Source organism: Gavia stellata, chromosome 29, assembly GCF_030936135.1.
Source record: "Gavia stellata isolate bGavSte3 chromosome 29, bGavSte3.hap2, whole genome shotgun sequence".
Lineage (NCBI taxonomy): Eukaryota > Metazoa > Chordata > Aves > Gaviiformes > Gaviidae > Gavia > Gavia stellata.
Window position 1 is genome coordinate 5,106,103 of NC_082622.1, and position 58,570 is coordinate 5,164,672.

Consider the following 58,570-nt stretch of genomic DNA (forward strand, 5'->3'; position numbering starts at 1 on the left):
GCTCTTCAGCTGGGAAACAAAAGGGCATGGGTTTTTCTTTAGGAAAAAGTATATTCTGTAATTTTCCAAGCACCATGTTCCATTTTAGAAGCACAGGTTTGGGTCCAGTTTGGGCTCATTTGATGCATTTAATCATCCAAAAGCCTGGAGGGAGGTCGGGGGGTGATTTAGGACACTGCACCCCTACAACTCAATGAACCATTTCCCTCTGACGGATTGCAAAAGTTGCAGGTGACAAACTGATTTTTTTCCCCTTGTTTTGCAGGAAAAAAGAAACCCCAAATGCCCAGTGAGGCCAAATCCATGGCTTTGCTCCGAGTATTTTGGCTTGGCCAGGGAAGAGCCGGGCTGGGCAGCGGGGCTGGCTTGGGCCATCGCCGTGTTGTTTTCAGAGCTGCTCCGAAGCAGCTGATTCACTCACATCAACGCAGAACAATGAAGGAGAAAGGAAATTCCTCATTTTACATCCCAACCTGGAGCTGGATCTGGGACACTCAGCAATTTTTTTTTTCCTCTATTTTAGTGATGTTTGTGTGTTTTTCAGTGCCTGGGGTGTCCTGCTGTGATTGCCCCTATACCCCTGTCCGGCTCCTCCAGGTATTTAGGGACCTGCCACACCTCTGCATCCTTCGACAGCCAGCACCCATGGGATCCAGCCCCAAATCCCCACACGCCCCATCCTCCCGTGTCCCTTGCGCTCAGGAAAAGCAGAGCTTTGGGGTTTAATTAAAACAAAAAGCCGAAAAAAAAAGCAGAGCAGCTGACTGCTTGAAAGGCTCCGACTGAGCCACGGCTCCAAGGAGACGCAGCAGACGTGGTCGCCCTAAAAAATTTGGGGGGTTTAGAGCTCTTGCTTTCATCTAGCGTCAAATCCCAGGCTGGATCCGGGACTGCGTGGCTTTGGGGGTATTGAGCAGCCCCGTTGGGATTTGGGGAAAGGCTATTGGGGTCCATGAGCTCAGCAATGCTCTGATGCATCCCTGTACTGGGGGGGCACGGCGGGTCCCTTTCCCAGCTCGCCGGGGCACTGGGAGTTTTCTGGGTTCCCCCCACCCTTCTCATCACCCTCAGCATCATTCCTGCCCCCCCCAAAACAACCCCAGCGCTGCGTTTTCCCACTTTTTAAAGCAAATCAGCTCAATTCCTGAGCAGGGCTGGCCCCTTCCCTTGTCCCCCGCATCGGGCACGGTCCCCGCAACACCGAGCATCACCTTGGGGATGTCACCCCTTGGAGCAGCTCTGACATGAAGGTGGGAGCAATGCGGCTCTGCACCAGCAGAGCTGCAGCGGTTTTCCCGGGAGAGCTGAATCCCATGTACTGACAACGGCAAAGCAGGTCACGCCGAGAGCTCGCGCCTGTTGGGTAGATGAATATTGCATGTGGTTTTTGAGGTCTGGGGAGGCAGCGAGCGTCTGTGCCTGGTGGATAAGTACCTATTCATTGCTCAGCTTGCAAAGTAAGCACCTCCGCACGGGGATGGGCAGGGGGAATCTGCCCAGCCCTGCCGAAGAGCTGGGACATTAGCACCAAACGAGGAGCCGGAGGTGGGGAAATAACATCTATGAGTCCTTCTGGCTACAGGAGGGGAGATATTCCCTTGGGAGGGGAAGGGCCGTCCCTCCAAACTGGGGCTCGGGCAGCTGGGACGGGGCGTTTGGGGACTGTTCTTCACTTTGTGCATCCCCCGGCTTTTATCGCAGAGGCGGACGATGCTGTCTTGGGTTTTCCCTCTGCCCTTGCAGCGTGCTTTGGCACGTTGCTCTCGTTTTTGAAGGCTAACCCTTTCTTTGGGCACGTCTTCAGCTCGTCCCCCTGAGCCTGGAGCAAGCGGAGGGTAGGTTTAACCTATTATTTCATGCACATTTTCTTCCCCCACCACAAATTTGAGCAGCCCTGAAGTGAAGGAGGGTGAAGCGGGATTATACGGCAGGGTTAAAAGCTGGGTGCACGGATGGCTCGTGTGATGCAGGGTAAGGATGTCACTTGGATGAGCGGCTGTGCCCCGGTGCCGGGGACCGGAGAGGGCAATCCCCATGGCTCTGCGGAGGGAAGATGAGGCAGAGCCTCCTGACTTTTAAGGCAAGGGAAAACAAAACAGCTGATGAGGCTACGGATAAATTCAGTTGGGTTTCCAGCCGCTGCAAGGCACGCGAGCCGGCGGGGTGGCTCAGGGCACGTCAGGACCTGATGGCTAATCGTGGGGCAGCCCTAACGAGGGTCAGGCTCCCGTCGAACGCAGCCCTTTGGGTGCATCTTTGAGGGCTCTGCCATGTCCCAGATCCAGGGCTCATCTGCCAGCCCTGATGGTGCAGGGTGAGCCCAGCGCCCCGTGATCAGCACCGCACCGGATGCCCCAACCCAGGGCTTAGCGAGACATCGGTGTGAGCCTTGCTGTCCCCCATTGCCCCCCAATTCCTCACCCCGGACTGAAACCCCGGCAGTACCACTCTTTGCTGGCGAGGGACGTGCCTCAGCCATCCTGACATGCTCTAGATTGCCACGCAGCGGCCCGGGGCGTGCACAGGATTGGGCTTAATTGGCAAATCCAGAGATCGGCTAGATCCAGCCTGGGAGATGCTCCCATGAGCCAGAAGTAGCCCCCCAAAACAATGCCAGCCTCCTCATGCAGCCACGGCATCACCCCAGAGAGGGTCCAGAGGGGCCCAACCCCTCCTCAGTGCTGAGGGGGTCCCGCTGCCCAGGGCTGGGGGGGGACAGGACGTGGGGGGAGCATGGGGGACCTGTGTGGAGGGGTAAAGGCCGGCTTGAAAACTACATCACTTCAGTCCGGTTCAGACACGGTTCATCACCAGCCACTCCATCCCCTTTCCGAGAAGCCCAGGTGCTGGGCGAGCCCTGGACAAGGGTCCCCCCCAGAACCAGCCCTCCCCGGGGTGGGGGGGGGACAGGACCCTCCACCCCCCGCTCCATCCCTGCAGACAGGGACCCACCACCGCATTTTGGGGACCTGAGACTGGGGCTGGGGGGGTTAGCGAGGAATCGAGCGGAGAGGATGGGGAAATGATGTTGCCACGGAAACCACTGAACAGCAAAGTGCTGATTTTTTTTTTATCAAGGCTGGAAAAAATTGCGGGGGAGAAGGGCAGCGGCGAAGCCCCACGACACAGGCGAGCCGGGGGGCCAGGGCACAGGGGGTTTGAGCCCTGGGCAAGCCGGGATTGCAAAGCAAAACTTGGATGCTCAGGTATCTGTGTGCCATACTCTGCACCTACGGGACAGACGTGTTGCCTGGGGGTGGCTCAGGGGAAAGGGATGGGGTCTGGTGGCACCGGTGGTGGCTGTCCCCGTCACCACAGCAGCATGGGAGGGGCACGCCGTGGGGTTGTATAAAGCGTTGTGGGTTGTAACATTGAAAATAACACCTCCATCACATTGAGGATTTGGCATCTCATGCGGGGCAAGGCAGGAACAAAGAGGCACCAGCCTCTGCTGAAGCTTCAGAGCATCCAAAACCAGGAGCCTGGGGTGGGGCAAAGCCACCGTGGGACCCCCCCAGGCTCTCCGTGCACCTAGCAGGGACCATATGGGTGTCCCCAGCATTGCAAGGTCACCCTTGCAATGTGAGCTGGGCCACCCATTCCCAAGAGCTGGGCTCCAGAGCTCCGGAGGGCTCTTGTCTGAGCCTCACTGCCCGCCGGGGCTGCGCAGGCAGAGGAAGGGCAGGGGAGGGAACCAGCATCAGCATTTGCTGTTTGAAGCCATGGCTACACCTCTCGAGCACTGATGAAAAATCAGAATTGAAGTGCCCACTTCCCCCAAAGTTGATGGGAGAGCTCCCGGGCTGAGTGCTGGCAAGACAGGCAGCTGCCGGGTTTCTTGCCTGCGCTTATTCCTCGCCAGGCTGGGGGATGCGGAGGGAAGGAGGGGACCGTCACCTGCAGAGGAGAGAGGGGAAAGCCCCAGGGACATGGCACATATGGGGCTGACGGCTGGGGAAGGGATGGCAGGATCTCCCGGGGGAGATCCAGACCCTGAATGCTGTCAGCCATCCCAGTATGGGGACTGAAAAATTGGGAATTGGGGTTTTTTTTTAACACACACACACAGGTTTGTGCTCTCCCCACGGAGCGGGTCAGAGGCTCAGCCCTGGGAACTGTCCCCAAGAGCCACCCAGAGCCCTTTTCAACCCCTGGAAACAGCTGGATGCCAGAGAGCCCCTCGCTGTCCCCTGCCCCAGTGACACCTCCTCACCGTGCCGCAGGGGGACGGATCCTGCATCCCCACCCAGAACCCAGAGCATCCTTCAGGGCCAGGAGCTCCCCTGGCCCCGGGTCGGGGGGAAAGCCCTCCCTGGGCGGGAGACCCTTGCATGGATGGCGGGGGAGCCTCCGGCAGCGCCCAGCTCTCCGGTTTGCCTTCCCGGCTCCCTTTCCTCCTCTGGGATATCTCAGGGGACCTGGTGGAGGGACACATGCCCTGTGGGACAGACGGACACATAGGGATGGCAGGAGCTCCGTCACAAAGTGTTTGGGGCCAGGCTCCCTCCGGTATTGCTCAGACACCTTTGCTGAACTGGACCACAAAATATATTGGTCCAAATCCCCCATCTCAGGCTTGTCCCACCCAAAGGTGCCCTGTTGCGCCCTGGGGACAGCACGTGAGCCCTGGTCCCGCACACTGCTGGTGTGGTGCTGCCCATCCTCGCCACCGCACAAGGTCACGCCGATGTTCCGTTCATCCCCCCACAATCCACTATATTCCTTCATTGCAGCCACACGCACGTTGCAAGTGTAAATAATTGCCTCGGTGGCTTATTAATGACTTTGGCGTACTAACGAGTACCGAAGGCTGAAGTGCACTCTCAGGGGTGTCTGACCCTTCCCTGGGCTGCCGGGACCCCCAGAAACTGGGGGGTTAGCACCCAAATCTGGGTGCAAACTGCCTTGAGCTCTGCCTGGGGAAAAATTCATACCTCAGCCCAAGATTAAAAAATTAATGATCGGTTAATCCGACAGCTCCACCATCCTCTTCCGGCCCTGCCTCATGGCTCACGCAGGCGTGGGAGCAGCACCCCTGTCCATGGACACCCACAGTCACCGTGACCTTACCTGCATCCCCATCATGTCTCGCTGCCTCCAAACGGAGCCCCTGGGAGAGGCTGGTGGTGGCAAGGGATGGGCTCGGTGCCACTCGGCTCCATCCCGCACCTCCTGTAGCCAAAGGTCCATCTCCCAGCCGGTCCCTGACGCCCTTTCCCTGGAAAACCCTCCCAGATGTCGGTGGAGGTGCTGCCCTGCCATGGGACAAGCCTTCAGCATCCAGACCCAGCCAAGGAGCCGCTCCAGCCTTAATTAAAGGTCTTTAATCACCAGGCAGGTGATGGATGGGCATTAAGCCACCGCTACATCCCAAGCTGGGGGCTGGTGGATTGCAGACGTGTGCTGGAGCTGGCTGGGGGCTCTTGGTGGACCATGAGGCTCGAGCTGGGGGGCTGCAAACCAAGGCACAGCTCCCAACCCACCCCTTCAGAAAGCAGTCTGTGCCGCAGAGACAGTTTACACCTTTATTGCTCTAGCTGGAGGGTTTTTCCCCACTCCTCTCCCCCTCATCCCTTCTTCTTTCCTGGGGACACAGTTTCCTCGAGCCAAGTCCATATGTCAGAGTGGAGGGACACGGTGGCATCCCTCCGGCATCCGGACACCCTGCGACCACCCTGTCTCCCTCCATGTCCTCCCACTGTGTGCACTTAAGTGAAGAAGAAGGTGTCTGGGGGTAAAACCTGGCCCCCTCCCACCCCCGGCCCCCCGGACAGTGGCACAGCCCCACATCCACGGGGCAACATCCCTCCTGCCCCCAAATCATCCAAATCCAGCTTTCCCCCAGCAAAGGGCAAGCTGCCCAGGTCAAACCAGTTTCCCTTTCTGGGGATGCGTCTGTTCCCAGTGGATCCCAGCGCACCCCAAGGAAAGGGCAAGTATTTACAGGGAGGAATCGCCCAAATTCATCAGGGTCTTCCCGAGCAAACCCGCCTGTCGCCAGAGCCCGGCTCCCTGGGATGTTCGAGGGAGCCCAGTACCAGGAAACAGGTAGCCGGGATGGGGGGACCGGTGCCACCCTGTCACCCTCCCTCCCCACCCCAGCTGCCCGATGTGGCCGTCACAGCATCCCATCTTGCACCGTGTCCCCTCCAGCCCCATCGCCAGGCGCCATCAGCAGAACTGCAGGAGAAGCAGAGCCGGGGACGGGCGGTGAGCCCTCACCCAGCCTCCTGGCACCGTTTCGGGGGGCTCTGCCACCCCCAGGGCCAGGGAAGGGTTGGGGCACCCAGACCCCCCCGCCGGGCACAGACCTTCCAGCGGTTCCCGCATTCGTTGCACAGCACGAATGTCGTCATGGGCTCATCGGCGCTGCGCGTCTGCACCTGGGAGGGAGCGGGCAGCCGCGTCAGCAGAGACCCCTCCGGCATCCCCCCAAATCGGGGTCCCCTGGGGACTTGGGGGAGCCCCGGGGGGCTTTGCAGAGCTGACCTGGTTGTACGTGCAATTCTTCTTCTTGCACTTGCCGCACTGGAAGAGGTCGGTGACGGTGCCGCCCGTCTTGGCCATCTGGTGCTCCCGGATGGCCTCTTGGGTCATGGCATTCCTCAGCTCCTTCAGCTCATCGCTGGCCATCTCCTGCCACCGGCATCGGCACGGCAGGGTCAGCACTGCCGCGGCTCTGCCCGGGGGCTTGCAGCCAAGCTGGCACTGGGTGCAAGCCGCCGTAGTCCATCACCCTCCCCATCCTCTCCAGACCTGGACTGATCCTGCTCTCTGTGCTTGCTGGAGGGCTCAGACCCATCCAGATGAAAAAAAATCACCCCATCCTCAAACCAAAACTGCTGCCTGCAGGGACCTAGCTCCCCGCGGAGGGAGCTGGGCTCCCAGGAGCCTGATTTGGGATGAAGGAGGAAGAATGGGGACCCTCAAGCCTGACTCTTGCCAGTGTGACATCCCACGCCCGGCTCCGTGATGGGCTGGGGGGGCTGCAGGGCTCTGGGGGGACCAGGCAGTGCCCCCTGCTTTCTCCCTGTGCCTGATGCTCCCCGTGCCCCAGCCAGCACCAGGGTGGGATGGGGAGATGCTGGGACAAGCCCAGTGTGGACACCATCACGCCAAGACCCAGCCAGCCCTCGGGTACCAACACAGCCTCCAAGAGCAGAGGCTGGGGGGGGGTCTCACCCCCCCCCTCAGAGGCAGCATGGACACGGTCCACAAGAGCCAGCCCCATGCCCCCCACCCCGTTCCCCACCTCGGCGGTCATGCGGGCAATGAGGCTGGGCAGGATGGCCCCGCACAGCACGTTCCTCCGCAGGCTGGGGTTCTTGGGGTCCTTCAGGTTGCTGATCCTGCTCCGCACCCGGTTGCGATACTTCATGTCCGTGCTCTTCAGCTCCTGGAAGATATGTGGGATCTGTCAAGGAATCAAGGCGGCAAGGCGGGGGGATGCCAGCCCCCACGGGCACCCGCTGCTGCTCCGGGCTCGGTGCTGCTGATTGTCACCAGTGCCCACGTGTGCATGGAGGTGGCCGATCTCAACAGGGCTTTGCTTCCCACGGGACCATGTGTGGGGGGGTCTCCCCCTCCTTGGGTTTAGCAGGATGAAGCACAGCTTGGGATGTGGGGGGGGGCGGAAAACAACTTTGCATTGTCTTGCAATGTCTGACACCCAGGCAAGGCTGTCGGGGCACAGGGACTGTCACCATGCCCTGTGCTGGGATGCGAGTTCATGGTGCAGAAGGCTCAGCCCGCTCTCCTCCTCCCAGGCTGACCAAAAAGCCGCTGGCTGCCCGCACGGATGCCAGAGTTTGGAATGCGCCAAAAATTGAAGCGTACCCAGGAGGGGGAACCACCTCGGGGCTGGTCCCCGTCTCGGGGGGCTGCCAGGAGACCCCTCAAGCCTTGAGTTGGGGGTGAATGGAGGCGACTCCAACCCTGCCAGCGTGGCACAGCCCGGGTACCGTGATGGACCAGGGCTGGCAAGAGACACGGGCACCCACAGCAGGCTCAAAAAAGAGCCCTTGGCTGGGTTTGGGTTTTATTTCCCCAGGGACGAAGACAGGTCCCTGAGCAGAGCGGTTTTGGGGGGACACACAGACCCCCAGACTAAGGCAGGTGCCCAGGGGATGCTCTGCTCTGCTCAGCATCAGTCTCTAACCGGGGTCTGGGCTCCCTCTGCAGGCAACGGGGCCAGCAGAGCCTGTCACCCTCTGTCCTTGTCCCCGCCACCCTCCGTCCTTGTCCCCACCACCCTCCGTCCTTGTCCCTACCACCCTCCGTCCTTGTCCCCGCCACCCTCCGTCCTTGTCCCCACGACCCTCCATCCTTGTCCCCGCCACCCTCCGTCCTTGGCCCTGCCACCCTCTGTCCTTGGCCCCACCACCCTCTGTCCTTGTCCCTACCACTCTCTGTCCTTGTCCCCACCACCCTCCGTCCTTGTCCCCGCCACCCTCTGTCCTGTCCCCACCGTCGCTCCTGAGCCCATATGTGCGTGTCCCCCAGCAGACAGAGCCTGGGGACTCCCAGCCCCCCGAAAGGATATGGTCTTCGATCTCCGATGCCATCTTCTCGCAGTTGACACCGAACTCCTTGTAGTCATCTAAAGGGCAGAGAGGCTGAGGGGTGACTTTCGGGCATGAAACCAGCTGGGTCTCACCGTGCACCAAGAAACCCCCCCAAAAAAATCTCACCTCTCCCCCTCTAATTGTCCTAGGCACCCCATCTCTAAAAAACCCTATTTTTACCCATCTTGAACCTTACAAAGACCCCATCCCCACATCCAACCCCTTATCGGAAACCCTACGAACCCCCTTTTCTTTCATTTTTGGGGCTGACCGCTGAGCTATGAGCTGCGGCTGCAGTTTCTTTGCAAGTCCAGGGTGAGTTTGCTGTCCCAGGGCTCTGGGTGCCCCAGGACGCAGAGCCTCCCTTGTTATTGTAGGGTTGCTCCTATTAGGGCTGTCCCATAGGAGAAACAGCCCCGTTCGGGCTCCGGCACCCCGCATTCCAGCACCTCCCAAGCTCCAGCATCCTCCGGCTCCAGCACCCGCCCCGGACCCGCTCACCGTCCATGCGGAGGGCGGCTGTCAGCATCTCGATGCACTTGTCCCGCACCGAGTCCCCCGTGAGATAGCAGGGGGCCAGGAGGCAGGGGCTGGGCGAGAAGGGGGGGCTGGTGGGGGTCCGCGGCGTCTCCGCTTTGGCCTTGCTGCTGTTGGCTCTGCGGGGGCACACGGGGAGGACAAGAGGGTGGTGGGGTCCTGGCACAGCCCCAGGGGACCTGCCGGGGGTCCCGTGGCAGTGGGATGGGTCTCTCCTACCTTTCCTCTTTGCTGTCACTGGAGTTTCTCCGGGAGCCGGTGGGAGCTGGCGAGGGGCTGGTGCCCAGAGAGGCTCTCCTGGGGGTGGCACGATGGGGTGGGGGGGGACAGTGGGGGTGACAGCAGAGAGAGGGCAGGCAGGACCTCAGGCATCAGCACATCAATGTGCTCGGAAGCCAACAGGAATCTCCCCGGGGGGAGGATTTGCTCCTCAAGGGGAACGTCCCAATGCCCGTGGCAGGATCAGGGCTCCCAGCCATCGCTACCCACCCCGGACGTGGGTCCCATGGTCAGAGCATCCCCAAAGGGGATCCCCAAAGCATCCCCAGGCTGCCCCGGGACACCCCCTCCTTACCTCTCCCCCGAGGGTCTCTTCTGTGGGGAGGAAGAGGAGGAGACGGCCAAGGTGGTGGAGGACCTCGAGTCGGCAGAGTCTCTCCTGGCAGGACGAGCCCCATGTCAGAGGGCGGCGATAGGGACCAGGCGGTGGGTCCAGACCCCCGTCCGCAGCCCGGCGAGGGGCTGGGGTCCCACCTCTCCCGCCCCATCTAGCCCAGGCACCCACCTCTCTTTCTTGCCATCCTGAGGTGACTTCTTCGAGGACGCAGTGGGGCTCCGGCCATCGCTGGACTCCCTTCACCGCCGAAGCCCAAAGGCAGGGAGAGATGCTCTCAGTGAGCCTGGCCCCAGCATCCCCGCTGTGATCCGGTGAGCCGGATCCTGCCTGCCCACCTGCACACCCCATCCCCAGCCAAGTCATCCCCGAACCCCACCAAGCCCCCAGGCTGCCGGCAAAGCCTCCCCCAGGCTGGCAGTGCCCGGCAGAGCCCGGTGCGAGGGTCGGTGTGCCCTTTGGTGGGTACCTCTCCGGGATGGAGTCGGCAGGGTGGCCCCGGGGGGTGGTGGCATGAGAGCCGGACTTGCTGGGCTTCCTAGGGACAGAGAGAGCAGGGCAGGGTCAGATGAGCACCGTTCAAACAGCCCTTGCCTGGGGAATAAATAGCTTGAGAGAAGGGAAAGAAAAGGAAAAGGAAAGAAAAGGAAAAGAAAAGGAAAAGGAAAGGAAAAAGGAAAAAGGAAAAAGAAAAAAGAAAAAAGAAAAAAGAAAAAAGAAAAAGAGAAAGAAAAAGAAAAAGAAAAAGAAAAAGAAAAAGAAAAAGAAAAAGAAAAAGAAAAAGAAAAAGAAAAAGAAAAAGAAAAAGAAAAAGAAAAAGAGAAAAAAGAAAAAGAGAAAAAGAGAAAAAGAGAAAAAGAGAAAAAGAAAAACGAAAAAGAAAAACGAAAAAGAAAAACGAAAAAGAAAAACGAAAAAGAAAAACGAAAAAGAAAAACGAAAAAGAAAAACGAAAAAGAAAAAGAAAAAAGAAAAAGAGAAAAAGAGAAAAAGAGAAAAGAAAAAAGGAAAGAAAAGGAAAAAGGAAAGAAAAGGAAAAAGGAAAGAAAAGGAAAAAGGAAAGAAAAGGAAAAAGGAAAAAGGAAAAGGAAAGAAAAGGAAAAAGGAAAAAGGAAAAAGGAAAAAGGAAAAAGGAAAAAGGAAAAAGGAAAAAGGAAAAGGAAAGAAAAGGAAAAAGGAAAAAGGAAAAAGGAAAAAAAGGAAAAAGGAAAAAGGAAAAAGGAAAAAGGAAAAAGGAAAAAGGAAAAAGGAAAAAGCTGCCACCTCTCTTTGTGCTTCTCCCTGTGCTTCTCAGCTGGGCTCTTGGGGTGCTTTGCCCCTTCGTTGGGGCAGCTGGAAAAATCCAGCCCCTTCTCCTTCTTCTCCTTCTCCTTCTCCCCGTCCGTGTCTTTCTCTTTCTTCGGGGTGGTGGAGGACTCTGGGGGAAGGATTTCGGTGTTACAGGCACAGCCCAAACCAGCGCAGGGCACTGGGGAGCTGCATCCCAGGGTGGGGGGATGCTCAGCCCTTGGTGGGGGACACACACTGATTTACACCGCTCCATCCCAGAGCGAAAATGAGCCCTTGGAAAACCCAAGTCCGTGCATCACCTGGCAGGACTGGGCTACAGCGGCTGTGACGCATGGGAGCCTGCACGTCCCGGCTCGGGACTGATCCCACCCCGACCCCCCGGAGAGCGTCAGGGGTTTGGGGTGCCAGGACGGCCGGGGAGGGTTGGGGCGTGGGGGGGGGGTCCTGCCTCTCTGCAGCATCGCTCACCCAGCAGCCGCTTCCAGTTCTTGATGAGGATTTTGGCCGAGGCCACCACCTCTTCGTCCGAGCAGTGTTTCCGCACCGAGTTGACGGCCACCCCAATGCGTGTGGTCTGGGGATGTACGGCAGGGACACATCCTTAGGGATGTGCCACCTGGCATGGGGGGGACAGGAGGAGCCACCGCATGGGGTGTCCCCCCTGCCAGCAACTGCTGCCCCCCACCCAGACCCCCTCACCTGGAGCAGCTGGATTGTCATGGTGTAGCCGGTGAGGGACTTGAGCAGATCCAGTGCCCCTTCCTAGAGTGGGGAGAGGCCACGGGGGCCCTTGAGGAGCCAGAGAGAAATGGGGGGCCGTGCCGAGGCAGCCCACACCCCCCCTTTCCTCTCGCTGGCAGCAGGCAGCGCTGGGGAGGGCACCCAGGGGACACAAAGCAGCCCTGGGCTGGTCCTTGGGGAACGCCTGACCCTCCGCAGCGATGCACTCATAGAGAACCCCAAAATCCAAATCCTGCTGGATCATCCCAGCGTGGGATCACGTCTCCCGGCTGGGAAGCAGGAGCTTTGCTTTAAGCTCGGGAAAACCCCTCCGTAAGGAAACCCCCGGGCTGCCCTGAGCTGGGGACAGCCGGGGGACACCCGAGTGTCCCCACGCAGGGGCACGATCCGTGGGTCACGTACCCCCGGGGTTTCAGCCTGGCCCCGGGCGTGCAGCGGCTGCAGGGCTAAACATAGCCCCGGCACGGAGCCCTCCTCCTCCTCCTCCTCCTCTGGGGTATTTTTAGAGCTGCAGGAGCAGACGCCAGCTCGCAGGTATCCCCCTCTCCGCAGGGGACACAGCCCCGTGCCGGGCTGGACCCCCACCCCACCATGAGGGGCTGGATCAGGCCCTCCCGGTACGTGTCCTCTCCAAGTGGTGGGCGCAGGGGACATCCCCACACTGCGGCTGGACCCCAACTCTGTCCCCCTCCCCAAAGCGCAGGCGTGGGGGTGTGGAGCAGGAGGGCTGGGCAGGACCAGTCCCTTGACGCCTGGGGTAATTCTGGACGAGGAGCAGAGCCTGCGTGGCTCCCATGGGGTCTGATTCCATTCCAAGCGTTGGCACCCCAAAAAGCCACTGGATCTGGGGGGGGCGGCAGCAGCACTGCTCCCCCTGCCCCGGAGCCTGCACCGCATCGGGGCAAAGGCCGGTGGAAACGGTCAAATATTAACTTTAAGGGCCGGGCTCAACTCTGCTCGCCCACGTGGAACTGGATCCCCGGGATCCCCGGATGGATCCTCACCTGGCGCAAAGGGTGGCAGGGCCAGATCCTGGCTCCCCCCAGCACGCCATCCCCAAAGCCACCCGGGTGCCATCGCTCAGCCCCCTCCCCTCCCTTCGCACGCTTGCACACGCTCGTGCAACAGCCAGGGCTGCATCTGGGTCTGGGTAGGGGCGTCGTGTCCCCCCCCCAGCTTGGCCCCCCCAGGGGAGTTTTCCCTTGCACGGGGCTGAGCCCGCAGCACCGGCCCCGGCCCCGATCGGGTGTTGGTGGCCGGGCTGGGGGCCAAGCACCTGTCACCCACGTTCGCCCGCAGTCCCGCGCTGCTGAGGGGTGCCTGGAGCTGCCACCCCTGGGACAGACCCCCCCACCTCGTCCCCAAATGCCAACAGCTAGGAGCGATGGGGTGCAGGAGAGCCCCAGGTTGGAGGTAAAATAAAATACCCCTGGGTGCTGGCTCCGACATCGCGAGGCTGGGCTGGGGCAGCGCAGGCAGCACCCCAGGGTGCTGGTGGCACCTGTGGGTGCTCAACACCCCCTGGACCTGCTCAGCCCCTCTGGGACCGTGAGCAACAGGAGAGGGGGGTGAAGAGCAAACCCCCCCTTTTTCCTCCCTCCCCTGAGCCACGCCGCAATATCCAAACGCGCACGCGTGTAAATACGCACATGCATGTAAAAATGCACACGCATGCACACGCATGCACACCCGCCCCGAGGGGCTCAGCCGCCTTACCGTGCTCTTCCTGGCCACCATCTTATCCAATTTCTTGGCAATCCGGACCAGCTCCTCAGCAGGCCCCATGCCGGCGGCTCACCGCTCGCCGGGCTTCGGCGGCCGGCGGAGCAAAACCGAGGCGGCAGCGGGCAGAGCTCGGCACTGCTGGCATGGGGGTTCGGGCAGGGGTGGGAGGGCAGCTGGGTGCGAAGCGATGGCCGGGGTGGAAAGGAGAAGAGAGGGGGGGGAAAAAGGGGAAAAAGAAAGGGAAGGGAAGGGAGAGAAAGCAGAAAGGAGGTGGGGCTGTCCCGGCCAGTTATAAACTCCTGCCAGGCAGGCGAAATAGCACGGGGGAGGGCTAAATATAGCCGAGAGCGCCGGGCAGGGCCACGGTTGCAGGAGCTGGGGGGAGGCGCACGCCGGGGTGCACCGGGACACCCGTCCGTCCCCACCGGAGGGGACCCCGGGGGTGCTGCCCGCGACAGGGCTGGAGCCCGGTGTCGGCAGGGCGAGGGCCCGGGCCGTGGCTTTGCGGCTGGCATGGCTCAACCGGGGGTACCCGAGGGGCGCGGGTGCGATGCAGTGGGGTGCGAGCTCTGCAGGCGCAGGGGTGGCTCTTTCCAAACCCAGCGTGCTACGGCAGCGAGTGACAAATGACACCCCAACAGCTCCCACGGCCTTTTAAGCCCGGCAGGTGCTAAGGCTGCGCTGGTGTTTGCCTCTCCGGAGCCACCCAGGAGCACCCGGTGCATGGCGTGCCAAGCCGCGGTGCGCGCCAGGAGCCCCCCCCAAGCACTGGCAGGACGGGCAGCAATGGGGGGGCACGGCAGCGGGGATGCTGTCCCCAAGGCTCGAGTGGCACAGGCGGTTGGGATGGGTGGGTGACGGCCAGCGTGCCACCCTTGCTTGTCCCGGCTCCACCACCCAACAGGGGTGGCCGTGGGGTGAGCACCCCGCTCTGTGCTGGGTCCAGCCTGGCACGCAGGGAGGATGCCCATGCCCCAGCCCGACCCCACACGGCACCGGCATCTGCGGAGCAGAGGAAAGCCAGGGCTTGACGGCAGCCTGGTTGCCCAAAACCCAACCTGGTGCACCCACCCACCCAAAGAGTCCCCCCCAAAACATGCTCCAACCCCATGCAACACCCCCAAAGCCCAGGGTTACAGCCCGGTGCCCGGGGGCACATCACCAGCATCACCCGGGCAGGGGCTGCACCCCCCAACAGGCACCCAGGTGCTTACAAAACCGAGGGCTTTATTAGAAACCAGAGACAGAAAACATTTAGGAAAAAAAAAAAAAAAAGGCTGTTTTTTGAGATGAAACATTTGACGCACAAACGAGAAAGGAGAGAGGGTAAATTGGGGGGGGGGGGGGCATAGGGGCAGATGGCTGCCAAGGGACGCCAGCATGGGGGGACATTGGTCCCAGAAAAAGCTGCAGAATCCCCCTGGGGAGATCCCCGGGGCTGGGGCGGTGATCCAGCACCCTCCCCAGGTGAGGGACACGGGGCAGAGCCTCTGCAGGGCCACCTGACCCCCCCCCAAATCAGGGAATAGCATTTCGCTACCAGTTTTGGGGAGGGTCTGAAGCATCCCCAAGCCCCACCAGCCCAGGCAGCTCCCAGAGCCCGAGGGGGGGCAGAGACCCTCCAGCCCCCCCCCAGACGAGGTCAATAAAAGCCCCTTCCTCTTCCCTCCCCATCCCAAATGCTTCACAGCTGGGGTAGAGAAGGCAGCCGGGGGTACACGGCTGCTCCCCAACCCCACTCCTCCCGGGCCAGGGAGGGGGGAAGGTCTATGGCCCCCCGGCAGAGGAGGGTGGGGACCCCAGCACAGCCCCCCCATCCCCAAGGCCTTGCAGACAGGGGAGAAGAAAGCCCTGGGGATGGGCAAAGCCCAGGGAGCAGCGGGAACAGGGGACACCAGGGGCCAGCATAGAAACCTCAGCCCACCACTGTAGTGAGCGTGTCCATTCTCTGCCCTACCCACAGGGTGGGTGGCAGCCCTTCAGCTCCCTGCAGCCACCATCCATGGACGGTCTTCCCAATGTGGGGGTCTCCAAGCCCCCTTGGAGGGCAGTGTCCAGCCAGGCTGGATGGTCCCACGCCAGGGCCCCGGGCACACGTCCCTCGTGGCCTGGCTCTGCCGAGCGCCCGGGGCTGGGGCTGCTCCCGAGCCCTTGCTGGCCGGTGGGGAGCTGCCTGAGGTCCCGGCCGAGGGGACAGGGACGAAAGGGGCCACCACCACCCAGTCAGTCTTGCAAGAGGTGGACGAAGCTGGCTGGAAAGACACCGGTACGGGAGCCATCGCCCTCGATGAAGCCGACCTGGACGGTGCAGAGAGGGGGGGGGTCAGGGTGGTGGGAGTCCCACCTCAGGCAAGGGTGAAGCTTTGGGGCTGATATCCCAATTCCCAGGGGAATTCAGAGAGGCAAAGCCATGGTGACATGTCAGCAGGAGCCTCCCCAGCCCTCCTCCATGCAGAGATGGGGCAGGGGACACCCACCCATGCCCCCCGTGAACACTCAGTCTCCTCCAGAAGAGAACTGGAGGGAGGGAAGGGACTACGGTTGGGACCCCAGCATCCATCCGTGCCACGCTGACACTCACCCAGCTCTGCTCGTCCTCCTCCCGCGTCACCACGATCACCTCTCCCTTGGAGAAGGTCAGCTCCCGCGCTTTGTCCCCCTTGCAGTCAGCCACTGCCTTCACCCGCTTCTGCCTCCCCTTGGCCTGCAAAGGGGTGGGCGAGGGGGTGACAGACCCCCCCAAGGCCACCCCCAAGGTGGGGTGCAAGGATGTGACACCCCTCATCCCTCCATCTGCCACCCCAGGATAAGGGGAGCTGGGTTGCTTGGGGATGCAGAGGGTGACCCCCACCATCGCAGCCCCTCTGAGACCCCCTCCCCGCCCCGAGTCATGGCACCTACCGGAGCAAATCTCCTGGGCATGGGCACGGGGGGCACCTTGCTCAGAGTGGGGTCCTCGGGGCCACCGGGGCTCTGGGGGGACACGGCCGATCCCGCTTTGCCCACCACGCCACTGATGCGCCGGTACGAGCGGGTGCTCTCCGAGCTGCCAGGGACAGCAGGGACAGTGTCACCCCCACTTCTCCTGGTGCTTTTCCCTCCATCCCCCTTCCCACGAGGTCTCGGTGGGGTCAGGGCTCCCCAGGGGGACCCAAGGGACTGGGGTCCCACCCACAGCCCCCTGGCTGCTGATGGAGAAAGTCCCCAGCACCCATCCTCCCTCAAACAAGCCCATTCCATCACAATTTCCAAAAAAAATATATTTGATAACTTGCAGGGGGTCCTGGTCTTGGTGTCACCCCCAAATAATCCGAGTCACCTTCTCCAGGGACACTCCAGTACCCCCGCGGCTGCCCTTGTGCCCTCCTGCGCCCCAGGGCCAGCATCAACTCCACTGGAGACTCCAGGTCAGAGTGGGGACCTCTTTGCTCCAGGGACAATTTGGGGGTCCCCATGCCTGGGGGGGACCCAGCAGGGGTTGAAGCCAACCCGCCAGCACCACGCAATGACCCCTCCCGACACCCAGTGCACCCCGAGGCTGGACGGGGGGTCCCTACCTAAACTTGACAGGGGGGATGTCAGGGGCTGTGCTGCCCAGAGGGGGCTGCCCGGGTGGGGGGCTCAGCTCCGGCCCCCGCCGGGTGCCGCTGCTCTCTGTCTCCGAGCGGGTCTCCCAGTACGCTGCTCGCCGGCTCTCGGTGGGGCTGCGGGTGCCAGGGGCTGGGGGGCCGGCGGTGCCGTCCACGGCACCCACACTGCCGGTGGAGGGGAGGCTGCGCGGTGCCGGAGCCTCCGCCAGCCCGGGGAAGTGTGGCTCCGACGCCTGCCGGGGAAGCTCAGGGCGCTCTGCGGAGGGGACACATGATGCGGACAATAAACCTGATGTCTGGGTGAAGGGACAGCCCCACCATGGGTGACCCCCCCTACCCCAACTCACCGGTGGGGCTGTGGCCGGGTCTGGGGCGGGAGCCACCCCGTGTGGGGTTTTTGAGGGGCAGCGGCGGGGGGATCTCCTCGCTGTGGGCCCGGCGGGGTGCGGGGCGCGAGGGCACCAGGATGCTCTCGTAGGTCTTGTTGGTGATGTCCATCCCCATGCAGCTCCAGCGGGTCTGGGGGCAGGCGGGTGGGGGGCTGGCGGCCAGCGGCGACGTGCCCTTGAAGGAGCGCTGGAGGGGGCTCACCTGGGGGGCAGACACCCGGCTCCAGGGCTGCCCCACCACTGCCAGCCCCCCACCAGGGTCTGCACCCCCCCCTAGCCCCCTCGCTGGGGACATGGGGTCCCCCCCGCCACCGTCCCACAGGTACCTTCTCCTCCAGCTCGTCCTCGCTGTCGTAGGGGAACTCCTGGGGGGGCTCCCAGTCGTAGTCGACGTGGATCTGCAGGGAGAGCTTCCCTGCCTGCGCCTGCTCCAGCTGCGGGATGGGGCAGGTCAGGGGGGTCTCAGCACAGGGGGGGACAGGTCCTGGCAGTCCCCCACCTTCATGCCAGCCCTCTCCCGGCGCTTCAGTCCCCTCTGCCCAGCCCAAGCATCTCCCCCATCCCTCCATCCCACCTACCAGCTCTTCACACTCAGTGTGCTTGAGCCTCCTTGCCACGTCCAAAGCCGTCTCGCCCGCAGCGTTCACTGCCCGAGGGACGAAAGGGGCCGGATCCAGGTTACAGCCTCGCCGCTCCGCTCCCACCGGAGAGCCCCAAAAGCCCCCATCCCAGCCCCATACCCGTGGTGAAGGCGGCTTTGCCTTTCAGGAGCAGCTTGAGGCAGTTGGGCTGGTTGTAGAGCACGCCGTAGTGCAAAGCCGTGTTCCCGTCCTGCGTCACCCGGTCCAGTGTCCCCCTGCGCAAAGCCACCGGCAAGAAATTCAAGGCTCAAGAGCACATGAGCATCAGTTCCCTGCGCTCGTGCACGCTCCTCCCATGGGGGAGCAGGCAGGGGACACGGCGGGCGGCTGGGGACGCACCCGTTCTGGATGATGAAGTCCACCAGAGGAAGGGACGATCTGTCGGCGTGGCGTACAGCCATGTGCAGCGCCAGCTCGCCTGGGTCCTGCCACGAGATGGAGGAGAGAGGAGAGCTGAACCTGAGGATGCTCCTGTCCCACGAGATGGAGGGGAGAAGAGAGCTGGACCTGAGGATGCTCCCATCCCACGAGACGGAGGGAAGAAGAGAGCTGGACCTGAGGATGCTCCCATCCCACGAGATGGAGGGGAGAAGAGAGCTGGACCTGAAGATGCTCTCATCCCACGAGATGGAGGGGAAGAAAGAGCTGGACCTGAGGATGCTCCCATCCCACGAGATGGAGGGGAAGAAAGAGCTGGACCTGAGGATGCTCCCGTCCCACGAGACGGAGGGGAAAAAAGAGCTGGACCTGAGGATGCTCCCGTCCCACGAGACGGAGGGGAGAAGAGAGCTGGACCTGAGGATGCTCCCGTCCCACGAGACGGAGGGGAGAAGAGAGCTGGACCTGAGGATGCTCGTGTCCCAAGGGCACATCTCCACCCAAAAGGCTGGGAAAACCCTGAGCATGGGCACTCAGAGGGGGAAAATCCATTTACGCTGCCAGCTGGAGGGAGCGGGGCGGCCACGGCGGCGTGGGGCTCACCTGGCCCTCGGGGCTGGCCAGGGGCTTGGCCAGATCGTGCCCCTCGGCGAAGGCCTGGAGCAGGGCCAGGAGGTCGCGGGCGCGAATGGCTTCCCAGAGGCGGTGGGGGTCGTCGCGGCCACTTTTCTGCACGTAGCGTCGCTCCATGTACTTGGCCATGATGTACTCCTTGCGGGCAGCCCTGCGGGAAGAGCAGCATGGAATCAGCTCAGACGGGCACGGAGACCATACCCCCTCCATCCCCACCGCAGCCAGAGGCACCCCGGACTCCTGCCTCCTCCTGAAGCCTTGGGATTAGGGAGAAACCTCCAAAAAAGGTGCAGATCCCCACCAAAATCCAGGTGGTGACACCAGGATCCCCCCCTCTCCCATCCCCAGGCTGCCTCAGAGCCGATGGGCAGTGGCACAGGGACAAGGACGGACCACGCACTGCACACACCTCCTGCTCCAGCCTTCCTCCTCCTCCTCCTCCCAGCCCACCCCGAGCCCCACGGCCAGCGGCCGACTCACATATCGCTGCCGGCCGAGGGCTTGGGGCAGTCCTGCGCGGGCAGCGTGGCCTCCATGATCTCGTTAAAGCGAGTGTTCCCGACGCTGATGGCCAGCTGCGGCGAGAGAGGGATGGGGGGGGCAGACGAGCCCTCCTGGCCACGCTTGCCCTACCCCAGCCAGATCCCCATCCCCGAGACACAGGGAAGGAATCCACCGGATCCACCCAGGACCTTCCCAGAGCAGCATCTCCCCTGCGGATGACACTCTTTCATGGCAGGAGAAGTCTGTTTTAACAAGGAGCAGGTCCTGGGGGGCTGCCAGCACCCCCCCTCCCTTAGCAAGTGGCTTTGCAGAGTCCCCCCCATTCACCCGGACCACGGTGCTGGGGCTGCAAAGTGCCACTGGGGAAACTGAGGCAAGTTTTGCGAGCACTGGAGCAAACCGGGCACAGATGGGATGATGGAGGAGGGATGAACTCTGCGTCCCAGGAGGTTTGGGAGCCGCAGAGGGTGATTCCCGGTGGCCACGAGACCTCCGGGCTCGGGGAGCGGCTTACCAGCAGCTCGGAGGTGCTGAGGACGTCCAGGGTGAGGGACTGGATGCGGGAGTAATGCACACCCAGCTCCCGATGGATGCCGGAGCACTCGATGCACGTCAGGATGCCCAGGTTGGTGGAGAGCCACGTGGGGTCTGCGGGGGGGGAGCAGCGTGGGGCTCAGCATCACCACCCAGCCCCACGGGATGCTGCAACCTGCCCTGGGTACCCAACCCACACCCCGGTGGGGGACACCCCGAGCCCCGACCTACCCGGGGCCCCGCAGTCACAACACTGCTTGTTTCCCGGCATGTTCTTCACCTCGCTGATGACCAGCTTGGTGAGCTCCTGCACGCCGCCGTCCGCCCCGCCGCCCGCCGCCGCCCCGCTGCCGTTGGGCTCCCCCTTGAAGGCGTTGCTCAGGGCTTCGTCCTTGCTGTTCTGCAGCACCGAGACCCATCTGGGGAGGGGGGAGCCCCGTCAGAAGGAGGAGGAGGAGGAGGATAGGGAAGGTAGAGCAGGATCCGGCACCACAAGGAGCGGGGACGGGCTGCAGCACTTACACGATGCACTCCTGCTCATCCTCCGCTTGGAAGTGATACGTCCTGTTGTCTGCAGGGATGGGGAGAGGGGGGGACAAGGTGAGTGGGGGGATTTGGGGATGCCCAGGACTGCAGGAAGGGGCTGAAACTACTCCAGAGGGGCTGCTTTAAAATAAAACAAAATCACAGCACATCACTCATCCATCACCCGTGCCCTGTTGCAATCTCTTTCCGTCTTGAGCTTCCTAGATCTCCTTGGAGAGGTCGGTTCTTCCTCCATAAAAGCAGCCGGGGAGACGCCCAGAGCCAGATTAAAAGGGCAAAGGGTGCCCAGGTGCCGTGGCAGGGCTGGCGAAGGGCCAGCCGGCAGCTGGGAAAACCCGCTCGGGATGCTCTCCGGGAGAGATGGGAGTTCCCATCCGCAGCTCGGCCGCCTCCGGGTCAAACACACCCATCCCAGCCATGCCATCCCGCTCCGGGCACTCACGCGTCACCAGGTCGAAACATTTCTTCTCCTCGGTGTGGGGCCGCACTTGGCAGGTGAGGAGATTCAGCTTGACGGGGGGACGGTTTATCTGCAGGGGGGAGGACGAGAGGCAGGTTAAAGGACTGGGAAGGGGTGGGATGTGCATCACCAAGCACGTCCCTCCGATGGCAACTCTGGTGGGACAACAGCCATTCCTAGATGGTCCCTCTTGGGATAACCAGGCGAGTGGGACCCGAGCCATTGCAGGAGAACAGAGCTCGGAGATGTCCCTGAGCCGCGTCCTCGGTCCCCGCTGCAGTTCGAAGCCTCCACCGCCAGGGGGCAGCACCGCCCTCCCAACCCACCCCGGCCCCTTTGGCCTTGTCTGGAACCTCAACACCCAACTCGCTGCCCCAGCCCAACCCACCGTCCCCTCCCACTGACACCTCTCAAACATGGGGGACCCCATTTAGTACATCCAGTCCCAGCTCGTACTAAATTTTAAGCCAGGCAGATTTCACAGAATCACAGAATTGCTACGGTTGGAAAAGACCTGTAAGATCATCAAGTCCAACCATCAACCCAACCCCACCATGCCCACTAAACCATGTCCCACAGTGCCACGTCCACACGTTCCTTGAACACCTCCAGTGATGGTGACTCCACCACTTCCCTGGGCAGTTTATTCCAGTGCTTCACCACTCTCTCAGGAAAGACATTTTTCCTAATATTCAGCCTAAACCTCCCCTGGCGCAACTTGTGGCCATTTCCTCTCATCCTATCACTTGTCACTTGGGAGAAGAGGCCAACACCCACCTCCCCACAACCCCCTTTCAGGTAATCGTAGAGAGCGATGAGATCAATTTGCAATTTGCCACCAGTTTGGGCAAAACTAAACCTGAAATCCAACCGACACCAACGCTCAAAGGGTGCCTTCAAGGGTCAGGGCTGCAGCCCCTCGCCGCTCCTCACCGTGCTGTGGGAGATGGTCAGACAGCCGTACTTCACGCCGCACTTCCTCTTCTGCCAGACTTTGCGGATCCTGAGGAGGAGGAAGAGGAGGAATGAGGACGCACTGCACAGCCCTGATCTCCCACATCCACCCGCCTCTCAAACCACCCCCGGCAGAGGCCTGATGGCTTTCTGGACGTGGGGCTGTGCTTCCTGTAACTCACAGAGCACAGAACGTCCCGCTGAGTGGGCTGGCCACGGGTCATACTGGCCAACAGCATCACAGATGTAGTAGCCCCAGTTCAGCAAAGCCCATAACAACCTGCTCAAAACTTGGTGCCCATCACCCAGAGGTCCACTGAGAAGGTGAAGACCTCCTCTTTGGGGCTCTGAGGATTTTACTTTTCACCCTAGTTGACCCCACCAGGATCCTTTCTCCCTCCACGCCCAAGAAACAAGGAATTTCTTCCTCTCCCATCAGCCGCACAGCTCACAGTTCTTCGCAGTGAACTTGGCACTGGGCGGCTGTTCCTGGAGACCCCCCTCCAAGGACACTACACCCACACAGCACCAGCCGCTGTGCCCAGCCAGGCACCCAGGAGAGCATCACGGGAGAAGCACCCTGGGCATCAGAGCCTACTGGGGGCCTTCACATAAGAATTGGGCCGATGACACCAAACCATCGCAGGAGAAGGTCCCCTGCACCACCTCCAAACCTCCTCCTTCCCCAGCTGCAGAGACCCCCCAACCCCTGACCACCAGCTCTCAGGTCTCCTCCAGCCTGGGGAAAAATCCCATTCCCCGAGCGTTGATGGATGCGTAAGACCAGACGGGACCAATTGCACCTGAAGACCTGTCTAACAGGGACCGAAAACCTCACCCAAACAGTTCCACCTCGAGATGTCCCAGCTCTGGGGCCTCCCACGAGCATGATGTTCTCCCAGCCCACAGCAACACCAGGACAGAGCCAGGAGCTCAACACCCATCCTCACCCATCGCTCTTCTTGTACAGAAATCCCGACTTCTCCGTCCCGTACTGCTTGTTCCCTTGGTGCTGGTGGATGCTGTAGCCACTGCCAGAGTTCTTCCTGCTCAGGTTTTCCTGAGCTCACCGGAGAAGAAAAAGCATTTAAAAAGCAAAGTGAGAGGTGCAGAGGTGGCTCCTGCCCCCAAGTGACCTCATCCTTACGTGGGTGCGGTGCCCACCAGAATGCCAGAGACCCCCGTCCCCTCCCAGCCTCCGAGCATCTCCCAGGCCTCCTGCTCTGCTCCCACGGATGTCCCCTTTGGTCCCCAGCTCCCCTTTTCCTGCTGCTCCCCATCACCAAGCTAAACCCCGGGGCACTCACCCCTCCTTAGCACCCAGCACCCTCTTGCCCCTCCTTCCCGGCTCTCCGCTGCCCATCCCGGGGTCTCACCTCCTTGCTTTCCAGCTGCAGGATGCTGCGGAGGGAATCGCGGGTCTGCGTGAGCTGTTTCACCTCCTCCTCTTGCGCTTGGTGGAGCTGGAAAGGGAGGCAACTGCCCTCACTGCTGCGCTGAATGCGGGCGTTCTCAGGGGCTGGCACAGAGCGGGGGGCATCTCAGGAGACACGTCCGAGCGACGTTGGATGGCAGGCTGGGGGACTTACCGCGTGGAGGGACACAGCGAGCTTCTCAATGAAGGGGTAGAGGTTCTGGGCAGCCTTCCAGCCGTCTTGGAAGAAACTGGGCATTTATTTAATGTGATTAAGATGCAGATGGGGAGGATAGAGACAAAAAAAAGAGGGTTTTTAGAGAAAACGTGGCAGGGGACTATAGCAACCCACCCTGGGAAGCTGCTCTTGCTTTGTGGTTCCCCTGCTAGTGAGACCGGGAGAGACCCCACCAAAGGCCAAGCCCAGCCCATGGGGTCTGGATACCCCAAATATGGGGGGTGTTTGGGATGCAGGATTGGCCTCTTGAGCGACGCAGGGTCATCTCATGGGGGACCAGTCCTGCTGGAGGCCAGATCCTGGGGGTCTCTGGGCCACCGCCCCAGTCGAGGTCATGTTCTTGGCCAACGCGACTGTCCCCTCCCTGCCCCAGTTTCCCCACTCGAGAGCTGGAGGAGATGACACGACATCCACACGCTGCTCATGGAACAACGGGAAAGGTGAGGGGATGTTAATCCTTGCTCCAAACACCCTCGTTACGAGCCCCACGGCTAACGGCGGAGCCGCTCGGCTGAACTCATCCCTGGAAATCTATCCAGAAACCAAATCATCGGATATATCCCAAGCCAACCCCCTTCCCCCAGCCCCCACAGACACGTTTACAGCTCCTCCAGCCAACAAAGCACGTTTCAACTCCTCGGATGCAACCGGAGAGCAACAGGCTCTGCCCGGCATCTTCACCAACAGCTTTATGGAGCTGGGATGGGAGAAGGTGCCCCCAGACCCTCGTGGGACCTCCCAGGGGTGACAACCAGCCGCGGGGATGAGCCCCCCCCGACCCAGGTGGGACCTACTTGTGCTGAGCGTGGAAAAACTTGATGAGGCTCTGCAGGAAATCTGGTCCCTGCTTCATCTGAGACTCGCTGGCTTTCAGCAGGTACTGGAGGAGGAGAAGACACCCGGTTAGGTGATGGAGACGAGGGCTGGCTGGAAATATCCCGGAGGAAAGAGCAAGAGCCTGCCCAGCCCTTGCCTCCCTTCCCGGCACAGGGAGGAGGGTTAAAATTCTGGCTGCGATTCAAGAAGTCGAGTCACAACGTCGAATTTGAAGGCAGCTCGCTGGGGACCACCCTCAGAAAACCTGGCTCTGGAAGTCCTCCAAGCCCTGAGAAGTTCAAGGACTGAGGCAGGCCCCCGGGGTTTCCAGCCAAGCATGCTTCTCCCGCTGCTCGTTACTTCTGGAGTTAATAAATAACCAAAACCCAAGGCAGCTCACGAAGAAAAAAAAAATAAAATAGCTCAAATGTTTTTTAAGATATGACCCCTTTGCTCCCAAAAAAATCAGACTTCAAGCAGCGAGCGCCTGCGGCACATCAGCCCCGGAGGTCTGCAGTCCTCACGGAGGTGTCCCACGGGACGGGGAATTTCAGCTTGATACAGCAAACCCATCCATCAGCTGTAGGCAGAAAATGCACGGAGCCTTGCTCACCCCGAGCAAAATAAGGGGGGGGAAGAGATTTTCCCCCTGCCAGCTCCTCTCCAGGCCGGCACAGCTGCTGGAGGATGGTTTTGAGCGGGAGGCGAGGGGAGGGGAAGGCAGCCCTGAGCTCCGGGGGCTTCCCATGGTGGGGAAGCACCACAGTGGGTAGAGCCCCCGGGACGGAGCCTCCCGGAGCCCTGGGCACTCCGGGCAGCCCTGCCCAGCGAGGGGTCACTTGGGCTGGGGGGGTGTGTGTTAAATTGCTCCGTGCAAGCTGGAGATGCAAAGACAACGTGGCATCCAACCCGGAGCCCTGGGGTGCCTGGCATCGACTGCACCCCCCAAAAAAAGTCCCAGCTGGAAAAGGCCACATGTGCCCGGCTCCCGTGGGACTTCCCTGTCCTGCCATCCACACGCCGGGGTGACGGTGGCAGGGGAGGGTCCCGGCCAGCGCTGGCTGAGACCCACGAGCAAAGGGATGCTCCCAGCACCACCTGGGTCCAGGTCCAGCTGCATCCATCCATCCCACAGCACCTGGGGGTATGAGCTGGCCCACGGTGGGGAGATGCAACCACCCCACACATCACCCCTGGGGTGAAATCGGATCGTACCCCCACCCCAGGAAGCAGCAAATACCATCCACCTACATGCAACGCACATGGCCAGCCCCCTAGAAGCGCTGTCCCCCCATTTCCAGGCAGGGTCCCCGGGAAAGCAGCAGCTCTCCTGCACGCCGGCACCCACGCACGCGTGCGCCCGCTCGCACGCAGCCGCTCTTTGCAGCGTTGCCGGCAGCGGCCCCCTTCCCCGGTTGGGCTGCAGCTCCCGCGTTTCCATGTGCTGTTATTTATTTCACAGTGGTGCTATTCAAGGGAGTGACTCATCTGGCCGTGCCCCAGCTCCCCGGCCCCACTGCGGCGGGCACAGCCTCCTCCCCACACCCCCTGCCCTTTGCTGGGGAGGGGGGGGCACGGGGCTGCACCGGGCTGTGACACTGCTGCCTGGTCCTTGGGGACGTGGGAGACCCCTGGGACAACCCTCTGGGGACTTGTCCCCAGCTCTGGGTCACTCTCAAGAGGTTTATGGGGCTGCTGGGACGGCTGGAGCTGGGACACCTGGGTCCCCTCCTCGCTGCGGGGGTCTGACATCAGGTCTCCATCCTTCACCTATTCCCATCCCACTTCCCGAGCACAGACCCCCCAAGATCGTCAGGGATCTGGGGCTCCGCGTGAGCCCCCCCAGCCAAAACCAAGAGCTGTTTTGAGAATAGGGCAAAACCGCAAAACCAGCCTCGGGGATGTTATCCAAAAAGCTCACTTTTTGCCCCAAACGCCAGCCTCTGGCTTTGCAGAGGAGGGGTAGGAGCAGGGCTGGGAGGGTGAGGGTGCAACCCCCGGACACCTCACTGCAGGGTAACTCATGGGTGCCATTCAGAGGTGCACCCTACGGGGACCCCAAGTTGGGGATGGGGGGGACCCTGAGCTGGGACCATGCAGGGACAGGACGGGATGGGGACAGCCGAGGGTCCCGCACTGCACCCACACAGGGCTGCTTTGGCAGTGGGGACAGGGACAGGCTCCGACCTCCCCATGCGCCTCTGAGCAGAGCAGTCCCCTGCGTCACCCCCGGGGGCGAACGGTCCCCGTCCCCACCCCGGGCACAGCCCCTACCTCGCACATGTGGAGCTGGAAGAGCCGCCGCTCCTTCTGCATGTCCTCAGCCACCTCCACCGCGGACGGCTCTGCCTGGATGACCCCCGCCAAGCGGGCTCGCTCCTTCTCCTTCTCCATCTTCCCCCTGCGAGACGGGATGGAGGGTTGGGGACAGCCCTGCTCCGAGGGGTGTCCCGTGGGCCGGGCTACGGTGGGGATGGGATCAGGAGAAACATCTCCTGATGTTTCCCTGCTGGGAAAGGCTGGACCGGAGCCCACCCGATGGCAAACCGGCACCGATCAGCGCCCGGCTGCAGCCCTGGGACAAAACACCTTTGTGCGGAGTGGGATTAGGCGGATTTTGCTGGAGGCAGTGGGTTCCTTACACTTTGGTCTCGTAATCCTTCCAGGCCTTTTCAATCTGCTTCTTGGAGTCCTGCGGCAAAAGGAGAGAGGGGATGGCAGCCGTCAGGGAAGGCGAAAGACCCGGTGGCACCGAAGCAGCACCCCATGGTCCTTGGGGACAAGGGACATCCCCACCGGGTCTTCACCCCTTGCTCCAGTCCCTTCCAGCCCTCGCTGCTGCCTTCCAGCCTCGGGCATTTGCTCCTTCCTTCTCCTGGCCATGGGCACAAGAGGCCCTAAGAGGGGTCTTGCTGCAAGATGTCCCCAAATGGGTGACCTGCAGCCTCAGAGCCTCGGGGACGGTGCCGGAGGGGACTCACCAAGCGGCCGTCCTTCAGCTGCCCCTTCAGCAGGCTGTCCAGGGGGAAGGAGACGATGTTATTCAGGTTCTGCACCTGCGAAGGGCAGAGACGGGGTTACCCCACGGGGGTCCCCACCTCAGGGTAGGTCAAGGAGCCGGAGCCCCAGGTTCTTCCCTGCCAGCCCGCTCCACCGCTGCCCCGTGAAGGGTTAAAGAGGCTGAAAGCGGGGCCGGATCCAGGCACAGGGCAGGCTGGGGCTTGTTGGAGCTGGCTGCAAGATGTCTGACGCGGGGCCCTTCCCACAAACCACATCAGCGCCACGGCTGCCAAAACCGAAGCCGTTCCCCCCTTCGCCACCCCGTCCCTGTCCCCGTCCCCGCATGGCACCTGGCGATGCCACCAGCCCCTCCATGGCCCCGTGATGCAAAGAGCTCCCCACCACCACCCCGATGTCAAAGGGGCTTCCCAAAACGTCCCCCTTTCCTGGGGTTTGGGGATAGCAATGCGGCCACCGCCGTCCCCACCAGCACCGTGCTGGGGTCCACAGTGGGGACGCAGGAGCCCACTCCGGTCCCAGCGTCCCTCCGTGCTCCCCGTGGGGCAGCACCCCATTTTAGTGCTGTGAGAGCAGCTCCAGCACCCAGGTGGGACCTCCTCGCTGCACCCAGTTTTCTTTTAAAGGCTCCCAAGGGTTTTCATCCCCAGCAGCACCCACAGAGAAACTCAGCTCTGGGGTACGGGACCAGCCCTGAACGAGGGGGGACAGGGCACCCCCCTTCTGCCAGCTCCGGGGTGACAGGGCACCCCAATTCTGCCAGCTCCGGGGGGGACTCCAAGAGGGGAAACCTGGCTTTTCGGATCCAGTCGAGGGTCCCAGCATGTAACCCCATTGCGGGGTGAGCAGGGGGAATGCGTCAGCGGCTGTTCCCACGCCGGCAGCACGTGGGGCGGGAGATGGGGGACCGGCGCTGCCCTCACCAGGGAACCGGTCAGACTCCTCCGCCGGGACGGTTCCCGTAGAGCCCCCCTGGATCGCGGGGGTCCGGCCGGGCTGGGACTGCGGGAAGGGGAGGAGCGGGGAGGCCCGGACTGGGGTAACTGGGAGAGGAAGACGCCGAAATCTGAAATTCTTGCTGGGGGAAGGGCAGCAGAAATAAATCTCCTCCTTAAGCAGAGCCAGGGCCAAAAACACCCTTTGCGGGGGGGCGGGAGGGGGAGTCAAAAGGGACCGGAGAGGGGGCCAGCAGCGCAGGACCCCCAGGGCTTTGCTGCTGGGTGTGCACGGACCCAGCTCCCTCCGGGAACCGACTTCTCCACCGGAGCCATTCCCGTGGTGGGGAAGGTGCTGCCGGCTCAGCTCGCAGCCGCCTCTGCCTGCCTGCTTCCCGCGCGGCCGCGGCTCCCCAAGGCCCCGCTGCGCGGCTCGGCGTGGCTTTGATTTACTTCTTGGCAAGCGAGATCAGAGATGCAATTGATGTGAAAAAAAAAAAAAAAAAATAGAAAGAAAGGGAAAAAAGAAAATAGCAGCTCCAACCGCCCATTGAGTCCCAGCGTCGGCGTTCCCCGGCGGAGCTGGGAATGAGCTGTAAATCCAGCAATGGGGGTATCGGATGGTCTGGGAGCACCAGGAGCATGTCCCCCAGCCCGGGCGGGGGGAGCTGGGGATTGCTGGCCGCGGTGGAGGGCAGCTAAACTGGGAGGAGGGGGGCTGCACCGCGTGGTTTTTCCAAATCCAGATGGATCCTGGAGATTTTTCCCCGGTTTGGCAATAGGCAGATGCAGAGAACAGCCTGAGGTTGCAGCGGAGACGCCATGAACCCCATCCTGCCTCCCCGGCTGGCTAAAGCCTCCCCCCGACCTCGGCAGCGTGCCGGGGGAACGCGGGACGGCTCACCAGGTTCTTGAAGAGCGCGGTGACCTCGCGGGTGAAGACGGCCAGGTTGAGGAAGCCGGTGGAGAGCTCGTGGTTGTTCTGGGAGAGGTGGTTGTTGCCGAAGTTCTCCAGGGCTTCGCTGTACTGCTCCTCGTTCTCCACGTGGGCTGTGCGGGGAGACACCGGTGAGGGATGCGGGGTGGCCCTGCAGCACCCCGTCCCTGGGAGACGGCCACATCATGAGGTCCCCCCCATCTCCCCATCCCTCCGTAGCAGAGCTGGGCTGATCCTGCTGCAGGACAGCAGCAGTGTGCCCTAAACAACATCCCTAAGGCTCTTGATTTCCCTTTTTACCCCTTTTTAAGCCAGTTTTGGGCACCCTATCACGTTACCAGGCTGGCTGGCTGGCCAGCACCCCTGGTCACCCAACCGTCCAGCTGCATCACCCCCCGGACTGATGCGACCAGCGTTGGTGCAGGACGGGACTGTCACAGACCCCGCCAGCCCGGGGATGCCCATCAGCTCTCGAAGCACAACTCACTGAGCCCGGAGACGTGAATGGCTTTCACATATTTCCTGATCCTCTGGAGTACGGCTTGGTCCCCATCCAGGCTCTGTGAAAGCGAAGAAAGAAAACAAACGGAGCGCGTTAGCCCTGCCAAGCGCGGCCGCCGCTCCCCCCAGCCCAGCTGGCCCTTGGAAAGGCGGCTGCTCTGCCATGCAGATGTGCGGGGCAGCGGCCAAGCTCCCGGGGCTGGGAGAGGAGCCGGAGGCATCCCGGGGACACCGGAGTCACAGCATCCAGCCAGTCCCCTGCCAGGCCTGCGGTCCCCGCAGCTTTTGCTGCCAGGCAGGGCTTTGGCTGCCCCCGGAGAGGTGGGTTCGAGCAAGAGGGTAGCAGGGGGTGAGAGGCTCGGCCAGCACACCCAGCGCCTCTTGGGATCCGAGCAGCTTCCAGCAACCATGGAAAATGCCTCCCTGGCTCTCGCGGGGGCTGTTCCAACCAAGGAGGGGATGAAGCATCACGTAGCATGAATACACCAGCCCATCCCCGCCACCCCAGCACGCGTCCCCGCTGCTCAGGGCCAGGCACGGCGGGAGAGACCTGCAAGGGTGCCCAGTTCTCCGCAGGGATCCACAGCAGAGCCAAAACCAGGACCCACCTCCCACCGATGCCTGACAGGGACCTAAATCACATAAATCCCGCAACCAGGGATGCGGCTTTCCACAACCCTCCCACCTCGTGCAGGGTCTTGGCCATGGCCCACAGCACCGCGGACCTCCCGGCAGCCGCCACCGGCCGCATCCTGTGCTAGCTCAGAGCACTCCCCATCCCCAGCCTGGTCCCCCCCCGTCCTCGCTCCATCCCTCCCCACCCAGGCAGCCCCCATTTATCCCCACCGAGCACCAGGGCAAACTCAACCCCAATGCCAACCCAACGCCAACCTGCCCGTGGCGCTGCCCGCAGAGCATTGTAGCCAAACACACGCCGGCGCTAGCCATCAGGAAAGGGTTAAGGGCGGCTTGGCTGCAGGTACCAGAGGCATGATAACAGGCTGGAAATATTTAGAGGGCGTGAACGGCAAGAAGGGCGAGGGATAAAACCGCGGAGGAATTACAATAAAGAGGCTCTCTCTCTCTCTCGCTCTCTCGCCGAAGGTTTTCGGGCTGATGTCAAGGCCCATTTCCTGACAGCGGGGTCAGCCTGGCTTCGGCGCCGCTCTCCGAGGCCCTCCTCGTTGGACGGGATGCTGTGGATGAGCTTTGACCAGGACGAGCCGGTTGGGAGGGGACCAGGGCCGAGGCGGGAGCCAAACCTCCCGCCCGGAGGGGTCTTGCAATGCATCTACAACGGGGAGGATGTTGGGGTGCCCCAAAGCCCCCCACACCCCCTCTCTGCACCAAATCTGGGCGTCCCAGGCTCTCTGGAGCCACGAGCTGGGGCAGAGGCATCCCCTGCCTCGGAGGGGATGCCAGGGCTGGACACCTGGATGCCCCAGGCTCACAAACCTGGTGTAGCCTCAGGAAGGGGAAACTGAGGCAGCATGAGCTGCTCTGGATGCGTCACCATGCAAGACAGGGAAGAAGCTGCTCGGAGTGCCCGGGACGGGGCAGCCCACCCCGGTGCCAGCTCACAGCCACGGGAGGCTGAACGCAGGGAGCGGGGATGATCTGGGGATGGTCACGGGGGCTTTCAGGAAGGGGTCCGTGAGCCAACCGGTGGGGATGGGGCAAGCAGAGCCACGCACCAGGGTGGTAAATGCAGAGGAAATCACTGCACAGTGCTGCCCCGGCTGCCGGCATCGCTGGCATCCCCCATGTACCGAGCTGGCTGCTGGGGACACGGGCCTCAGTTGCATGGGGACAGCTCTCTGGAGCGGGGGGCAGCGATGTCTGGAGCCCCCCCCCAGCACCCATCACCCCCCGGCCCAGCTCGGGGATGAGGACTCCAGGTCGGGGGAAACTGAGGACACCGGCACAGCTGGGATGGGAGCACGAGGGACTCCCTGTGGGGATGGAGGAAGGAACGGATCCACACCTGCACCGCAGCCACCCGAGCTTACAGCCTGGGGACCCCGAGCAGCCACCGCCACCCCCCGCCCGGCCCCAGCAGGATGCTCAATGGGGGCCATTCTTCTGCTTCCCCCCGCCACCAGCTCGTGCCGCCCGGCGAAGGAGCCGCTGCGGGTGCCAGGGGCCGGGGTGGCAGTGCCACCGGGCCAGGAGCAGGAGGCAGCACTGCCCTGGGTGCAAAGGGAAGCACGTGGCAGGGACATGGTATTATTTACACGGTGATGGGCTGAGCTGGGCGCCCGGCTGCCAGCTCTGCCACCGAACGTGCCAGCGGCCTCTGTCATGTCACCCTGCCCTGGTCCAGAGGTGCCCAGTCCCGTGTGACATGCACACAGAACCCAGCCCCAACCACCAAGGGCTGGATCCGACCTTCCAGCCCCCTCCGGAGAACTCGGGTTCTGCCTCCGCAGCAGCCCCAAGGACCCCGAAGGCACACGAGACCCCTGGGAGGGGACAGCCCTCTTTAATCCCAGGGGGAAAACAGGCACGGAGCAGCTCCGGCCAACACCAGTACGTTTCCTCGATGGCGAGCACCAGCCTCCGGCCCTCACCCCGCTCACCCGCATCGCTCCTGTCTCCCCGATTTGGGACCAGCTCCCAAACGGGTGCATGCGGCCGTGCCTCGAAGGCGGCAGCCCCCTGTCTTGGAGAGCCGGTGGGATACGGTCACCCCTTCCCACCCAGCATCCGCTGGAGCAAGACCAGGAACCCTCGCCCTCTCCTGCTCGCCAAGCCACCGGCCGGGATCTGGGGTGGTGACGGGGAAGACCGAGTCTCGGTTTGGCCGCAGAGAGTCTCTCCCACTCCCCAACCCTCCCCAAAGCTGCCGCTGTTTATTTCCCTCGCCTGACGCTATCAGAGGCTCAGAGGGCGGCGTGGGGCTGGGGCTTGTTCCCCTCGTGCCGGAGCATGGGGATGCCGAAGGCCCGGCAGCAGTTCGGCCCCCACGAGGGTTCCCCGCAGCCTCCGGTGGGATGGGGGGGCTCAGCCCCGTGTCCCCCACGGCAGCGGTCACGAATCCCAGCTCTCAGCCACGCTAGAGCTTCGCTAAGCAAACGCCGCAGAGACCCCCACCATTCCCGGGGAACGCCTCTCCCCCCATCCCCGTCCCCCTTAACCACAGCCTCTCCCAGCAGCCAAACGAAATTCCTGATGCTTCCTCCTGGCTGGAGCTGCTTCCCCCTTCCCGGCTGAGAGGAAGATCCATGGCAGCGGCCAGCACGTGCTGGCAGGGACCGGGATGCTCCATGGTGCGTCCCCAGTTTTCCAGCCCCGGGACGTCCATCCCGCTGCCCCCGGGGATCCCGGCAGCCCCGGCACCTGGGGCCCCACGCTCCCCACCAGCCCTGGCTCTCCTTCAAAGCCATTCCTTCGCTAAGAGGAGTTGGCAAAAGCCACGGGACCAGCTGGAAACCGCCTTTATTCCAGGCGGGAGAAGGGGGACGAAGGCACCCCGCCACCTCCGCCCTTCCCGCAAACGCTGCCAGGGATTTTGGGGGGAGGCTAAAAATACTCCCCTGGATTTAATCGCATTGGGGACCCCCACAGTGACACTGCACCATGTCAGGGCTGGCTCCAGCATGGCCCTGGGACTGATGCTCTGCCCAGCCCCGGGGGACGCCCTGGCCCCGGGTGGCACCTGGAGCTGGAGGCAAAACCACTAACGGAGACTTTAAAGGTGAGTTTTGCCCATTCTTGCAGGTTTTGGCCCCAAAAAAGCCCACACTGGGGCTGCTCGGAGGATGCAAACGGCCGCCCTGGCTCGAGGGTCCCAAAGCACCCACTTCGCCAGCGCAAACCGGGCCGTGCCAGCCTCCTCCGGGGGGTCTCGGGGCAAAGGGGGGGACCCCAATAAATAGAAGCCCAAGGAAGGGAGGTGGCCCTCGGGGCGAAGGGGGGGACCCCAATAAATAGAAGCCCAAAGAAGGGAGGAGCCCCTCGGGGCGAAGGGGGGAACCCCGATAAATAGAAGCCCAAGGAAGGGAGGTGGCCCTCGGGGTGAAGGGGGGGACCCCAATAAATAGAAGCCCAAGGAAGGGAGGTGCCCCTCGGGGTGAAGGGGGGACCCCAATAAATAGAAGCCCAAGGAAGGGAGGTGGCCCTCAGGACGAAGGGGGGAACCCCGATAAATAGAAGCCCAAGGAAGGGAGGTGGCCCTCGGGGTGAAGGGGGGAACCCCAATAAATAGAAGCCCAAGGAAGGGAGGTGCCCCTCGGGGTGAAGGGGGGGACCCCAATAAATAGAAGCCCAAAGAAGGGAGGTGCCCCTCGGGGCGAAGGGGGGAACCCCAATAAATAGAAGCCCAAGGAAGGGAGGTGGCCCTCAGGACGAAGGGGGGAACCCCGATAAATAGAAGCCCAAGGAAGGGAGGTGGCCCTCAGGACGAAGGGGGGAACCCCAATAAATAGAAGCCCAAGGAAGGGAGGTGCCCCTCGGGGCGAAGGGGGGAACCCCAATAAATAGAAGCCCAAGGAAGGGAGGTGCCCCTCAGGGCAAAGGAGGGAACCCCGATAAATAGAAGCCCAAGGAAGGGAGGTGGCCCTCGGGGCGAAGGGGGGGACCCCAATAAATAGAAGCCCAAGGAAGGGAGGTGGCCCTCGGGGCGAAGAGGGGACCCCAATAAATAGAAGCCCAAAGAAGGGAGGTGCCCCTCAGGACGAAGGGGGGAACCCCGATAAATAGAAGCCCAAGGAAGGGAGGTGGCCCTCGGGGTGAAGGGGGGGACCCCAATAAATAGAAGCCCAAGGAAGGGAGGTGCCCCTCGGGGTGAAGCGGGGGACCCCAATAAATAGAAGCCCAAGGAAGGGAGGTGGCCCTCGGGGTGAAGGGGGGGACCCCAATAAATAGAAGCCCAAAGGAAGGGAGGTGCCCCTCGGGGCAAAGGGGGGGACCCCAATAAATAGAAGCCCAAGGAAGGGAGGTGCCCCTCAGGGCAAAGTGGGGACCCCAATAAATAGAAGCCCAAAGGAAGGGAGGTGCCCCTCGGGGCAAAGGGGGGACCCCAATAAATAGAAGCCCAAGGAAGGGAGGTGGCCCCGGGATGAAGGGGGGAACCCCGATAAATAGAAGCCCAAGGAAGGGAGGTGGCCCTCGGGGCGGAGGGGGGAACCCCAATAAATAGACAGCCCAAGGAAGGGAGGTGGCCCTCGGGGTGACGGGGGGAACCCCAATAAATAGACAGCCCAAGGAAGGGAGGTGCCCCTCGGGGTGAAGGGGGGACCCCGATAAATAGAAGCCCAAGGAAGGGAGGTGCCCCTCGGGGCGGGCACTGGGTGCTGGACCAGCACCTATGGGTGCCAGGGGCTGCCCCAGGGCGGGGTGCGGGGGTTGTCCGCAGGCGGGGAGCGCAGCCCGACCCCCCCCCAGCCCCGCTCACCTCCTCCAGAGCCCCCACCGCCCCCCGGCACTTCTGCATCTTGGAGGCGAAGGCGGCGGCGGTCGGGGAGCTGAGGTCCTCGCCGGTCACGGCCAGAAACTCGGCCACGCTGAGCTGCTCGGGCATGGTGCGGGGGGGCACCGGGGAGGGGGGGACACACACCGGGGGAGGGGGGCACCGGGGGCGCCCCGGGAGCGCGCGGGGAGCTCACCGGGAGCGCCCCGTGGAGCGCAGGGGGAGGGCACCGGGAGCTCCCCTACGGAGCGCCCCGGGGGTGCCGGAGAGGTCCGGCTCAGCGCCCCATGCCCCGCACCGGCAGCCCCGCACCGCCCCGCACCGCCGCGGGGAGTTTCTCCCTCCGCCCGCCCGCTCGCTCGCTCCCTCCCCGCCGCCGTCACGTGGGCGGCCCCGCCCGCCCGTTAAAGGCGAAGCGCTCCGGTGTCCCCGTCCCGTGTCCCCCCCCCCCCCCGCTGACCCCCACCCCGGGAACTGGAGGGGGGGGGGGTGCGCAGGGTCCCGGGGTGCGGCGGCGAGAGGAAGGGAAAACCCCGCGGTCTTGCTGGGTCCGCACCCCGAGCCTCGCCCCGGCACCCCAGCACCCATCTCGCCCGGGGACAGGGTGGTGAGCACCCAGAGATGGGTGACAAGGTGCTGGGTGAAGGGGCAACACCGTCGCATCCCGGCGCGGTGGGAGACGGAGCGGAGCAGGGGTGCAAGGCCTCACCCGACGCCCAGCTCCGGCGCACAAGTGGTGTGGGGATGGCTTGGGAATTAAATCCAGTCCCCCCAGAGCACTGGTTTAACTGGAGGCCATCCCCACCTTGCCATTCCTTGGCCCATGAGGGAGCAATCCCTCTCCGGGCAGGGAGCGATTCCCGGAGCCCGCGGCTCTTCGCAGGGGCCTCGTCCTTTCACCGGAGGGGACCTCTGCGGCCACGCAGCCCCTCGCCTCGCCCCGGCCCTCGCAGGCCCGAGGAGATGGATTTTGGGCTCCCGTTCCCTAATTATTTGCTCTTCCCGGAGGATGGGGGAGCCTGGACACCCCATGGGCAGGCGCTGAGGCCGAACGCATCCCAGCATGGGGCTGGGGCTGGTGGCAAACTGGAAAGAAGGGGACGCAAAGCCTCAGCCGTGCTCTGCGGGGCGGGTTTGCCGTGAAAGAGGACGACATGGGTGCGAGGTTCCTTTGCAGACCCCCCCACCCCACCCCTCGCTCCTGCCCCCGGCACCGAGCACCCCTCACCCAGTGTAGGTTGGGGGGTGACAGACCCCCATCCCTCTTACTGAGCCTGGAGTGGGGCTCAGTAAAACTCAGATTTGTGCCTAACCAGGCAGAGCCGGGCCAAGCTCTGCTCTAATCCAGCGTTACCGGGGCACTGGGGGGGACAGGGACATGGGAAGACCCTTCCCAGGCCGTGGGGTGAACGGTTGCACTTGAAAGATTCTATCCTTCAGGCACTGGCAAGCAGAGGTGCCCATGGTTTAGCCCTGGGGTGCAGTCTGCCCACCCCAATTTAGGGAGGGCCCAGCACCCACCGAGGTCCTGGGACATCTCCCTCGGCAGCGCTCCGGCAGACACAGGGTTAGGAGGCTGCAGCCCAGGCAGGACGGGAACAGGAGGAATTTGGGGGTTCCCCATGGGTAAGAGCCCCCCAGCAGACAGGCACCCCCGGAGCCTTCTTTGGGGGACACGGCGGGGGGACACACTGGCCTCAGCAGAGCAGCCATAGGGACAGCCCAGGGCAGAGGCTTACAGCAGCGTGGGCCGGGCTTGACCCCCCCCCCCCCCCAACCCCTACAGCCCCCCCGGGCAGGGCCAGGCCCCCCCCAGACACCCCTCTTCTCCCCCGTGTACCGCGGGGTCCCTCCAGGCGCGGGGCTGGGGACAGCCCCTTTGCTGGGGTGGCCCTGCCACCTCCTGGCCGGCCTGGGGACTGCGGGGGGGGCGACACGGCCCGGGGACACCCCCCAGCTGCAATGCAATCTCAGTACCTTCCACGACCCTAGGTACCACCAGCCATCACCGGGTACCACCGGGCATCACCGGGTACCATCAGGAATCGGCGGGTACCACTGACCATCACCGGGTACCACCGGGCATCACCGGGTACCATCGGGAATCGCCGGGCACCACTGACCATCACCAGGTACCACTGGTCATCACCAGGTACCACCGACCATCACCGGGTACCACTGACCATCACCGGGTACCACCAGACATCACTGGGTACCACCGACCATCACCAGGTACCACCAGACATCACTGGGTACCACCGACCATCACCGGGTACCATAGGGAATTGCCAGGTACCACTGACCATCACCAGATACCACCAGACATCACCAGGTACCACCGGCCATCACCAGGTACCACCAACCATCACTGGGTACCACCAGACATCACCAGGTACCACTGGCCATCACTGGGTACCACCTTGCATCACCAGGTACCACCAACCATCACCGGGTACCACCAGACATCACCAGGTACCGCTGGCCATCACCACGTACCACTGACCATCACTGGATACCACCAGACATCACCAGGTACCACTGGCCATCACCACGTACCACTGACCATCACTGGGTACCACCAGACATCACCAGGTACCACTGGGCATCATCAGGTACTACCAGCCATTACTGGGCACCACCAGGCATTGCCAGGTACCACCGGGAATCACCAGGTACCACCAACCATCATGGGGTACCACCAGGCATCACCAGGTACCATTGGGAATCACCAGGTACCACCGACCATCACGGGGTACCACTGGCCATCACCAGGTACCACTGGGCACCACTGGCCATCACCAGGTACCACCGGACATCACCGTGCCACCAGCACTGTTGGCATCACCAGGTCACGGCACGACTTGGCAGGGGTGGGTGACCTGGGGCAGCACCCTGGGGAAGGACCCTCCATGGGCACGGCCCCACCAGGGTCTCGCTTTGCAGCATCCAAACCTGCCCTCAAATCCGGGTGCACCAGCCCGTCCCAGCCTGGGCACCCGCAGGGACCCGGGCCCCGGCCCCGGGGCTTTTCCCACGCTCCTGGTTCAAGGGGCCCAAGCTCAGGCGAAGGCTCATCCCAGACGGATTTGGGCTGGAAATCACCGATCCGCAGCAGGTTGGACCCGTTTCCCTTTCTCCAGCCACGGCTTCGTCTCAACACCCTTCTCCTCCAGCTCTTCCGCAGCAGGCTGGCCAGTTAAAAGGCCCCAAAACAGGCTTTTTTACACTGAAAACGAGAACAAAACCAGCCCCACACCTCCCTCCTCCCAAACCACCCCAGCATTTTGCTGCTTAGAGGAAAACAGCCCCTTATAACTCCGAAGTTTTATTTTATTTCATCCCCTGCCGGGCAGAAAACATCAAGTGCCACAAGTTTTTCCATGCCAAAACACACTCTCACCCACGCCGCCTCCGAGCCAAACCGCAGGAGAACCAACCCGAGGAAGGACAACTTAAATACACTCGCTTAAAAAATCAAAATACCAACCCGACCCTCGCCAGCGCCGTGCTGAAAGGGCGGTCCCGTATAAATACAGTGCAATAGCTACATATATTTTGCAATGGCACAATTAAAAGCCGTATCCAGCCCCGTGTCCGGGGGCTCATCCTGTGCTGCTTCCCAAGCCCCTCTCCGCAGGTGATGCTCCAGCCACCGGTTGATAGCATCCCTCCTCCCAGTACACTCCAGTTTTAATACCCCCCAGCACCAATAGCTCCCAGAAGCTGGAGGGAGCTGGTACGGACTGGGGGAGAGGGGCCGCAGCCCCCCCAGGAAATATGGCTACATGTCCTGTCCAGGGATTTGCTGGAGCCGCTGATTTTGGAGGCTGCGGATGCAGCACCCGCATATGAGCTTCATCCTCTCGTCACCCAAAGGCGACTTCAGCTTTGCTGCCTGATTATTTTTTTTAAGGATATTCCAGCCGCGGCGTGGGGAAACGCCACTCAAAACGACCTGTCATGGCCCTGAAGAACCAGTCTAACTGGGGAGCAACTGGAGTGGTCCCTAAACATGACACCCCCCCCAACACAGCCCATTCTGGGCAGAGATTTCTCTGCCACCCAGGGGTGCCCCTAACCCACCCCGTGCACCCAAAGGCACCCCCAGTCCGTCAGCAGCCCTGGGGCGGTGGGGGGTTATGGCAGGGTGCATCGGCGCTGGCACCCTGCGGTTTTATGGCCAGTGCTGGGATGGGACCTGGCTGGATCCTTCCTGGGGGCTTATACCTCCCCAGGGCACTCCTGGAGCCCAGTGAGGTGACAAACACAGCCCCCGGGTGACAACCAAGCCAGGAGAAGGAGGAGAAGCCACCCAGGGCAGCTGCCACAAGCCCCCCACCACCACCCGCAGAAAACCCAGCACTCCCTGCAGAGACCCCACACACTCGGGTCACAAGTGACTGGAGGGAACAAAGGCAATGCGAGGGGGAGGGCTCAGTGCTTCAGCAGGTCCCCCAGGTCGTACGCCTCGAAGAGGTCGCTGACGCCCTCCCCCTCCAGCCCCCAGAGATAGTCATCCTGTTCCAGGGGGGGCGAGAAGGTGACGAAGGGTCCCGAGTCCAGGTGGGAGGGGGCGCAGGGCAGCTGGTCCTCCGTCTGCTGCAGGAGGTGCGGGGGTGAGCCCAGGAGCCCGGCCTCCACCTCCAGCAGCGAGCTGGGCCCCCCCGGGATGGTAAGAGGCAGCGATGCGGGTGAGGAGGGGGTTCCTGTGCCCCCCCAGCTCTGGAGGACGCCGTGGGGCAGCTGTGGGGCTGGCCCGGGGCTGTTCGGCAGGGAAGGGGGTACGGCGTGGTCCCGTGGGGAGACGGCAGCAGAGGGGACACCGTGGTCCTTGGTGGGGCTCTCCTCCGCGATCTCCTCTGGGCAGAGGTACACCTCGATGGGGCCGTTGGTGCTCTTCAGGTGGAGCTGGAGATTGTCCTGGGGGGGGCAGAGCAAGGCTCAGGGGGGCACCCAGAAGGGCACCCATATCCCACCCCGCTGCCCCCAACCCATACGGGGTCCAGGCAGGGCACTGCAACCCCTAAAGGACCAGCTCGGGGTCAAACAGCCCCACGGAGACACCCCAAAACCACCCAGGGCCATGCTGGGCTGCACCCTTGGGACGCCCCAGATGAACGCATCAAGGATGACGCCAATGCAGCAGCACCCGCAGCAGCACCCGCACCCCAGCCCTGACCCTGTTGCAAGGCGGAGAACTGTTCCCGGCCCCGCACGCACCTCGCTGAAGTCCGGCACCTCCAGCTGGGTCTCCGGAGGAGCCTTCACGGCGATCACCGTCTGCTCCTGGAAGTTGCTGATGGCGCGGAGGTCCTGGTAGGTGACGTACGCCAGCGTGGACGGGGACGAGGTATAGGAAAAAGAGGGGCTGCGAGTGGGACGGCTCGACCCCCCCCATCCCAGCAGTGGCCTCCGAACGTCCCCCCCAGCCTGGGGGAAGCCAGCTGGAGGAGAAGGGGCTCAGAGGGGTCCCCAAGCCCCTGTTCCCTGTCCCCAAGCCCCTGTCCTCCCTCCCCATCTCCCCCAGCAAGGATATCTCTGGTTGGCTTCGTCGTCGGCCAGCTGCCGGAGCTGCAGGGCGCAGTCCTGCAGGAGCTGGTCCAGCGTCCTCTCCGTCCTGGCCAGCTCGGCCAGCTCCCCCCGCAATGCCTGCTGCTTCGCCGTCACCGCTGCGTCCTCAAAGATCCCCGTCCCCCTGCCAGCGGAGATGGCACCTGAGTGACAGGACACCCTACGTGTCCCCGAGCCGCCTGGCCCCCACCCTGCCCTGTCTACCGTGTCCCGTGTCCATCCCCTCAGCATCGCTTACATCCACTGGATGTTGTTCTTGGACTTCTTGCGGATGAGCTGGATGCCCTCCAGCACGTTGGTGATGTCGTAGATGCGCCGTTTCTGGACCTCCAGCACCTCGGCCGCCCGGTTGAGATCCACGACGCCGTCGGGCGACTCGCTCAGCAAACGGATGAATTTTTTGGTGAGTAGCCCCAGCGAGGTGTCATAACGAGTCTTCTCCCCGGGAGACTTGGGGGCTGCGGGGAAACGAGAGGACCCCCCCCCAATCCTTTCCTTAGCGTGGGACGGAGGTGACACGGGGCTGGACACGCTGGGGACATTAAACACCATACGATCCCTAACCTGGTGGAAAAATAACTCAGAAATAACCCCCCCAGGGAGGTTTCTGCCGGCGCCGTGAGTTGAATCAGCTCAAAGAGCTGCCGAGCAGCAGCGAGGAGGGGCTGAGGAGCAGGGCACTGCTCCCACCGTGCCACCTCGGGTCACTTTGGGTGGTGCTAGAGGGGACATCGCAGCAGCTCTAAGAGGGGAAGGAAACGGGGTCTGTCCCCCTCCCAGCTCCCCCCCACCCCATCTCACCCAGCACCACTTACTCCTGGGGCTGGCGACCTGCGCCAGTGTCCTGCCCTTCCCCTTGGGTGTACGAAATTCGGGGCCCTCCAGGTCCAGCTTCCTCTTGGCCTGAAGCAGGAGAGAAAACCCCGCGTCGGGGCCGAGCCAGACACCCCCCTGAGCCCCCCAGATCTGCGCTGGAGCATCGGCCAAGCCCTGGGTGCCACAGCCCGTTGCAAGAGGCTCGTCCGGTTGCAAAACCCCCTTCTGGGAAGGGCTCCCGCAGCACCGGGCAGGGCGAGGGGCCACCGGGAGACCTGGGTGGGGAGGAGATGGGGGGTCCCAGCACCCCCCAAGGCTTCCTGCCCGCTTCTGCCGCAGCACCCCGGCGCTCCCCTGGCAGCCACGGGGAACCCACCGGGATTTCCCCTCGCCCCCAGCTCCTGGAACGGCTCCCTTGGGAACGCGGCGGCTCCGAGGCCGGATCCTCGCCCTCCCACCCTGCCAGCTGGCTCGCTGGGGTGCGGGGTTTCACACCGCCCCCCCCCCGCCACGGTTGGAAGCAGTCGAGGGCACCCAGCTGCCATCGGCGCACCTGGGACCGTCCGGGCTCAGCCCTCCCCGGGGACCCGCGGGTGCCCCAGACACGTGCACCCAGCTGGAGGGAAACTGGGGCAAGGTGGGGTGGGGGGGTGAAGCGGGGTGGGGGGTGCTGGGTCCTGGGAGCGGGGACACCTCCCCGCACGCACTGTCCCCTCACCAGGGCAAGTGGCTCCTTGAAATCGCACCCAAGGGACACCACACACACACACCCCCCAGCATCACTTGGGGAAAAGAGACCCAGGGAAGGGGGGGGCGCATGCAGCAGAACGGATGCAGAGAGGAGCTGGGGGGGTGTCACCAAACCACCCCCCCCAATGGGTGCAAATCCCCCAGGATCCCCCCCCCCCATCCCCAAATATGAGCAGGGGGACTTTGGGGGGACATTTTGGCTCAGCAGCAGAAAGCAGCCCCCCAGCCACATCCCGCCCCCCCCCCCCAGTACCTGCTCCCAGGCCGGGCTGTCCCACAGGGTCCCCCCCAGCACGTCCCGCATGGTGTCCAGGTCCCCGTGCCGGCTCAGCACGGCTCCGACTGCAGCTCCCTGGGGAGCGCACCCCACTTTGCAGGGAAGGGTTGGGCGCCTCGGCAGCGTTCCCACCCGAGGGGGCCGGCGGGAGAGGTGCCGGGGGCTGTTTTCCGCCCCCCCAGGGAGCCAGGTTGGTCCCGAGCTCCTGTGGGAATCTGTTCCCTCCCTCCCTTCCCTGAGCAGGTTTTCCCCAGCGAACGCGCCTCCATCCCCAGCCCCGCGCCCCCGGATCTGCCCCCGAGCTGCCGGCACCCCAACGGTTAACGCCGAGCGCATGGGAAACACCTGCCCCGGATCAGACCCCAAAGCATCTGCCAGCATGATTTGGGACGAGGGAGGGGCATCATCTGGGGCCCCCCTCTTCTGCTGGCACCCAAACCCCTGCTTCTCCGGATGCCAGTGGCTGTGGCCACCCGTGTGTCCCCATCGCTGATGTGGGGAGCTCAGCTGCACCCCACCTGCCCAAGCAATGGGGAAACTGAGGCACGGGAGCAACACAGGGCAGGTCGGGGTGTCCCCGGCCACCTCCGACCCCTCAGAGCCACGGCCACCAAGGTGGGCTCCCCGTCCCCACGTGCAGGAGGGGACAAAGAGGGACCCCCCACTCCCTCACGTGCAGTTCAGGGCGGGAGCTCGGTGGGCTCGGGCAGGACCCCGCGGTGCTGGGCCACACCAACGAGGGACAATGGACAAGGGGGTCCCTCCCATGTCCCAGCTGCTGCCCCCCCCCCAGCTGGGCAGGATTAGGCACACGACAGCTGAGCGGGGCACGGCGAGGGGCTCCCAGCACCCTGCCAGGGCTGGCCGGGGTGGGGGGGACAAACCAGAGCGGATGTGGGGGGGCAGAGACCAAACCCCAAGCCCCCCCCCTAGAGCACAGCAAGACCCCCCCCCGCTGCTCGCCAGCCCTCAGCCAGCCTTCCCAAGATGGGGGGACACACCAGCTACACCCCGATATGATGCTGAAGGTGGGAAAGGAGGCTCGACACCCCCCCGGGTGAGGGCAGGAGCCTGCTGGGGGGGGGGGGAAGAAGTGGGGGGGGGGCAGGCTGGGCCCCCCGCCAGCTCTGCCTGCCAAGCAGCCCTCGGCCCAGCCCTGGCGCCAGGGGCTACACCCTGCACCCAGCCCAAGCATCAGAGCAGCCCTCTCCCCCCCGGGGGGGGCCGCGGCGGGCTCCTCCTGCCAATGCTTCCTTTCAACAGCACCCACTGCCTTCTCCGGGCTTGCCTGGGCCCTGCCCGGCCCTTCTGGCCCCCCCCAGGGCGTGGGAACACAGCACCCAGGGATGGGCACCCAGAGCTGGCGGGGGGGGCCACGGGGCACCCCGGGATCATGCCACCACGCCGGGGATGCTGCTCATGCCAAGGGGCTGCTGGCTCAGGCCCCCCAGGTGCAGCCCCCACTGCCTTTAGGATGGCTGAGGGCTGGTGGGGCATGGAGAAGGGGGACAGGGGGATGCAGAGCCCCCAGATTTGGGGTTCAGGGGGGCTTTCAGCCCCACCGTGGGCAGGGGAGGGAGGCTGACCCCAGCCCTGGCCCCAGGACTGGGAGACCAACCTGCGTTGGGGAGGAAGGCTGCACCCCTTCCCCGGGTACCGCTCCCCCCTCCAAGATGCAGCAGGCATCTCCATCCCCTCCGAGAGCCGCATCCCACGGGAGACGTTCCCCAGGGAATTGGAGCTGGAGGCTGTACAAAGCCTGAGCCAGAAAAAGCCCTTCCAAGGGTGACAGGACAGCCACCACCTTCCCACCCATCCCACCCCCCCCACAACTCCCTGCACCCCCAAAAATCCCTCCTGCTGCCCATGCAGAACAACCCTTGATGGGATCAAGAGGGGACAGGATCACCCTGGGTCACCCCAGCAGAAACCGGGGTGCTGCTGAGCGGTTCTCCCACGAGGAAGGGCTCCAGCCCAGCACCCACAGGGGCTGCCACCCTCCTGCCGCCCTGGGTGCTCTTTGCACGGGTGGCTCAGCCCTGCCAGCTTGCACCGAAACTGCGGCGGACTCTGAACACCCTTGTCCCAGCACGGAGGAGGCAGGGAGAGCCGGGACCCCACGGCACAGGCGACAGTCTCTCCGGGGCTCCTTCGCAGCCCTGAGCCCCTATAGAGATCCCATGGCCCCTGTAGAGATCCCGTATAGCCAGGAGCAGGGCAAATACTCACAGCGGGATTGACACGGGCTAAAACTGCCCATAAATACGCATTTTTCAGGGGGGAAAACACATTTACCTCCTCCAGGACCCTCAAATCAGAGATTAAGGGAAAGCTGAGGCTTTTTTGGACCACGAGAGACAACCCATCCCGCTTTCCCGCGGCCGGACGCAGGGTGATGGGCTCCCTCCAGCTGGTCCAGGTGACCCTGGATCATTTATACAGCACAAATCCAGCAAGCAGGTGGGAGCGGTCGCAATTGCCCTGCTCAGGAATTGGGAGGAAACGCTCATTATCTGATTGCCCTGGATCTGCACACAAAGGTTGTGCCCATAAACGGGGCGGGGGGGGGGGGGGGGGCGGGGGGAGCCCCAGCTGCCAGGGCTGCGGGTGTCGCAGCGGGATTGGAAATGGGAACTCCAGTGCCGGGAACGGGATCACAGCACCAGGGAATGGGATGGGGACGGAGGGGAACGTCGCTTGCAAGCCACCAAAGGGGATGCAGGAGCACTGCAGGTCTCCAAGTGTCACAAGGGCCCCCCCAGACCCCGTTCAGGGGACAGTGGTGGGCAGGAGCACCCTGAGTGTCTCCTGGCATGGGTGATGATGATGACGCCAAAGAGGTCATTAGCCCCAAACCCCTTGTCCCCGAGTGTCACTTGGGGACAAGGACTTCATGTCCCCAAGCACTTCATGTCCCCAAGTGTCACATGAGCCCCCCCCAGACCACATTCAGGGGACAGCCGCAGGCAGGAGCACCCTCAGCATCTCCTGGCATGGGCGATGATGATGATGGTGGCGATGCCAAAGAGGCCGTTAGCCCAAAACCAGCTCCGCAGCGATGCATGGAAATGGGACTGTGAGTTTGTGGGGTGTCTTTAGGGGAGGGGACAGCGGTGAGGGTCTCTTCTTAAAGAACAGCCCCCGGCAGCATAGGATGAGGCATCTCATGCGGTTCAGAGACAAAGAGGCCGGGAAGGAGACAGGTGGCCCTGGAGCCCCCCGGGACGGCGCTCGCAACGGCCCCAGCCGGCTCCGCAGCCACGGCAAGGACAGGGGAGCAAAGACACCCCCTCTCCCCCAGCCGCGGCGATGTCCCCAGCTGGCACCGAGCAGCAGGGACCGGGAAAAGGGGGGGGGAATAAATAAATAAATCAAGCCTTGAAAAAACTAAATCGAAGTTAGCGGGGTCTGGGATCCCTCCCAGGACCTGGGGAGAACAGAGGCTCACAGTGAGGGCTGGACACGCGCCCAGGCTGGGGCGGGCAGGAATTAAATGGCAGCTGCCAGCGGGGCCGACCGGCCGGGGGCTCGGCGGGGGCCCTCCAGGAGGAGAACCGGGCTGGGCAGAGCCACCCGCGCACCCCAATGCCGGGCACGGGGCCAGCGCCCAACCTGGGCCTCGGTTTCCCTGGTTGGGGCAGGGGGTGCCAGGCAGCCCTGACCCCGGGTTCGGTGACAGGGACACAGCCAGCGGCAGCAACCCTCTCCCCGTGCCGACCTGCCCAGCTCCCAGTGTCAGGGTCTCCGCTCCAAAGTCTTGGGGTGTCCCAGAGAAGAAGGGGATTGCTTCAAAATCATACCCCCCTCCAGTGCCGGGAACGGGATCACAGCACCAGGGAATGGGATGGGGACGGAGGGGAATGTCGCTTGCAAGCCACCGAAGGGGATGCAGGAGCACTGCAGGTCCCCAAGTGTCACAAGAGCCCCCCCAGACCCCATTCAGGGGATAGTTGTGGGCAGGAGCACCCTCAGCATCTCCTGGCATGGGTGATGATGATGATGGTGATGCCAAAGAGGTCATTAGCCCCAAACCCCTTGTCCCCTTGGGGCGTCCCAGGGAAGAAGGAGATTGCTTCAAAATCATACCCCCCTCCAAAAAAAAATAAAAAGGCAGTGCAAGCCCCACTGTAACCGCAGGCAGGAACCAAGCTCGGGCAGCGGTGCTGAACCACCCCTGCCCCACATCCCCCCAGGTGCCGGGTCACCCTGGGGGTCACAGCTGGGAAGCGGGGAGAGCCAGCGGGCAGGGACGGTGCCCCCCACCCACAGCAGGCAGGAGCGCTGCCTGCACCCAGCTCTCTTTCTGCTTAATGTGGGAAGGGGTTTGCAAAGGGCCTCAGTGTCACAGGCGGGCTTCGAGGCACGACCCGAACTGTTTGTGAGACGGAGAGAGAAGGAAAAAGGCCGAAAAAGGCCGAAAAGCGGAAGCCAGGAGCCAGCTTTGCTGGGCACGCCGGGGCGAAGGGAAGTTGAGAAATTTGTGAGCCATTTCACTGCGACTTCTGATTTCAAACCTTACCCTCCCCCACCCCAAAGAGACATCTGAGAGGGGGTGCAGACCCCAATATAAACTGCAAAATTTGGAAGGGGAGGGTGCTGTGCATCCTGGGGTCACCCACCCCCTGCAGAGAGCCCCCAGACCCCCGTCCCGCCCAAGCGATGCCCAAGGAGGGGATGGGGCGCAGACACCTTACCGGCAGCCGTCCCGCCGAGGCCGAGCGGAGGGTCCTGAGCTGGGGGCCCTGGGGGGTGGCATAGAGACACCCCCCCCGGGGAGCGGGGACGCTGACAGCAGCCGGCGTGTAGACCTGGGTGAAGGAGCCGGTGGGTAACGGGGGGCTGCCCAGGCTGGAAGCCCCCCGCTCCACGGAGCCCATCACCGACATGACCTTCTTCGGGAGGTGGGAGGGAGGGGGGGGCAGGAGGGCGGCACCCCCCCTCCCCGGGGCGGGGGACACTCCCCTGGGGAGCCGCAGCATTGCAAAGTCCTTTCCGAGAAGCCGGGGGAGGGGGCAGAAGCACCCCGCCGTGTCGCAGCAAGGCGGGGGGGTCACAATCTCAGCGGCGGCATTTTTGGGGAGCCCCGGGAGGGGGGGGGGCGGGGGGGGGGGGGTGTCCGCCGGGCGCTGACACCGGCCGGTCTCTAAAAAAACGGCGCCCCGAAGAGCCTGCAGAGAAGCAAGGCGGCAGCACCAAAACCGGGCGGAAAAGGCGCCTTTAGCCCCAAAAATCACCCGCGGTGGGGCCGGTGATCACCCCGCCTCGGCCCGGTGCCCCCCGCGCCCGGCTCCGCTCCTGCCCGATCGCGCCCGGCCCCGATCGTTCCTTTTCTTTTTCTTTTTTTTTTTTTTTTTTCCGATTTTTTTTTTTTTTTTTTTTAAGCGCCAAACGCCGTCCCGCGAAATTCGGATTTCCCGCGGAAAACGCCGCGCGCTGATTGGCTGACGCCGACACCGCCCCGCCCCCCCCCCCGCGGCAGCCAGCGGTGCCCTTAAAGGGGCCGTACGGCGGCGAGCGGGAGGGGCGGGGCCCTGTATGCAAATCAGGGGGCGTGCCCTCTTTGGCACCACCTGCTCCGGGGAAGGGGGGGCGCCTGGGATGGGAGGGGGGTCACTGGGGTTGGGATCGGGACGGGGCTTCATTTTTTATTCATTATTTATTTATTAAAGGACACCCCCCCACACCCCCCATCACCCCCCCCAAAATCCGGTGGGTTCCAACCTGGGGGCTGCAACCCCCCCCCCCCCATCCCCATCGCTCCCCCATCTCCAGCTGCAGCGACCGGGGGTGCAGGGGGGGGTGTCTGCATCTATTTGGGAGTCAAAACATTTTGGGGTCCTCCAGCCAGAGGCTGTCTGGCAGCAACACCCCCCCACACACACACAGGCAGGGCTCAGCGCTGTTTGGGGGGGGGGCAGGAGCAGATTTGGCCCCTGGTTCACTCACACCAGTTCACCCAACGCGCCACCCCCTGCCCCCAGACCCGGCTGTCGGCCACCCCCCGCATGTCCTTGGGGTGCACCAGGTCTGCCTGGCCAAGGGGAGGGAGAAAGAGGGGGTGAAGGGCTCCCCGTCTGGCCCACGGGGTATTTCAGGGTGCAGCAGTGGCAGAAAGCACGGAGGCAATGGTGAATCCCTGGGTGAGGGCAACTCCAAGACTTACTGGGACCAGTAAAAGGCCACCCCAGCCACTGAGCTGAGCCACAGTTTAATCTTGCTGAGGCCACCAAGCCACAGCGCTGGGTTCCTCTCCATCCCCTGGTTCCTCTCCATCCCCTGGTTGCCCTCCATCCGTTCTTTCCTCTCCGTCATTCCCCTCTCCGTCGTTCCCCTCTCCGTCATTCTCCTCTCCAGCATAAGGCAGCTTCACGTCCAGGTCTGGGGTGAGGACATTCAGCTGCAGAGATGGACTTTCTTGCAAAGAAGCCTCCTAGAAGACAGACAGACGGATGGACACACACCCCAGCACCACAGCCTCTGCTGTGGATGGGGATGGACACCAGACCTCCAGACTCCAACTCAGCTTGGGGGAGGACACCCAAAAATTTGCCAGGAGCCTCCGATCCAGGACAGACATGTGCCTCCCACCATGCAAGGGCTTTGAGGCAGAACAAAAAGCCTGGCAGCAGTAAAGCCACCACGCGGCTGGGCACCGTGTCCCTCTGCCAGGAGCACGCTGAGCTTGGCAGCTCAACCCACCCAGACCTTCATCTTCTCCCCTACGGGGAGAAGGCAACTGCTGTCTCCATTTCAGTGCACAAAGACAACGCCGTGTCCGGCAGGGTGGATAAATCGGTGTCGCTCGGCTGCCTTGGGCAGGCGTTGGCTGGGTGACCCTTGGGACAGGGACATTGGGGTACGGGGAGGGACCGGGCTCTGGGGGCTCGGGCTAGCAGGTTGTGCCCCTACCTCCTCCAGTTTGGAGAAAGTGGAGATGATGTCCCCACACATCATCAATGTGACCTCGCTGGGGTAAGGGCTGTCCAAGAAAGTGGGGTAGAAGAGCTTCTGCTCAATCAGCTTGTGCTCCTGTGCCACCTTGAACTCGATGGCCCTCACCTCCTCGACTATGCTGGGATGCAGAGCCAAGGGAGGAGTATGGAGCATCCTTCCCCCCCCAGTACCTCACACCTGCTCAATAAGCCTTCTCCAGGTTTTCTAGCCATGGCTTTCCACCAGCAAAATCCTCTCCCATGCCAGAACCCACAGGTTGATATCTCCCCGTGACACCAATGCCTCCAGATAGGTGACAGCCACCAGCTTCCACCCCCCAACCCGAACGGGACAGCTCTCTCTGGAGAGGTGTTGCCTTGGCTGTGTGTAAATGGGCTGATTCCACCCCATCCACCCTACAACCAAACCAGCAAAGAGGAAGGAGGTTTGCAGCAGGTCTTACACGTTGAGCTCCTCACGGATCTCTTTGTGCTCTCTGATGTTCTCCTTGCTGCTCTCCAAGAGGTGCTGGACTTCATGCAAGATCTCCTCGCTCAGTTTGCCCAACTCGCTGTAGGTGAACAGGTCCTGCGAGATGTACGTGGAGACCTCGTCCCCCATTACCTTTGGGTGGAGCTGAGGGTCCGTGCTGGCTTTGCTGCCGTCCAGCTGAAAGGGTTAACACAGCGATGTGCCTATGTCCTCTCCTCCACCGCACGCAAGGACCAACCCTCGTCATCAAACAAGCCAAGCCCAGAGTCCAGCGCTATGGAGATGGAAATCCAGGTCTTTAAATGCTGCTGGTGGGTGCAAAGTGCAGATCCCTGCTACAACCAGCTTCAAACTGCTGGAAAATCTCCGCTTCCAGCCTCCTCCCATCAATGGGTTTTGTAAGAAACACCCATTTTGTCAAAATTCTCCTGGCTTTTGGCTGGGGAGGAAGAATCATGCTGCTCTTCTCCAGCCAGGCCATCTCTACAGAGGACCACCAAAACGTGGCCCTTTCAGGGTGGGTTCGACAGATCCTTTCCGCCCATCCTTGCCCGCAGAGCCAGCCTGCCCTGGGTGCCTGGTCCTGGCTCTCCTCCAGGCTGGGCTCCCGCTCCCTCTGCTCCTCCTTGGCGTGGGTGAACAGGGATTCCCACAGCCTGGATGTCACCACGGCCACCAGCAGCTTGGCACAGATGAAGGCCTCGCTCGCGATGAAGATGATGAAGTAAATGGCTGCCATCATTTTCAAGGACTGCTCTTCTTCCCTGTTGGGGAGAGGGACCATCTGGTTGACGGTTGGTGGTGACCACCACCCCAGCACCAAGCCCCAGGGGAGCCTCTCAGCGTCCACAGGAAAGGAGCCCCCCAATGTGCCCCACATCCCTCCTGGGGTGGGGGGACACAGCTCAGCCCCAGCCATCCCTGAGCCCCCGCCCCGTGGTGGGCTCACACCCTGCTGCGTGCTCACTGGAGAGCCTTGTAGATGTCCAGCATGATGCAGGAGAAGAGTGAGCACAGGGCCTTCCCGAGGTCACCAAAATGGACTGGGAGAGACGTGCCAACCAGGATGACGCCCAATGCCGAGAAGATCTGCATGGAGCCAGTGATGGGGGCCCCAGCACCTTTCCCGTGCTGGGAAGGGTGCTCAGCATCCTCCAACCCCCAGCACTGGGGCTCTCCGGCATGAGCAGGGTCTGGCCAAGCTCCTCAGCCTCCGTGTTGGGAGCTCAAAATCCCCCTCCAGCATCCCGGAGCCTGCCGGGGAGGTGGGATGGACCAACGTGGTGGGAAAGGACCATCCTGCTGCTGGCCCTGGGTCTGTTGTCCCCAAGGTCCCTGAGGTGCCGTGGCCACCACTGGACCCCGTTGGCCAAAACTCTTCCGCAAGCCAATGCTCCCAGCCCAGGCGGGCATTTCCCAGCCGCTTACCAGCATGGAGATAAAGAGGATGACCATGATGTTACAGAGGTTGGGGATGACCTTGAGGATGGCCCAAAGCATCCTGGCCAGCCCCTTGACCAGCCTGCAGCAGCCTCATCACCCTGGGGCAAGGCGAGAGCTCCCGTCACCGCATTGAGGGTGCCAGGATGCCTTGGTCCCCTCCCGGCCTCTCCCATCAGGGTTTGGGGAGGGTCTGCAGTGCCAGGGATGCTCCCCAAATCAGGGAAAAAAAGCAAGGGTGAAGAGCAAGCGGTGATGTTGCCTTTCTCAGCGCAGATCCAGCACGTGGGATGGGGGCACCGCACCTTGGCCAAACCAACACAGGGACATCGGAGGCTTTGGGGTACAGGACCTCCTGCCCTCACTCACCTCAGGATCTGGAAAATCTTCTGGACATTCAGCTTGGGAATCGGGGGCCCCACCACAGGGCAGACCACGAGGAGGAAGTTGAAGATGTTCCAGCCATCCTGCGGTCCGAGGAGCAGGGGGCTGAGGCTGCCCTTGTGGACCCCAAATGTTCCTCCCCCAGGAACACCCACAGGGCAGAGGGGGCTGCAAGGGGTCCCTGTGCCCCATGGCTCTACAACTGGCCTGGTAGCAGGTGATGGGCCACCAGCCGAGCACAGGTGGCCAGCAGCCACAGCACCCCAATGCCAAACATCCCTGTGCCTGGGGAGGGGACACCGGAGGAGGTCCTGGTCCTTCCTGGAGGGACACCGGAGGAGGTCCTGCTCCTTCCCGGGGGGGCACACCGAAGGAGGTCCCATTTCTTGCCGGGGGACACCGGAGGCAGTCCAGGTCATTGCCGAGGGGACACTGGAGGCTGTCCCAGTCCTTCCCTGGGGGACACCAGAGGAGGTCCCGGTCATTGCCGAGGGGACACTGGAGGCTGTCCCAGTCCTTCCCTGGGGGACACCGGTGGAGGTCCCGGTCCTTCCCTGGGGGACACCGGAGGAGGTCCCTGTCCTTGCCGGGGGGACACCGGAGACAGTCCCGCTCCTTCCCGGGGAGACACCGGAGGAGGTCCCGGTCCTTGCCGGGGGGACACCGGAGGCGGTCCCGCTCCTTCCCGGGGGGTACACCAGAGGCTGTCCCGGTCCTTCCCGGGGGGGACACCAGAGACGGTCCCGCTCCTTCCCGGGGGGACACCGGAGGCTGTCCCGGTCCTTCCCGGGGGGGACACCAGAGGCTGTCCCGGTCCTTCCCGGGGGGACACCAGAGACGGTCCCGCTCCTTCCCGGGGGGACACTGGAGGCAGTCCCAGAGCTTACTGGGGGGACACCAGAGGCGGTCCCGGTCCTTCCCGGGGGGGACACCGGAGGCGGTCCCGGTCCTTCCCGGGGGGACACCGGAGGCGGTCCCGCTCCTTCCCGGGGGGACACTGGAGGCGGTCCCAGAGCTTACTGGGGGGACACCAGAGGAGGTCCCGGTCATTGCCGGGGGGCACACCAGAGGCTGTCCCTGTCCTTGCCGGGGGGACACCGGAGACGGTCCCGCTCCTTCCCGGAGGGCACACCGGAGGAGGTCCCGGTCCTTCCCGGGGGGGACACCGGAGGAGGTCCCGCTCCTTCCCGGAGGGCACACCGGAGGCGGTCCCGGTCCTTCCCGGGGGGTACACCAGAGGCTGTCCCGGTCCTTCCCGGGGGGGACACCAGAGACGGTCCCGCTCCTTCCCGGGGGGACACTGGAGGCAGTCCCAGAGCTTACTGGGGGGACACCAGAGGCGGTCCCGGTCCTTCCCGGGGGGGACACCGGAGGCGGTCCCGGTCCTTCCCGGGGGGGACACCGGAGGCAGTCCCGGTCCTTCCCGGGGGGACACCGGAGGAGGTCCCGCTCCTTCCCGGGGGGCACACCGAAGGAGGTCCCATTTCTTGCCGGGGGTCACCGGACGCTGTCCCGGTCCTTCCCGGGGGGACACCAGAGACGGTCCCGCTCCTTCCCGGGGGGACACTGGAGGTGGTCCCGGAGCTTACTGGGGGGACACCAGAGGAGGTCCCGGTCATTGCCGGGGGGCACACCAGAGGCTGTCCCTGTCCTTGCCGGGGGGACACCGGAGACGGTCCCGCTCCTTCCCGGGGGGCACACCGGAGGCGGTCCCGGTCCTTCCCGGGGGGGACACCGGAGACGGTCCCGCTCCTTCCCGGAGGGCACACCGGAGGCGGTCCCGGTCCTTCCCGGCGGGCACACCGGAGGCGGTCCCGGTCCTTCCCGGCGGGCACACCGGAGGCGGTCCCGGTCCTTCCCGGCGGGCAGCCCCGCAGCGCGGCGGGGCCGGGCTCTTCCTCCTCTCCCCTGGAGACGGCAGCAGCGAGCCGCGGCTGCGGGGCCCGCACCGCCCCGACCCCCCCCCGGCCTTCCCCGGCGTCCCCGGGCAGCCGGAGGCGACAAGGGACCCTGGGATGGAGAGATACAGGGACGGATGGACACAAGGAAGGAGGGACGGAGGGACACAGGGGCGCTTGGGACGCAAAGACAGAGGGATGGAGGAGGGAGGGAGGGACTCAGGGACTGGAAAACAGAGGGACAGAGGGATACAGGGACACAGAGGTGGAGGGATGGAGTGATGGAGGGACGTGGGGACGGAAGGATGCAGGGACGAGGGACGCAGGGAGGGAGACAGGAGGACACGGAGATGGAGAGATGAGGGACTCAGGGATGGAGGAACACAGGGACGCAGAGATGCTGAGGGCCTCCAGCCCGGCTTGCTGCAGCTCCCATCTTCCAGCACGGCCAGAAACCTCTGAGCCAGTTGAGCAGGACCTCGGTGACCAGGGCCACCAGCACGACGTTGTCTATGACAGAGCTCAGCCAAAACTAGAACTGGAGGGAGAAGAGAAGGAGGCGAGAGCACCACCGCGTCCTGGGGCAGGGCCAAGGGACACGTACGTGGCAATGGTCCACGGGGAAACCAGCTGAGGTTCTCCCATTAAACCCATGTTGGGTGTAAAAATACAAAGCCTTGTGGATTCTCAGGTGGCTAGTATGGCTGAATTCACTACCCAGAAGTGAGCACGGTGACCCCCTCCCCATGCACGAAGCTCACAGAGAAGGAGCCACATTGGGGCATCTCTTTGCCATCAAATGGGGCTCCGGGGTTTCATGGACCCATCCCGGAGGCAGCGAAAGGGCCGGGGAAAAGACAAGGGAGCAGGAAGGGGCAGCGGCAGGCGGTGGTGGGCTGGCTCCAGTTTGAAAACAGAGGGACACTGGTGGCCCCAGTGCCCCCACGCAGCCAAGGGGACAAGGGACACATGCCAGCGCTCCAGAGCCAGGCTGGGCCAGTATCACCATGGGCCATTCCCAGTTATCCCAGTAGCACCCCTCCTCTGCCCCACTTCTGGGAGCTGCAGCCACTTCCCTCTATACAGATGGGGAAACTGAGGCACGGAGGGAGCTCAGGGACCCAAAGGCCTTTGTGGCTCCAAGTTTTAATGGATGGAGATCCTGGTTCGGCCCCACGACCAGCATGACCTTCCCCACAACACATCCAGCCCCCAAAACGCTCCCCCATCACCCACCCTATCCTCGCCCACAGCCAGGGCCACCCCCAGGAGAGCCCATGGGTCCACCACCGTGTCCCCATGGGTGTCAGTGGTTCGGGTCTCTCTGGGTGATCAAGCCCATCACAAAGCTCCATGCTCCAAATCCCCCCGTTAATTAAACCCCAGCAGTAACGAGCCTTCCTTCCTCCGTTCCAGCCTTCGCCTCCCCGCAGCCCCGGCGAATACTGGGGACGCGTTCAGGTGCGTGGGGAGCCCCGGTCCCTCCGTGGGACAGAGCCCCGATGTCACCCCTGGGAAAGGGGAAGGCGAGGGGCTGGTGGGAGCAAGCGGGGTGGCTGCCAGGACACTGGGTGGTCTCCAGGGGGGTGGGGCTGGGGGGGGGCTGCACTTTCCCCACCTGTAAAAAGAGGGGGGGACAACCCTGTTTGTTCCCTGTTGCAGGGAGGGGGCAGGAATATTCCCCCCCTAATCCGTAGTACCCCCAGGAGCTCCAGCCAGAGGGGTGCCGAGCTCCACCATGGCTCGATTTGCAGGATGAGCCCTCCTGACCTGGCAATTCAGAGCCTCTGGGATGGAGGGTGCCAGAGGAAATTTGGGGGCCTCCTGGGGGTGGTGGTGGTGGTGGGGGGGCTGGGGTTTTGTTCACCCCTTTCCCGCACTGGAAATCCTGAGCGTGCCTCAGTTTCCCCACTCATTGCCGGCATGGGAACTGGAGCAGGGTGAGGTGTAAGCAGGGTGTCGAGGGTGCCAGGAACACCCTGTGCCGGGCAGGATGGGGCCAACGGGCCGTGTGGGGCTGGTTTGGGTGCCATCCCCAGCAGAGCCCAAAATACACGGGTGGCCCTGGCTCATCCCCACCCATGGAGCCAGGCCAGGCTCCGGCCTCTCGCCACCGTCGCTGGTGCCGGGAGGAGCTGGAAGGGCTGCAGGGTCCCCCCTGGGGAGGGCGGCTTCCAGGGCTGGGAGCAAACCCACAGCACCCGGGGTGGGGGGCCAAGGTGCTGAGGGGGCTGCGTGTTTGGATTTTGGGATGCTGTGCATGTGCACACGTGTGGATGCGTGTCCCTGTTGGCTGGGTCGGGGTGTGCGTGTGTGTGTGTGCATGCGTGTGCATGCGTGTCTGCATGTGTGTGCATGCGTGTGCCCCTGTTGAGGGGGTGCACGTGTGTGTTGCACCCCAGTTGTCGCCCATGTGCATTGGTGCATATATATATATGTGCACACACGTGTCTCGGAGCAGCACATGTGCAGCTGGTGCCTTGTTGTGGGGGTGTGTGCGCACACGTGTCTGCCAGAGCGTGCATGTGTACACACGTGCGTACCCTCATTGGGGTATGCATGTCTGCATGTCTGCATAAGCATGTGCGTGCGTTTAAGTGCATGCATACACATGCAAATGCATGCGTGTGCATAAGTGCATGCATGCGTGTAAGTGTGTGTAGGTGCACATAGGCACGCGTGCATACGTGCACGCGTGTGCGCACACATGCCAAGTGCACGCACGTACCCCAGGCTCCAAACGCTCGCACGTGCCCCCAGTCCCACGCGTGAACGCGCCCAGCCGTGCCCGTCCGCCCAAGGCCACGCGTGTGAGCGCTGCATCCGTCCCAGCGAGGCGGCGGCCGGCTGGCGGGGTGCCGGGGCGGCGAGGGGGGGCCCAGGCCTTGGCCGGGGAAGGCAGCGGGAGGAGGAGGAGGGAAGTGCGGCTCAGACAGTGCGGCGCCAGCAAACACCTGCAAACAGCTCCGGGCACACAATGGCAAATACAGGTGGGGAACCGCGGCCTCCGTCAGCGCAGCCGATTGCATCAGACTCCCGCTCTTGCCAAGAGGCGAGCGAGCCGGCCCGGCCGGCCACCGGCTGGGGGACGCTTGGCCTTCACCCCTCTGGGCTTATTTATTTTTATTTTTTTTATTATTTTTTATTTTTCTTGCCTCATCCTCTTTTTTGCACCCGTGCAACATAGTTGGGAAGAGAAGCAAAGCCCCGGTCGCTTGGCGGGGCGGGGGGCCGGCGGCATTTCTTGCGCTAAATCCGCCCCGCAAGGTAGATCCCAGCCCCGACGGGGCAACGGCAGCTATTTTTATTTGTGTTTTTTCCCTTTTTCTTTCCTTTTTTTTTTTTAAATCAGGGTTTCCAAGGAAAGCATCGGTATCACGCCACAGCCCCCAGGCTGGGGGGCCAGGCAAGGTTTGTGTGTGTCCCCCCCCCGCCATCCCCATGGCCTGGGAACGGTGGGGCGACTGTTCCAGGAAAGGCACCGGGATCCGTCTGCCATGGGGGAAGAGGCGACAGCCCCGGGAGCCTGCGCCAAACCCTCACCCTGCCAAACCCCCCGGGAGCCGCGGCCCCTGGCCCCGGGCGAGGGAATCCCCTGCCCTGACCCCTCGGCGAGGGTACGGAGGGGCCACCTCCGCTCCCCCAGTCTGGGAGTCCCCTTCCGCCTCCCCGGTGCTGTTTCCATCCCAAAAGCCCCAGCAGGATTGGCTTCTCCCACCCCACCAGTGCCTGTCCCCACAGCTCCCAGTAACCCTAGCCCTAAACTGGGCTCATTTAACAGCTCCCATGGGTCCAGTATCTCCACTGCCATCATCCCAGCGGGGGGACCCATCACAAGCTGGGGTGCTCACACTGTGGGGACCCTCATTTTGCAGCTACTGAGACCCATCCCCATCCTCTGGCTCATTCCCGGGGTGCTTTTCCCACCCATTCCAATTAAATCCCTTTGGCACATCAGCGCTGGCGCAGCTGGAGGACCACAACACTGGGGTGAGCGTGGGGACGCTCGCCCCTAACCCACCCCTCGGCTTTTCCTACGGAGCTAAAAGCCAGGGGAGATGGCAAAAGCCTAATTTTCACCATTGGTGTAACATCAGCTCGGTTCCCAGAAGCGGTGGCTTCCAGCCGGACACCCTCACCTGCCTCCCGCCACGCCGGGACAGCCCCGTGTCACCCCATCCCACCCTATCCGTGGGTGCCAGAGGGTGGGTGACCTGCCCTCAGGGAGCCTGGGGACAGCAAGCTGGGAGAAACATTCCCAGGGGTTTGTGATCTCCTTGGATCAGCTGTTGCTTTTCCCTGTGGAAATGCCCACAGACAAGGGGTGCTTGGTGGGTGCCGGCTGTCCCCCGAGGTCACGCTGGCCATCGCAGGGATGGAGGCTGAAGCTGGTGCATGGGGGAGGAAGGTTTGCATCACCCGGCGCCCCAAGACCCCTCCTGCCTTCATCCTCCTCCCTTCATCCTCCTCCCTCACCCATCTTGCAGCCCCTGACCCAGCTCACCTGGAGGCTGCAGCACCCCAGGGACACCCCAATATCACAGGGCAAGCACCCACGCTGCGCCTGGCCGAGCCCACAGCAGCAAAGCTGAATAGAATAGAGGATGGAGAAAATGGTGCTACAGGTTGGGGGGGATTTTA

General features: G+C 63.1%; 3 protein-coding genes across 3 annotated transcripts; all 3 read right to left on the reverse strand.

Moving 5' to 3' along the window:
- Positions 1 to 5,789: 5,789 nt before the first annotated feature.
- Positions 5,790 to 13,601, reverse strand: TCEA3 (transcription elongation factor A3). The gene is made up of 14 exons (XM_059830720.1): positions 13,462 to 13,601; positions 11,704 to 11,766; positions 11,473 to 11,578; positions 10,978 to 11,131; positions 10,184 to 10,252; positions 9,886 to 9,954; positions 9,676 to 9,759; positions 9,321 to 9,398; positions 9,066 to 9,220; positions 8,538 to 8,599; positions 7,253 to 7,402; positions 6,490 to 6,636; positions 6,312 to 6,383; positions 5,790 to 6,180 (listed from the first exon to the last, which is right to left on the reverse strand). Exons 1-14 carry the CDS (start codon positions 13,528 to 13,530, stop codon positions 6,172 to 6,174), a joined length of 1,287 nt encoding a protein of 428 aa, XP_059686703.1. The 5' UTR covers positions 13,531 to 13,601; the 3' UTR covers positions 5,790 to 6,171.
- A 2,024-nt stretch (positions 13,602 to 15,625) lies between these two features.
- Positions 15,626 to 35,479, reverse strand: ASAP3 (ArfGAP with SH3 domain, ankyrin repeat and PH domain 3). Its single transcript, XM_059830680.1, has 26 exons — positions 35,354 to 35,479; positions 29,945 to 30,017; positions 29,425 to 29,570; positions 27,549 to 27,623; positions 27,210 to 27,259; positions 26,842 to 26,968; positions 24,546 to 24,631; positions 23,689 to 23,764; positions 23,476 to 23,562; positions 23,050 to 23,159; positions 22,079 to 22,148; positions 21,128 to 21,215; positions 20,662 to 20,710; positions 20,371 to 20,558; positions 20,120 to 20,253; positions 19,582 to 19,676; positions 19,072 to 19,252; positions 18,430 to 18,515; positions 18,190 to 18,305; positions 18,028 to 18,095; positions 17,776 to 17,883; positions 17,408 to 17,651; positions 17,028 to 17,316; positions 16,372 to 16,516; positions 16,052 to 16,174; positions 15,626 to 15,768 (listed from the first exon to the last, which is right to left on the reverse strand). The coding sequence occupies exons 1-26, from the start codon at positions 35,477 to 35,479 to the stop codon at positions 15,694 to 15,696; spliced, it is 3,015 nt and encodes a 1,004-aa protein (XP_059686663.1). The 3' UTR covers positions 15,626 to 15,693.
- Positions 35,480 to 39,802: 4,323 nt separating this feature from the next.
- LOC132319631 (transcription factor E2F2-like) lies at positions 39,803 to 42,809 on the reverse strand. Its single transcript, XM_059830863.1, has 6 exons — positions 42,759 to 42,809; positions 41,755 to 41,842; positions 41,178 to 41,397; positions 40,905 to 41,063; positions 40,589 to 40,703; positions 39,803 to 40,288 (listed from the first exon to the last, which is right to left on the reverse strand). The coding sequence occupies exons 1-6, from the start codon at positions 42,807 to 42,809 to the stop codon at positions 39,803 to 39,805; spliced, it is 1,119 nt and encodes a 372-aa protein (XP_059686846.1).
- Positions 42,810 to 58,570: the final 15,761 nt, after the last annotated feature.

What these genes read in the sequence shown, in the direction of transcription:
- TCEA3 (XM_059830720.1), bottom strand. Translation starts at nt 13,530, where the DNA reads ATGGGGCCTGCTGAGGAGCTGGTCCGGATTGCCAAGAAATTGGATAAG. An exon ending in CAGGATGGCAAGAAAGAGAG is followed by an intron (nt 9,760 to 9,885) that starts GTGGGTGCCTGG and finishes TCGTCCTGCCAG; the next exon opens with GAGAGACTCTGCCGACTCGA. An exon ending in CGGAGATCGAAGACCATATC is followed by an intron (nt 7,403 to 8,537) that starts CTTTCGGGGGGC and finishes ATCCCACATATC; the next exon opens with TTCCAGGAGCTGAAGAGCAC.
- ASAP3 (XM_059830680.1), bottom strand. Translation starts at nt 35,479, where the DNA reads ATGCCCGAGCAGCTCAGCGTGGCCGAGTTTCTGGCCGTGACCGGCGAG. An exon ending in CATTCACGTCTCCGGGCTCA is followed by an intron (nt 29,571 to 29,944) that starts GTGAGTTGTGCT and finishes CTCCCCGCACAG; the next exon opens with CCCACGTGGAGAACGAGGAG. An exon ending in CCGCGCTCTTCAAGAACCTG is followed by an intron (nt 27,624 to 29,424) that starts GTGAGCCGTCCC and finishes TGCCCTTCGCAG; the next exon opens with GTGCAGAACCTGAATAACAT.
- LOC132319631 (XM_059830863.1), bottom strand. Translation starts at nt 42,809, where the DNA reads ATGCGGGACGTGCTGGGGGGGACCCTGTGGGACAGCCCGGCCTGGGAG. An exon ending in AAGAACAACATCCAGTGGAT is followed by an intron (nt 41,064 to 41,177) that starts GTAAGCGATGCT and finishes CTCCGCTGGCAG; the next exon opens with GGGGACGGGGATCTTTGAGG. An exon ending in GACGACGAAGCCAACCAGAG is followed by an intron (nt 40,704 to 40,904) that starts ATATCCTTGCTG and finishes GTCCCCGTCCAC; the next exon opens with GCTGGCGTACGTCACCTACC.